This window comes from Dioscorea cayenensis, chromosome 2 (genome assembly GCF_009730915.1).
Source record: "Dioscorea cayenensis subsp. rotundata cultivar TDr96_F1 chromosome 2, TDr96_F1_v2_PseudoChromosome.rev07_lg8_w22 25.fasta, whole genome shotgun sequence".
Classification (NCBI taxonomy): domain Eukaryota; kingdom Viridiplantae; phylum Streptophyta; class Magnoliopsida; order Dioscoreales; family Dioscoreaceae; genus Dioscorea; species Dioscorea cayenensis.
In genome coordinates this window covers 13768367-13840455 of record NC_052472.1, presented here as the reverse complement: position 1 = coordinate 13840455, position 72089 = coordinate 13768367, and the positions used below count along the sequence as shown (strand labels likewise).

General features: G+C 36.1%; 2 protein-coding genes across 2 annotated transcripts; both read left to right on the top strand.

Moving 5' to 3' along the window:
- The first annotated feature begins 25321 nt into the window (after window positions 1–25321).
- LOC120272808 lies at window positions 25322–25919 on the top strand. Its single transcript, XM_039279586.1, has 2 exons — window positions 25322–25632; window positions 25742–25919. Exons 1-2 carry the CDS (start codon window positions 25322–25324, stop codon window positions 25917–25919), a joined length of 489 nt encoding a protein of 162 aa, XP_039135520.1.
- Window positions 25920–30474: 4555 nt separating this feature from the next.
- LOC120277560 (myosin-6-like) lies at window positions 30475–44510 on the top strand. Its single transcript, XM_039284422.1, has 39 exons — window positions 30475–30774; window positions 31138–31266; window positions 31480–31623; window positions 31873–32018; window positions 32101–32257; window positions 32390–32448; window positions 32567–32726; window positions 33001–33150; window positions 33246–33382; window positions 33470–33616; window positions 33753–33854; window positions 34949–35006; window positions 35117–35218; window positions 35978–36015; window positions 36133–36259; window positions 36361–36531; window positions 36635–36766; window positions 36859–36968; window positions 37058–37118; window positions 37224–37401; window positions 37549–37754; window positions 38169–38288; window positions 38930–39028; window positions 39637–39849; window positions 40074–40213; window positions 40358–40481; window positions 40573–40611; window positions 41178–41261; window positions 41358–41528; window positions 41805–41960; window positions 42097–42285; window positions 42590–42721; window positions 42806–42876; window positions 42966–43065; window positions 43147–43203; window positions 43317–43373; window positions 43450–43530; window positions 43667–43749; window positions 43998–44510. Exons 1-39 carry the CDS (start codon window positions 30772–30774, stop codon window positions 44110–44112), a joined length of 4548 nt encoding a protein of 1515 aa, XP_039140356.1. The 5' UTR covers window positions 30475–30771; the 3' UTR covers window positions 44113–44510.
- Window positions 44511–72089: the final 27579 nt, after the last annotated feature.

Sequence of the window (72089 nt, the reverse complement as noted above, 5' to 3'; positions counted from 1 at the left end):
GGTACTGGAAGATCATGATGAAAGAAGAAGACATTCCTAAAACTGCTTTTAAAACCCATGAAGGACATAATGAATTCATGGTAATGCCGTTTGGCTTAATAAATGCCCCTTCTGCCTTTCAATCATTGATGAATATAATCTTTAAGCCCTTGCTAAGGAAGTCAGTACTAGTGTTTTTTGATGACATACTAGTGTTTTTTGATGAGTAAGGAAAACCATTTGCAACATCTACAGGAGGTTTTGCAATTGATGAGGCAACACAATTTATATGCTAAGTGTAGAAAATGTTAGTTTAGAGTAACAGAAATTGAATAATTGGGTCATATAGTCGCTGTAGAGGGTGTCAACACCAACTAAAGAAGATAGAAGCTATGAAGAATTGGATTGTCCCACAGTCTATCAGGTAATTGAAGGGTTTTCTAGGCTTAATTGGATATTACATAAGGTCTGTGCAAAATTAAAGCAATATAGCAAGGCCACTTAATAATATTCTCAAAAAATATGGTGTTTACTGGTATGATGAGCACAAAGAACTTTTGGCATGCTTAAACAAAAGATGATAATAGCACCAGTACTAGTGTTGTCTGATTTTTCAAAAATCTTCATAGTTGAGACTGATGCGTTTGATGGAGGAATTAGCTCAATGTTAATGCAAGACAACCATCCAATTGCGTTTATTATTAAATCCCATTCTAAACAAAAGAATTGCTGGTTGTATAGTTTGCCATCAAACATTGGAAACATTATTTGCTAAATGGCCACTTCATCATAAAGACTGATAACATAAGTTTGAAATACCTGAGTGAATGGAAGTTGAATTCACCTACTCAACAAGCTTAGCTTGTCAAGATGCATCACTATGACTTTGAAATTTAGTATAAAAAAGGGTCTAAGAATCTGGTGGCTGATGCTTTATCCATATCAGAAAGAGTGATAGCTTTAGCAATTGTGAGTTACATCATTCCAAACCAACTGATGGAAAGACTAAAAAATTCCTAGACAGAGGATCCTGTACTGCAGAAGATTATTATAAAACTGAAACAAGATCCTTCTTCTCATTCTAATTACAGTTGGCAGTAAGAAGAGTTAAGAAGATGGGGTAAATTAGTAGTGGAAAATTCTGAATCTCTGAAGAATAAATTTTTTTAGAAATATATCATGACTCAGCACAAGGAGGTTACTTAGGTGTTTTAGCAACTGTTAAAAGATTTATCAACCATTGTCTACTAGAAAGGTTTGTGGAAATATGTCAGTGAATATATTAGCAAATATTTGGTTTATTAGCAAAACAAGTACGAGAATATAGTATGTCCTAGTACTCTTCAGCTATTGCCTCCTCCACATGATATTTACACTGAAACCACCATGGATTTCATAGAAGGCTTTTCAAAATCTCAGGGGAAATTGATGATTATGGTGGTAGTGGATAGAATGACAAAATTTGTTCACTTTATTGGTCTTGCTCATCCTTTTACATAGCAAGGGAAGTAGCCACAGCCTTCCTGGATCAGGTGTATAAATTAAATGGATTGCCACATGCTATAGTTTCAGATCGAGTTACTATCTTCACCAGTAAATTTTAGCAAAAAGTTTTTAAACTATTATCCTTACACTTGTCCACAACTTATCATCCTCAATCTGATGGACAAAGTTAACTGGTGGATCGGTCATTAGAAACCTATTTGAGGTGCATGACGGTGACATGCCTCATAATTGGTTTAGATGGTTGAGTATGGCACAATTTTGGTATTACACATTGTATCACTCCACTATTAAAACATCACCATTCCAAGCCTTGTTTGGTTTCCCTCCTCCAATACATATTCCATACATATCTAAAGAATCCAAGGTAGAAAGTGTGGATAAATTCATGAAGACATGAGAGACTATAATAGAGCTACTTAAGCATCATATCAAGAGAGCTTCCAACCAAATGAAATAGATTGGGGACAAGAGAAGAACTGAAAGACAGTTTCTAGTGGGAGACACTGTGTTCCTCAAGCTACAACCCCATACTCAGAATTCTATTTCCAAAAGCCACACTAAATTACATAGAAGGTATTATGGATAATTTTTTATAGTGGAGAAAGTAGGTGCAGTAGCCTACAGATTGAAGTTGCCAAAATCATCAAGGATACACAATGTTTTCCATGTGTCTTTACTCAAGTATGCACATTCATCATTAAAGCTTCAGTGGAGTTGCCTCTTAATCTAAATCCTTAGGAAAAAATATCCAGAATCCATCCTTGTGAGGAGGTTTGTTAAAAACAAAAACCAAGTTGCAACTCAGTGACTAATCCAGTGGAAGAGTCAAAGTGTTGAAGAAGCAATGTGGGAATGGGCAGATGAAGTTCATAATCTATACCCAAGTTTTTTCTCCTTGAGAACAAGGAGCTAGTCTAAAGGAGAGAAGTTGATATGAATTTGCTGGGATTAAGTCACATGTTAAGTCATCTAATCTACATCGTCCAAGTGTTTTAGTAGTTAATGCCCCAGTAGGCTCAAGGTTATATGAAAAGGAGTTGTATTAGAAAAAACCCTAATCTTGGATGTAATGAAAGTGGAGGTACTGTTTTGATATATACGTCTCTTCATCTATATCTTTTTTTTCTTGTTTAGATCTGAAGAATTCTGGTGATCTTCAGTGGGTTGGTGTTCGGATCCTATCAGGTTGCCATTCCTAGAGATCATGTGATTGCTCTCTATGTTCGTCCTTCAACCTCTCTAGGTTCTCATTTCTTTTTTCCAAAATCTCATCTTTTGATTTCAAAAAGCAAACCCATTTCTTCTTCTTTGATTTCAAAGGATATGTATTTTTTAATATATTTGTTGTTGATTTTCTAGTCATGGAATTGGGTTTTCTAACATATTTGTTATGATTTCGTTTCCTTTGTTTTTTCACTTTTGTTAATGAAATTGTATGGAGTTTGTGAAATTGATTAATAGACAAGAGATGCAATTAGAGACGTTGCAAGCTATTTACCAATGGCAATCGTAAGAAGACCATGCAGTGATAAGGTGCTATTTCATTTAACCACTCTCATCATTGTCGAAATACTAGATAATTTTGCTTGATTTTTATCTTTGTTTCCGATATACTTCTTTCAAATTTATAGCTTTGGAAGATTAGTTGAACTATACTATGCTAGAAGCCATGGAATGGACATTAAAGGCCCACTTCTCCTAAGTTTCCAAAAGATGCAAATGCATCTTATTCTCTTAAAGAACCTACTTAGGCTAGTAGTACTTGTTAATCATCTAATATGACCAAAATTTTTGGTATTGTAATTAATTATGATGTTTTTTTTTTTAGGTGATGACCTTTTTACATCATCTAGGGGATTAAATAGGAGATGTAAATTAACAAGAAGTCAATTTGGAGGTGCAAATTAACAAGAGATGCTTGTATTTAGAGCTTTATTCTCATGTATTTTTTTTTCTTTGTTAATGTTATATAAACTCTTTCTTTTTGTTGAAGTATAATGAAATATAATTGATGATGATAAAATGATCACAGTTGTTGATTATAAAAGAATGAGATAGCTATGAGATGATGTTTAATTATTGTTCATGGATTTAATTTATTTTATTTAAAAATGGATTACAAATGTTTTAATTTTTAAAACAAAAAATTTTTGTCTCAAATAAGTTTTTAATCTATTTTAAAATTAATTACAAATGCATTTGCAAAGGAAGAAATAGATTAAATTCCGTTGCAAATGTAAGAAACAGATTAGCAACGGACTTGAATCCATTTCTAAACAGCAACAGATTCAATTCCGTTGCTAATTTTAGAAATTGTTTTAGTTTCGTTGCTAATTTATTTTTGAATTTTGAAATGGACTTTTATTTTCATTGCTAAAAAAATTAGCAATGAGATTTTTAAAAACCAAAAAAAAAAATCAATTTCTAATCTGTTTCCAAACTAATTTAGCAATGGATTAGAAACGAAAAAGTCTGTTTCTAAATTGGATTTTTCTTGTAATGAGAGTTTCATGTTGACATAGTTAGTGTTTAACTCCCAATGACAAGGTTAGTACCTAATTAATTGGAGACTAAAATTATTTATGTCAAAATAAATTTATTATAGAAAATGCAAGCAAAATATCATAATTTCAAATAAGTCAAAATTTGCAAGATAATTTGCCAAAGAAAAATATCAATGTACGCATGATCCCATTTTTTTATAGTAAAATAATCCAATTATATTCAAAACAATTAGCAAACTTAATGTTCAAATATTGACATAAATAATCAAGATTTCAAAAATTAACAAATAAAGTCGAGATGTGGGAGTTTATCTTTGAAGGAAAGAAAAAATAATTCAAAATTTTAATATATATATAATATTTTGAAGATTAATCAAAGTACAACAACGATTTAATATTATATAAACAAACTTTAATATGAATTTAAATAAATAAATGAATAAATTCATAATTAACAGTAATAGAAAATTGTGTATATATATATATCCACTTATATGTGGTGTTACTTACCTGATTAATATGAAATCCTCCAATTCTTACACCAAATCAAGGCTTTTGCCATATCCTATATTTGGGAAGAGATCCTATTAGTTTCACTAATAATATATATTTAGCAATATTTAGGGGTATGCAAAAAGATTCCAAGAGACTGATGATGCTACAAAACTTAAGAAGCTAATAAGTAATGGTATTACCAATGTTTTTAGACCCGAACCGGACCGGCAGATCGGACTGGGTTGACCCGGACCCGGCCTTAAAACCGGTCCAGTTCTATCTATAAAATCGGATTTTAATAAAACCGAGTTGAACCGGCAACCCGGCCAATCGGACCGATGACTCGGCCGAGTCATCAACCTGGGTTTGCACAATTTTTTTTTTTAATTCTTATTTTATTTTATAATATACTAATATTTGGGGGTTACAATATAAAATTATAAAACCAAGGAAGGGAGACACCAAGGGAATATTTTTATATTTTTTTTATGGATTTCTTAGTTGTGTATTTCCTCAATTAATATTTTTATGTTTCTCAATTAATTTTTTATTAGTTTATTTTTTTATGTTATTTGGTGTATTTCACATTTTCAATGTAGTGTACTTCAATATTTATTTATGTAAAATACTTGCTTAAATTTTTAAAAGTCATGCTTTTATTTTTTATTTTTTATTCTTCAATATTTGATTTTTTAATTATATATAACTAAAATTTATGTTATTTTTGTTAAAAAATTATTGACCTCAGTTCAACCCTGATTCAACCTGGTTGAACCCTTCGACCCCTGACCCCTACCCTTCTCCTGGTCGATGTCCGGTCCGGGTCTGAAAACCTTGGGTATTACAAAATGAGATTTCATAAGGGTATAAATGCAAATAGTTCAAGCAATTATTCTTCACTCCTAAATATAGATTCTTGCGAGGGATACAGTAGCAATTATCCACTCTAAAGGGCATATGAACAATTCCATCATGACTATTGAGGACTAAACCAGACATAACTTTGTCTATCCTTCCCAAATCACAAAATTCTTATTTCTAAGAAACTTAGACACACAGGCCTATGACATATCCAAATTTTAAAATGATTTGAATACTATTAAATCCATAACATCCATTTAAAAGCCCACCCATTTCTGAACACTAGCAAATTCAAACATGTCCCATTTTATTATATATATCTTCCAACATATATACTCAAATAAAAATGATATCCTACTGACAACCAAATAATTCAATAAGGAACAACTTTCATATTTATCATCTTATCCAATTCAATCTCCATGAACAAAAAAAATAACCATCAAATTCTACATAGGAATCCCATCCAAGATAGTTTTACTAACAGAATTATATGATGTATAAAATTTAAAATTTTGTAAGTACTTAGCTAACGTCAAACTCTACAATTTTCTTATTTTACTCTCCTCCAAATTCTGCCTCTAAGACCCCTAAAATTGAAGAGGGGTTTGAGCTATTTCCAAAAACAAAAATCTAAAACCCATCACATGGAATCAACTAAAAATTTCTCACTTTGTAAGACAATTTTACAACCACTTATAAGGCATATCAACAAAATCATAGTTTCTATGATATTGTGAGATACAAAAGGTTGGGCGATTACAATATCATAATTCGAAATTAAACATAAATATGCATACTAACAAGATGAACTAGAAAAACACATGAATCAAAGCTATAACATGACCCATAAAGATTAAAACACCATCATTTAGAGATCCAAAATTAAAAACTAGAAGTTACATAAAAACTCCTCAAAAACGTAACAAGAGATGGGAATCTCTCGACCTCACCACCCACTCTGTGAAAGTCGTAATGAGAAGAGACAAAAGGAATGCTTCACCCTTGATTGTCTACAAGTTTGAGATGAGCTAACATAAAAGGAAAGTAGAGGCAATCACGGTCTAGAGGTGAGGATGAGGTAGAATCAATAGGATTCCATTGATATGATCTCATATAAAAAGATAAGTTTAAACAAATAGAAAAAAGATGTATGTTTAAAGCTAGCGGCTAGTTCTGTTAGGTCTAGAAGCCTAATGTTGGCATTATGTGACAAGCAAGCAGATAATGTGGCACAAGCAATGATGATGAGGCAAAGGTGATGATTTGGCAAACAAGGTGACTAAGATGATGAAATTACAAAAGCATTTGGTGATGTGGCTAGAAGATCTTGGTAAGAGACTATGATTGGAGTTTTTATCTCAAAAGATTCATTTGAAGAAAAATATATTTTTAGCATAAGCATCAAGGTAAAAGGATCTCTTTTAAAGAGCAAGTTTATCTTAGGTATGATTTTATCTATCTTTGGTAAGATTGAGAATGAGAATTATATCTTTGGTAAAATCTTTTCATGAGAGGTTTATTTCCAAAAGAGAGAAATGATTTATTGATTTGCAAGATCATCATGAAGATTACATAGAGCATAAGTTGGTATGAAGGCTATTTATGGGCAAAGCTATTCAAGGATACAACACATATATGGAGAGATTTGATTGAAGATTAGAGACCCAAACATGGATAATTAAAGACATGCTTAGAATATATTGAAGACTAAATTTGGATAAAAAGATATCAAGTTTAGTAGTAATATATTGGAGACCCAAACTTGGATGAATGGAGATCAAGTTTGAGGATCGTGTGAAAACCAAACTTGGACCAAGTTTCGAAAGAAGATCGGGAGATCTTTGGAGGCCATCTTTGGTGAGATGTCTTCGTGCCTTGGCGGGTGCGACCCTCGGGAAAGGAATTTGCTGAAATGACGTGAGGAAGGAAGTAGTTGCTGACAGGAGGAGTTTGGGATGAGTCAACTGCTACAAAGTGAACTGAAGGAACCGGGAGGGTTGAAGATGTCACAAGTTCGGTTGCAACTGGGCTAGAACTCAACCAGGTTCAGCAAGGTGAGCCGTGTTGCAAGTTCAGTTGCAACTAGTGTTACAACATTTAACTTTGGAAAGTGTCTAAGTTGCAGACAGGAGGAGTTTGGGACGAGTCAACTGCTGCAAAGCGAACTGAAGGAACCGGGAGGGTTGAAGGTGTCACAAGTTCGGTTGTAACTAGGCTAGAACTCAATCAAATTCAGCAAGGTGAGTCGTGTTGCAAGTTCAGTTGCAACTAGTGTTACAACATCTAACTTTGGAAAGTGTCTAAGTTAGAAAGCCACGGAGAAATCTAAAAGAGGAAGGTTTGATGGGATGTAGGGAAGTCCATCAAGGGAGAGACCCTTGGGTGTGGGTTAAGAAGAGTGGGCATCGGACAATCTTGAGAGGGTTTTTCTTTGTTTTTGTGTGAATGTGGGAGGGTCTTGTACTCTTCATTTTTATTCCTCGTTGATTTTTTTCTCTATGCTAAGCCCCCAGGCGTAGGTGAGGTTGTGCCGAACTAGGTAACTAATTGATGTGTCTCTTTTCTCTTACATGATTGTTTGTGTATGATTTCATTACTTGTGAGTTTGAGCGGAAATTATCACATGCCCATCCCTTCGGAACTAACAGTTTCTAATCAGAGAGTGGGGTCCATACAACGGTAATAAAAAGGCATGCGCATGAGTGGCATGAAAGGCGAGGAGATAGGTCGATCATGGTATTGGAAAAAAAAAAATGATGCATATCAGAGATTCATACGTAGTATTAAAGTAGACGGGCCCATCAAAGCATGCATTCACCACATATAAAAAGCTGAATGTTTTTTAATCACACCCTATCAAAGTGGTATTGATGGTATAGAAAAATCAAATTTTTTTATTTCAATCACATGCATACAGTGGGGCCTCATGAATACGTACATGCCTCAGAAAGGAAAGATGATGAATCCATGCTATGCTTTCTATATTTATCTCATAATATGTATTTTTTTTTAAAGAAAGTATCTCTTTTTTTTTCCTTCCTCTCGCCTTCGTGCTTCCTCCGCTTTTCCACCTCTCCCTCGTCTCTCTCTATTCTTCTCTCTTCTCTTGTGTTTTTTTTTGTCTTTCCTTTTCCTTTGTCTCTCTTTTTTATTTCAACTTTTTTTTATTATTTTCTCTTTTTTTTCTCTCTACAGTGTCCAATGGTAATTTTTTTTGTCCATCTCTTTTTTTCCCTTCTTATCTGTACATATGTATGGTACAGAAAATTAGTCGATATGTTTGGATATTATATAGTTGAAAAATTTGAATAAAAATACGTCAAATAAAAAGAAACAATTATTTATAGGAGTTTTTTTTTTCATTTCCCATTAAAAAGTACATCATAAAAAATATGTCTATAATACCAAAAAAAATATAGTATTTGTCACAAATAAACCATATTAACATATCAAAACATGAACATATAATAGAATTAACCCATTCAGAGGTCATAAGACTCATAGTCTAATACACACATACATATATATATATATATATATATATGATACAATGATAGGAATAACAAAACAAAACAAAGTTAGTGTTAAAAAATTAAGAAAACAGGTAAATATCATTTATTCAACTATAAAAGATCATCATCATTCTTATTTGCATATGATATTTTTCACATTTCTCATTATGATATTTTTATCTCCAAATCTAATTTTTGGTTTATCTTTCAAAATAATAGGTCCATCACGTTTTTTCCAAATCAATATATTACATATTTTTGTGCGCAAATGAACTCAAATTTTTACTCATATGCATAAGAGATACACCATTGGCTCCAAACTCAAGATAAACCGTATTTCCTTTAATCTAAATTATCTATCATACTATTCCTTTCAAAATTTTAGGAGTTTAAATAGCATCCTCGGCAAAAAGACAAACATCCTGTACAGGGGACCTAGTGCTAAATATGTATATATATAATTCATGTATTATATAAATAGCACCCTCGGCAAGAAGACGAACATCCTATACAGGGACCTAGTGCTAAATATGTATATATATAATTCATGTATTATATACATGAATAAACTAAGTGCTACTATTGTAATGTAGGAAGTCTATATTAAATATAAAAAAGAGAAAATTTTAATTATATTATTTTATCTTCAAACAATACTTTGTCTGAGATTTTTGTTTAAAAATATTTGTAAAATTGAGAAATCTTTCTAGAAGAAGAAAGTTTTTGTGGTAAGGATTCCACATAAATAAAGATAATAAAAATGATGGTGATAATATAGGTGATGATGATAAATTATAAACCTAGAATAATATAGGTGATAATCATAAATTACAGACAGTTATGTTGATAGTGATGGTCATGATGATGATGCAATGTTTAAAGTTTAATTGTAAAACACGCATATACTATTTGACAAATTGATGTTATTTGAATGTTTACTTATAAAATATATGATATGTTTGCATAAAACAAAGTCTGGAAGTTAACATGCAAACTTATGGAGGCTATTTTTTTCAATAAACAAAACAAAAGAAAATAAAAACATTACTCTTTATGGGTCCAGAAGAAAATATAGTATGTTTTAAGGGTTTATGTGCAAAACCGAGAAATAACCACTTAATTTCAAAAATATATAAATAAAAAGGGGATATTTTGAAATTTTCGTCATGCCAGTTGAGTTTTTGACTTGTGTTAATTGAAGCTTTAACCCAGGGATTTATAAAGGCTTAAAAATACGTTACAAATTTTTGAGGTCAGATAAATAATTAGATTTAATTTTTTTTTAATTTAAATCGTGTGTATTCTTGAGGTCCACCTTGTTCAATTATTTTGTGGACTAATATAATAAAAAAATATAATTAACATTCTTGCTGCATGACATATAAAGTTTGATAGTTTCGATGGGTGGTGTGATAAGAGGAGTCACTCAAAAACTCACTTGAAGATTGGACACACACACAATCAGGCAAGAGAAAGAAGACAAGCAAATTAGTAACCCAGTTCGGCACAACCTTGCCTATATCTGGAGGGCCAGGCTAGAGAATCAATCCACTAAAAGAGGCTTAAGAATAAAGAGTACAACACTCTCTCACTCTCTCAAGACAAAGAATATCCTCTCAAAGATTGACCGATACCCACACTCCTCAACTCTCACACAAGGGTTTTCTTGCTTGATGGCTCATCCTAAATCTTCAAACATGGTCTCTTATATAGACACACAGACGTCTAAGTAAACCTTCCTCTTATAGAATTCTCCGTGACTTCCTAACTTGGACACTTTTCCAAAGTTAAATGTTGCAACACCCAGTTGCAACATGACCCACCTTACTGAACATGATTAAGTTCTAGCCAGTTGCACCCGAATATGCGACCTTCAACCTTCCCGGCAGTCCGCCTCATAGCAGTTGACTCGACCTGAGCTCCTCCTGCCTACAGCTGCTTCCTTCCTCACGTCACTTCAGTAGGTCACCCTTCTCCAAAAGGACGGCCTACCAAGGCACACGGAACCATCTCACCAAAGATGGTCACCGAAGATCTTCCGATCTTTTTTCCAAACTTGGCCCAAGTTTGGTCTTCCCAAATGATCTTCGTTTGATTCATGGAAAATATTGTTACTAAACCTGATCTCATCTTCATCCAAGTTTAGCCTTCAATATCTTCAAGTATGATCTTCAATCATCCATGCTTGGATCTTCAAATCTTTAATCATATCTCATGTAATCTTCAATCAATCTCCACATATGATTAGTCTCCTTAAATAGCTCTGCCCATAATTAGCTCTTGGATCTTCTTTCAAATTGTGTTGCTAAATATGGTCTTGATAATCTCATTGGCTTGTTCTTGCCTAACTTAGTTTATGTCTTCAAATAGCTTCACACCAAACTAAGCTTGTCCTATCATAGTTTGTGTCTTCAAATAGCTTCACAACAAACTAAACTTCATGCAATCTTTATGATCTTGAATTCTTGCCATTGATAGAATATTCCTCTTTCTTCTTTAAAATAGATCTTTCTAAAAAAGAGCTCTATCAAAGATATGATTTATCATCCCGGATCTTACCAAGGATAGATAAACATACTTAAAATAAAACTTATCTTTCTTGAAAAGATCCTTTAGACTTGATGCACTTTCCAAATATAGTTGATCATCACATGACTTCATTTGAGAGAAATATCTTCTAAACATAATCTTCGTCTTGATCTTCTAACCCTTGTATCTTCACATGTTATGACATCAACATTTTGTCACATCATCATCCTAGTCATTACTTCCTTTGTTGAGTCATCATTGCCACGTCATATTCTTTTGCCATGTCACCTCTTGACTTGTCATATAATGCTAATCCATATCGTCAAAACCTAACAAAGTTATTTGTGGGATGGATATCTTCGCATGTTGACCCTATTTTGGGTCATTAGATTCACTCTTCAAATTTACCTAGGTTAGCCCATGACTTGGGCCCACCCAAAAAATGTGTCAAGCTGATATACGCTTTTAATGTGTTTATAGTAGCGTGTGAAAATGTTGGAGAAAAACGATGTAATGAACCTTAACGTCGTCTTTTTTTTATTTTTTTTAAATTGTAGGAACAAAGATTAGATCTCCAATAGCAAGGATCCAAGTTCCATCATCTATAGAAGATAACATCTTTTATTATTTCGATTTATAATATACTTAACATACTATAGATGTTTTCTATTAATGATCCTCAGCTTAGTTCTTGATTAAAAGTTATTGATTGTAATTAGAAATTTCTAACACACCTACCTCTTACATTAAATATAGTTCATACCAAACATCAACGCTTTGTTTATGTCTATGCACGTTCTCTTTATCTTTATCTATGCTTTCTATCTTGCCCTTTCCTCCATTAAAATAATAATAAATAAATAAATCCTCTAGGGTGAGGCTCCCATGAAGTTTGTTTAGCATGGTACATAGTTCTTTTTTTGGTAGAGTAGTACAATTTCATTCTTAGAGTTCGTCGGCGATCGGAAGTAGCCGAAACCAACCCAGCACAAGATCTTGTGAGAAGAAGCATTCCTCTTTGACACTAATAAGCCCTTGGGAAAGAGCTACTATGAAGAAGTGACAGTAAGGAGGATGTTATTTGCAATGAAGAGCCTAACGTTGTTGTTGCCGGGGAGAGGACAAAGGATAAAGAGTAAATGGTAGTCACTAAAGCAAGAGGGACCACCATATCAATGAACAGAATTGAAAGGAGTGAAGAGAAAAGAAAGAGAAACAAGATTTAAAAAAAGGGAGAAAGAAAAAATGTAGGGTGTTTAGTTGGCATCAATGGAGTAATGGGAGTAGGAGAGCATTGATCAAGGCATGGGGGAGTTTTGAGCAAGGAGTCACAATAACCTCAAAATTAAGAGCATTGTCATTCCTTGATAGTAAAATGACGATCCTACCCCTTATTTTAAAATATATTCAATTCAAAGACTTTGTATTTTTGCATGATTAAAATAAAAAAATTAAAAATTTGTAACTATTATGACTAGCAATTTATTTATTTTTGAAGTTTTCTTATTTACAAAAAATTAAAATGATGATCCTACCCCTTATATAATTAATCAACTTAACAATTAAATAGTTATTATGACTTAGTATTCTTATTTAAAGTTAAATATTTATTTGTAATAATAAATATTTAAAAAAACTATTTATTTATTATGCTTAATTAATTTCTAATTAAAGATATTAACAAAGATTTGAATATTAACAAATGTTGTCATGAGGGCTATTAAAGTTAAATATTTATTTTAGTTTTTTTATTTAATAATTAAATAATTTTAAAAAATAATTGTCACAACTCATTACTATATATCAATATTATAATAATAAAAATATTCATTTGTATAAATGGCATAATAGTTATTTTATTATTATTATTTTTTTTTACTTTTCCCATTTCCAATAAACTACCTCTTCAATCCTTCCAAACAAACATAGTTTTCATTCTCATGCCTTTTCCAATCATTCTCATTTTCATTACTCCTCCACTCCTTTCTATTCCATTTCTTCCAACCAAACGCCCTGGATAATATAAGGGATTCACTCCCAAACTAAATTATGCATTCTCATTTGTTCCTTAAACAAACTATGCATTATTGTGAAAAGGAGAAGAAAGGAATTAATACTGTGTATAAGATCAACCTTTTGGTGATCCTGGTGTAGGGATTCAATCCCAAACTAAATTATTTATTCTCAATTGTTATTTAACCAAACCATGTATTGTTATGAGTATTTTTTTTATTGGTGGTTTCTTTCCATTTATACAAGCCTTTTTTTCACAATTTTATTTCTTTTTATACTCCATCTCCAAGAGCTCATATTGGCTGATTTCAGAACCAGAGTATTCCTTGGTTCTAGCCTATCACAGCTGACATGTGTCCTCAGAAAAAAGTTAATGACACATGTCAGCCTATGATAGGCCAGAACCCTGGATCTAGAACCAGGCAATATGAACTCTATCTCAAAAGTGTAAATACCTCGCCATATGGCCTTACATTTCTCTAATCTAACGAGTCTCCTTATCTCAAATGCTACTTCAAATATTAATGGCAAAATTATTGGCATAAAGTGGCTAATGATCTATTGATAGTCGGGTCTCTCATTTACCCTGGCGAAACTTATGCATGATCCTTGATTTTCTTAGTAGCCTAGGCGCTCATCTTGGTAAAAAAAAATTATTGACATAAAATAGAGAGCCGCCAAAAAGGATGATCTCGGCATCACTGTCCATGATGTTTGAATTGGTAAAATCTCCTCCCTTCTTCCACTCCAACAAAAGTACTTTCCCATTTCCCACATCAAGCCAATGTCATCGCCAATCCCTTGCTTTCATCCTCTCTCTCTCACACACACACAAATTCCATGCTTCCATGGCTAATGAAAATGTTAATGCCTACCCTTTGTCCATGAGGCAATGCAGAAGAAAGAAGAATAATGAAGAATAGACTTCAAAGATAAAAAGGACAACTTGCAACCAAAAATCTAAGGTTGTCGGATCCGAACTGGTCTAATCCAGTCCATTCAACCGAAAAACTAGGAACCAGCCATGAGGCCGGTCCGATCATGGCCTTCAACTTAGACTCTATATGACTCTATTAAGAACTGGGAAACCTTAGTTTAACAAAGAACCTGTTAAATCAGCCGATCAAACCGACTGGATCTATGGGTGATAGAGAGGTGAAAGTGAACCTGATGAAGCAATAGAATGTAGAGAAATAAAGTAATGGGGGAAGAGAGAGAGAGAGAGAGGCTTTTGTGAGGGTGAAGCAATGGGGAGAGAGAGATTTGTGTGAGTCACGACGAGATTTTTTTAATTATTTTAAAAAAAATTTATGAGTTCCCTGAGGCACATGATGATGTTTTTTATTTTTTAATTTACATTTTTCAAAAAAATTTATAGTTTTAGGAAATTAACCATTATATATAAAATTAAAATTTTAAATACCAAATTAAGTAATTATGCTTTTTAATATATTAATAATAGAGATTATATCGTATTTTTATAGTTATTAAATATTATAATATATTTTTAAATAATTCATTTCTTGGACTTTACCGGGTCAATAACCAAGCCGGATCTGACAATCTTGCAAAAAACACATAGGAGTTAGGGGCCGTTTAGTTCATGGTAATGTGAAAACATTACCATCTGTTACGTGGTAATTTTTTCAGATTACCACTTTTAGATTGATGGCGGTGGTAATATTGATGGTAATCTTTGATTACCAACATTGGAAGATTACCAAGAACTTGGTAATCCTATTACCACCAAAATAGGTGGCTATGTTGGATTACCAAGTGGGTGGTAATTTGAAATATTTTTTGGATAAATATGCCCTTTGTTTAAAAATAATAATTTTCATACTTTATTCGTTGGATAAAAAAATTAAATTTGAATAACATTATTTGGGGAATATGTTCAACTTCAAAAATTTATTTTTTTATCCAAAATTTTATTTTACTTTAAATTTAAACTTACAAAATAATAGACACAAGTGTATTTTGGGAATTTAGAACATTACCAAATTGATTACTATGTAATATGAATTTCCAACCAAACATGGTTATCATAAATTACCATAACATTCCTAGGCATATAACATTCCCGATCTTAGATTCCCGACCTTATTAACCACGATAATCTAATTACATAGTAATATATCATTACCACGAACCAAACGACCCCTTAAGAAAAGCTTGAAGTTTTGCCTACAGATGTCTGAGACTTTGTCAAAAAAAAGTACCCCCATAAAAAAACAAGTCATTGTTAGGATGAAATACAAGTTAAAGAATAAAGAAAACTAAATAAATAAATAATGCCCAAGAAATTTGATCCTAAGCTTTTGTTAGTTATTCAAATTCATGGATCATAAAACATGCATCCTTCATATTGCAAGAATCCTAAAATAGACTTACGTTAAAAATATGTTCGTTAAAATCAATCAAATAAACTCAAAGTTGCGGAGTTTTTCCTTTTGTTTTATTTTTATCACTTCTATAGTTATCGTAATCTTTTAATAGTGATGTGGTTTGTTAGATAAATCGGTTAATTTCAAATCGTTATCTTATCATAACGTGGATAATTTGTAGACATGTTTGTTTTGGTATTTAAGTAGGCAAGTTTTTTTTTCGGTTAAATTATAAAGTTTTTATTTACTTCAAATTATTAGTGTAAATCGTAGATGCCACTGTGAAAAGCTTGATTTTGGTTTCGAAATGCATTGAATGTAGTAGAATTTAAGATTTTTGACTATGGGTAAGGGCTTGTAATCTAATCCTTGTATCGGACGGATGAGGGTGCACGAGCAAACCATCATTGCCTCCTCAAATATATAAGTGTAGAAGAATTGATAAGTAAATAATTCCTCTAAGAAGTTGTTTGGTTGCCTGTAAGTAGCTGTGATGTAAGTGATTTTACATGTAAAATATTGTTTGATTTGTTGTGAAATAACTTTTACATGTAAAAATTTTACAAGTTTGAATAGTTTTGTAGTATTTTAACTTACAATAAAATTTTGTTGTAAGTTGAAATACTACACATCATTTGAGTTAAAGTTTCTCTCTTTCCTTATCCATACTCACCATCCTCCATGCTTTACCTTCAAAATACAATGAAGATACCAACCTTCAATGCCACCAACAACCCTATTACTCTACCAACTTTCTAGCCTGCTAGCTCCACCAGTCAAACCACTCTACTAGCTCAGCCTAACAATTCCTCAACTTCACCAGTCTCGCTGCTCTGCAAGCCCACTCTTTCTTGCATTTATTTTTACTTATTTTATTTAATGACTATTGCAAAAAAATGATTTATAGATGGAATCAAATTCTTCGGATGAATATTTTACGATTGCATCTACTTTGTTTGCCACCATTTTTGCTCTAATGTGGTTTAGAAGATGAAGACTTAGTTTGTCAAAAGAGCTTTATTACAATTAGGATGCACAAGTCGCAAATTATATTTCAAGAAAAATAAATAGCTCCAATGAGGTCTAGTATATCAATGTTGAGAATGAAAAAACATCATTTTTCATATTGTGTGACCTATTAAAAGGTAAATTATCGTTATACAATATTTTACATGTAAGTGTGAAAGAGCAAGTGATAATGTTTTTTCACAACATTGGTCATAATGTGAGAAATAGAGTCATTGGAGTTAATTTTCTAAAATCGGAAGAAGTTGTTAGCCGATATTTCAACCATGCCTTGTATAGCCACCAGTCCAATCATCACGTGAGATCCAATGTTTATGCCATATTTTAAAGTAAAAAATCTAGAATTAACTCTAGTTAAATTTTTAACTAGATAATGCAAGGTGCTAATAACTTTTCATTAATTAGTTGGATTGCATTACTGCACTTGACGATACACATATTGACACATCCATTCCAAGTAATATTGTAGCACTTTTGCTTGGAAGAAAATCTTACCCTTCTCAAAATGTATTAGTTGCAATTAATTTTAAATTAAAATTTACATATGTACTAACTAGATGGGAAGGTTCACCACATGATGCACACTTTGGAAAGAGAAGATGGGGCTTGTAGTGCCTAAAGGTATCATATTATTATATTAAAAATAAAATAGTTTAATCTAATAAAATTATGAAATAGGTTGTGCCTATTTTGTCATAGGTAAACTACCTCATATAAGCGGGATATTCCACCCGACCGGGTCTTATATCACCATTTCATTGTGTTCAATACCATCTAATGGAATTCAGTACACAAACTCCATCAAATAGCAAAGAGTTGTTTAATTATAGACATTCTTATTTGTGTATTTTAGTGGGATGAGCCTTTGGTGCTTTGAAAAACCAAGTTCAAAATTCTAACATCTAGACTATTTTTTCCTTTTCAAACACAAGTGGATATTGTCATTGTGTGTTGCATTCTTCATAGTTACATTTTACAAAGAGGTAATGACATGTATGTACCAAATCTTGAAGATTAGAAACCAAGCACAAATGTATGCGAGATGAGAACCTAAGGCCAATCCCATGAAGAAACAAAAGAATCGTTAGCAATACGAGAAATAGTTATGAATGATATATGGAGTAACAGATGGAACTAGCTTCCTATATTATTATTATTATTGTTTTTTTAGCAAAAATTTTGTGTGGCTTATGGAACACTATATATTTTGCATAGTTTATTGTTTAATTGTAGAAAACATAACATGGGTGAAACTTGTTTATGGGGTATGTTCGTTTGTAATCTTATTGAATGTTTCCTTGCATTTCGAAATGAGTTTATTCTACCTTACAATTTATTGAATATTTCCAATTGTGAAATTATTACTTCAATGCTAATTATGTGATATAAATGGAGTCTCAAACCTTGACACCAGAAAAGCCATGACTTTTTTGAAAAGAAAACATCAACTAATTTTCTTTGGACTGCTATCATGACGTCATTCATGTTGACATCTTTGACTGAGCAAGTAAATGTTGGGCTTAAATCTGACAAGGGATTTAAAAGTGTTTGTTATTAATGTTGTTGTTAGGGCTATTAATTAGTGAGAGTTCAATTTGGTCGTAAGTGACACACGTCTTCAATTGGCTTAGGTATGTAAGAAAAATATGGCTATAATTAAGACGATCAATAATTTAAGTGGTGTGCCATGGGATGATATGGAGAAAAAAATAATAATCATGGAAGAGGAGGAATACCGAATATAAATACAAGAAAGTACCAGGTTGGAGTTTTTTACTAATATATTTTGTAAAATTTGTGCATCGACTCTAATTAGAGAATGTGTATTTATTTATCTTTGTAGGCACACCACGGGGAAGATAATTATATTATTAAACCAATTCAAGACTATGAGGAGATGAAAATTATATGTGAAAATGATCAAGCAACAGTATCTTTTATGAGAATAGGTGCTAAAGCTCTACAAGCCTAAGCACACAAATGGAAGCACCACCATCGCCAATAATCAATCTTGATAACCAAACTCAAGGCTTTGATAATTTTAACGACGTTACACCAACTCAACCTCCCACCAAGAACACACTGATAAGCTCCATTTCTAAGGCCAAAGAGGTTAAAAAATGAGGAAAGCATGCTAAGGTGGAGAAAGAAATCATGTATTGAAATGTTGAGCATCAATTAGAAAGAATTGCAAATGCATTAAAGGGAAACAAAAGCCAATTTATTAGTAAACAATTGTTTGATGAGATCATGACTTTAAGTGATCACTATGCCGAATATGATCTTGGAAGGGCATATGACTATTTATTTCAAAATCTTCCTTTAGGAAATGGGTTTATAAACAAAACCCATTCTCTTTATTACCCTTAGATGGATGATTTTCTTAATCAATTGAAGAGTTGTTGAGCATGAGTAGTTAGAACACCATATCATGTTATTTTATCTAATCGTATTTATTATGATGTTATATTTAGAAAAATGGTGTATTTTGTTTTAATTGGAAAAGTATCATAGATAACATGTAATTTCACTTACAGGTAATCCAATAACTACTAAGTGATGAGGATTGCATAGACTCACAGATAACATAGTATGATTTATTTTGAAAAATATTAGTTATGAGATTACTACAATTGAACTTCATTTCAAGAATGTGATTGATTTCTTCATACCATTCAAGCTAATTAAGAATCTAGAAAACATGTAACAAAAGAAAATTGTTTGAGAAAAGCAATGATATAAGCAACTAGGAAATAATATCAACAAACATTTTAGCAAATTGAACTAAGGAGAAATGTCCTTTCACTTTTCTTTGTGATTTAGATGATCTTAGCTCTCTGACTTTTCCAAGTCTTGGAATATCTAATTAATAATAAGTCTACAAAGAATAGTTAAGATGGTAAGATGTTGGCCCAAATATAAAAATGAAATCCAAATATTCTCCTTTAAATTCAATGTGAATTTTCTTCATGGCGGAAAGAACAACCCGTTTGAGCTATGATCTTGAATTAAAAAAAAAAAAAGGAAAAAGAAATAAAAGGTACTTCTAGGCCTTTCACATTCATTTAAAATTAAATCAAACTCTCTTAGTCCTCGTGGTCTAAACAATAGGACTTTCATATTAGTACATCGAAGTGCTTCAAGCCCATGGAAGTATGAAACTAATAGAAACTCATTATGGCTCTTGTAGTCCCTCTATTTAAGTAAATAGAAACATTATGTCCTTTGAGTTAACTAAGATTTAGGTGACTTTTGAAAATTGCCTCTAATAGGCTTTTTGAGCCAAATATGGTCTATTGAAGTTTGTAGAAGCTTATTCAGATCCTAGTGGTCCTTTAATTCAAACAAACATGATCTTTATGGTCCTTTCGAGTCAAATAAGATCTTAGCAGTTTTCAAAGTTAGCTTTAATGAATTTTTAGGCCTCATTAAAACTCATTAACACCAGTTCAAGGCAAAAACCCAAATAAGAACATCGGGACTCTAGAAGTCCATCAATTCGAGCAAATAGGCTTTTGTAACTATTTTGAGTCAAAACAAGCTTTAGCGGTCCTTCAAATTTTGCACTAATAGGATTTATGACTTGTGGGCCCCACTCTACCTTGTCTTCATGCTATTGTAAAGAAGCTAAGCTATGAATTTCAAATGCTTTTTTCAGCTTCTATCCCATCATTGTTTGCATTGGGATTGAGATTTAAACCTCTTAGAGAAAGCTGAGATTTGTAGTTAATGGATCTCCTTGGCAGTCGGTGGTGAAGTTGAAGAAGTGTTTTTTGTTGCCAACTCACTAGTAAGCTTGAAGGTAAGTAGTTTTACCTTCCACCATGCTTGCATGCTAATACTTAAGTTCAATCTTAGTGTTTTATTGCTGATGAGTAGTAGTGGTAGTAGTTTTGACTTGAAGTTGCTTGAACTACCTTACTTAAAACTCAGTTGGTGCTAGGCCCAGGCTAGAAGAAATGCTCGCATCTCCTTGGAGTTGCCTGAACTTCACCACTGCTTTATTTTTCCAACCTTTGAGCTTGTTGTAGCCTATATATGGTTATTGTCAAGCATATGCATACACCTTTACACATTGTTTCTACAACATCTATGTGTGAGGATATATAGGCATATATGCTTATAGGTGTGTGATTATATGTGTATATATATTTATATACTTTGATCACCTTGAGCCTTTTGATGCCATGAGATTTAAAGAGTTGATGTTGAATCTTCATTTCTCTTCCTTCTTATTCTTGTTCTTCTTCTCCTTATCTTTATTAATCTAACATTATTTCATTCTTTATTTAGAGATTATCTTTGGCTTGTTGAACCTTGTTTTGATAATAAAGGCAGCTTTTAAAATACGTGCATAAGTGTGTTATGGTTATATATTTTACATAGGTAATTATACCCCATGCATTTGTATTAATTTATTTCCTTGTGCATTGTTACATGTTTAAGTTTATGTGCACACTTGTATCACTGTACACCTAGTTGCATACTTTCCTAGTACCCATGCTATTCCTTGTATTTTTGGGCATGTACAATTTAACCTTGTGATCTCTCGTCAATTAAACTTTGGCGCTAGAAAAACTTTGTACACTATGTCCACAGTTTATAATCCATGAGTTGCTCTCAAGGTTCTGTATCACTTTGTGGCAGTTTTTTTAGGTCCAATATGAATTGTTAATTTTGACATGGTAGGTCTAAGGAAAAGTTTGACTATTGCCAATTTTTGAGAAACAGGGTCATTTTGAGAAAGTTCCTGGATTTTAAATTTAGTCTTGGTGTTAGGTTGTTACCGAGTAAGTAATCCATCTTTAAACTCCTATATTTTTTTAAAAAAATTTATAAAATTCTGGAAAAATATTATACATGATTTATGTGGCTATCTTAATTATTTTTCAACTGCTTATTTTATGAGCTTAATCATCTAGCAAAAAAGATTTTATTTATTTATTTGTTTAATTTTAAATTATTTGAAATTGATGTCATATATGGGTACCCATGTTCCATCCCTTTCTGTATTTAAAATTTATTATTTCATGTTTCTTCCCTTATTTAATCACATCAACTAATTATGATTTTTATTTTTTTTGAAGATAATTGTTTTTTTTTCTAAAGTGGGATTGCAATGCTTTTGATATGTTTGTTTGTATTAATTTAGTATTTCTACTCGTATAGAAATTTGGGAAAATTTGTGAATAAATTTTGTACTTTGACTCTGAGATGTTTGAATATTTTTGTCTCTAAATGAGCTATACTTAACCCTGTCAGTGGAGGGTTACACACTAACTTTGTCGATAAAAATTTCTCGAAAATGAGACTACAATTTTGCACCAATCCATCGATGAAAGGATAATGACTTCTAATTATTACTTGAGAATCTGTTATCTTTCTACTTTACATTTTTAGTTAGGATATTCCTCCAATTGCAATATTTTTGGGTTAACAGTTATACTTAACCTGGTTATGCTTTCTGCTTGCCCTTTGTTTAAAATTTTGGTAACATTTGTTTTAGTCCTAATTATTATGTTTATTTCAAATTCGAGATTTTCAAATTTTAGATTACTTACTGGGCTAGTGAGCCCATGAAGTTATAAATCCTTTTCAGATTAGGAGTAATAGACTCGGGGTTGCTTAGCAAGTTGTTATTAGTTGTTTTTCCTTTGGAATTATATCTTGAATTGTTTTTCTTATCAAGACACCAAATCCTATACTTTGGGCATTTCTATATTTTGATCATTTTTGTATTTGAACCTATGTTATATCCTTAAATTGCACATGTATTTATGTTATTACTATTAATTTATTACTTTCCGTTAGTTTGAGATAGGTTCTAAGGCTTGCAGGTTTATTGGGTCATATCTAGTGTGACTGAAGCGGTTTGTTCATGGGTATGGTTCAATTTGACTAGGTCTACTCAATGACATACCCATTAAGGCATGTTGGGGCTTAAAATTTACATAAGCTCATTAAAACTGTAGTAACCTCTTAATTCAAGTAATAGAATTGTTGTGGTATTTGTAGATGTCAAATCATACAATAATGTTCTTTCAAATTTGGCTCTCCAAAGCTACCAAAGACTTCATAGAGCAACTTTAACGGGCTCTTCACATACGCTCAATGAGTGTATAATGTAAACTTCAACAATTATTATTGATCAGTGGCTACTGAGCCCTTAGTGGGTGGGACCCACAGTCCCTTTTTTAATAAATTTTTTTTAAATTTTAAATTAAAGCATGGGACCACAATAAAATTTTTAAAATTTAAATGTTGGCAACAACTCTCTGATTAATCTTTTTACTTTTTTAATTCTTAAATTTTTATTTTACCCCTATAAATACACCCACATAATCAAACAAAACTTACATTCTTCTCCACTTCTTCATCTTTGAATTTTCAACGATATTAAGGATAAAAATACTCCATCTTCCCAAGCTCCGTATTTTCCAAATAAGTTTCAAAATTTTCATATTCTTTCTTCCCACCAAATATGCAAAATTTTCAAAATTATCCTCAAAATTCACAAAATTTTCCTACCTCACAAAATTTTTCCCATTTTTATTCAAATGTCCAAAGTCAATCAAATTTTTCATTTGGTTATCCTATGTTTTTTTGACCATGTATCTTCAATCCAAGCATGGGTATGGCAAGTCAACAAACTAATGCAGAAACAAATGGCTTTCAAATTCCTTCAAGCGACACTGAAAATATGGATAAAAATTCTCTTGCCGATCAATAGAATATAACAAAAAAAAATATTTTCTGACTCTCAATTTCCCCTTTTTACACAACTAGGGATTGAGAGTATCATTCTAGATGAATACCAACATGAAGATCAAGTTAAAAAAAGGTTAGCCATAGAGCATGGAAGATGATAAAATGCTCATGAGTGCATGGTTTACAATTTCAACTAATAGTGTTGTAGGCACTACCCAAAATGATAGGACATTTTGGAAACAAGTGACCAATTATTTCAACAAAAATTGGTGATCTGTTTCAAGAAGAAAAACAATTAGCTGTAAACAACATTGGTTGTGGATGCTTTAACTTATTAATGAGTTTAACCAATGATACAACAAATTATTAAGGGAGCATCATAGTGGATGGAGTAATGATCAATTGAAGAACGTGCTCGTACTCTATATTATCATAATCATAAGAAACATTTCATCCATGAGCATGTTTGGGTCATGTATAAAGATGATCCAAAATGGAAAGCAAATACTCCTCTTGCTAGGTCTTCAAAGAAATTAAATATCAATAAAAGCGGTGCTTATACATTATCATCCAATGCAGATACAAGTATTGATATAGATGACAGTGAGGTCGAGGTCAGTCCAATTGGTCAAAAAGCAACAAAGGCAAAAGCAAGGGCGAAGAGAAAAGAGAAGTCAAATGTGGTCAAAAAAGCAAATGTAGATGAAGAAATGGAAGCAAGATGGGTTGAATTACTAGAATGGAGGAATGAAAAAGGTAGCAGAAGTACGAAGTTTGAAAAATCTTTTGAACTGGTTAATGATCATCAAATTCTAACTATGGATACTAGCCACATGAATGAAAAACAACTTGAAAATCATAGTCTTATGTGCAATGTCATAAAATTAAAATATAATATTCAATGTTTATTGGTTTTATTTTTAATGCAATGTAATTTTAATATTATGTAATTTTAAATTGCAGTTATGTAATGTAATTTTAGTATCATGTAATTTTAAATTGATGTTGTGTAATGTAATTTTAGTATCATGTATTTTTACATTGCTATTATGTAATGTATATTTATTATTTATGTAATATGTGTTTAATACACTTTATCATTAAGGTATAATTCCCTGAACAATCTCTCTACTTTTCGAATTTTACCCTTATAGTCCCTCTACTTTAAATTGTACCATTCTAGTACCTTTGTTATTTTAATTTAGCTTTGTCAATCCCCCTAAACATTAAACCCTAACCCTAAAGCCTCATGAAAGGGGACTAACATGGCTCACTTAAAAAGTAATAGAGGGACTAGAAGGTTACAATTTAAAGTAAGTAACTAAAAGGGTAAGTTTAAAAAAGTAGAGAAACTATTTTGAGAATTATACCTATTATTAATGCAAATTTAATGTAATTTGAATGTAAACTAGCCATTTGTAGTTTGAAAATTACCCATTAAAAATTAGTCGTTTGAAAATTAATCAATTAAAAATTAACAGTTTGAAAACTAGCCATAAGTCAAATTAGCTATTTGAAAACTAGCCGTTACAAATTAATGATTTGAAAATTAATCATTTGAAAATTAGCAATTTGAAACCTAGCCATTGAGTCAAATTAGCTGTTTGAAAATTAGGCGTTAAAACTAGTTGTTGTAAACTAGGCGTTGAGTTGTGCATATATATATGATGAGAATAAGTTCCATACTTCTCCACTTAACAAATTCAATATTTTTGTAAACTACATCCATTTGTTAACATCCTAGAGAATAGATCCTACCTAGTTGGAACAAGTCAAGCAATTTTTGGTAGATGAGTTGATGGGTGATTCAGAAGAAAAGATTTGTACAATATTAGAGGAATGGGAGAGGTGGAAAAAGGGTGAGTCATCTAGTAGCCATAAAAGAAGTCAAAGGCATTTGAATGGTGATCGTAAAGCAGGACATGGAAGGCTTTTCAATGACTACTTCGCCGATGAACTAGTTTATCCTGATAATGTATGTCATCAAAGATTTCAAATACGGAAGGCATTGTTCTTGCAAATCGCAGAAGCACTAGCAAGCCGTTCAGAATATTTTCAATTAAGGGTTGATTCAACTAGTAAGAGAGGACTTTCACTACTTTCAAAAATGTAATGCTGCAATCCGACAATTAGCATATGGAGCACTGGCTAATCAATATGATGAGTACGCACGAATTGTTGAATGCACTGCAATTGAATGCCTATTTAAATTTTGTAGATGCATTATTAAAATTTTTGCAGCAAGATATCTAAGAAGATCTAATAATGATGATGTTGGGCGTTTACTTCAACTGCATTCTGAGCGCCATGGCTTTCCCGATATGCTTGGTAGTATAGATTGCATTCATTGGCATTGGAAAAATTGCCCAGTCTCATGGAAAGGCCAATTCACTTAAGGGGGATCAAGGGGTTTCAACAATTATGTTAGAAGCAGTTGCTTCACCCGACCTATGAATTTGGCATGCATTCTTCAGAGTTGCTGGGTCTAATAATGATAAATGTGCTCAACTAATCTTCTTTGTTTAATGATGTATTATATGGATACGTTCTAGAAATCCAGTTCAATTTTATTGGTACAACATACACAAGAGGATATTATTTTGTGATGGTATATATCCAAATTGGGCAATATTCTTTAAAAGCTTCTCATATTTGGAAGACCCAAAGAGAACCAAGTTCAAACAAATACAAGAAGCTGAAAGAAAAGACGTTGAGCGTGCATTTAGCATACTTTAATCTCGGTGGGCAATTGTACGTAGCTCTATCCGTTTTTGGCACATGAAAAAATTGCGAGATATAATGTACACATGCATAATATTGCAAAACATGATTATTGAAGATGAAGGAGATGCAATCACAAATGGGTATGATGAAGAAAGCGAATCCCCACTCCTTGTTAGCCGAGGATGCATTCAAGATTTTCAATAATATTTAAGAAGAAATGTTAAATTACGTGATCAAGAAGTATATCATCAATTTCGTTTAAACTTGGTAGAGTATATTTGGCACCACTTCAGAGTGAATGAAGATGAAAATTAGTTTTTTATGCGTTTTTAAGAGTTTAATTATGTAATATTTTAAGCATTTTTATGTGTTATATAAATTGTCTCTTTATTTTTTCATCAATTTGATAAATTGCTTTTTTACTTTTTTATCATACACAAATTAATTAATTTTCCCAAAATAACATAATAATTTATTATTATTAATATATTTTTTTATTATTTTAAATATTTATTTTGAAATTTAATTTTTAAAAAATATTATATAATAATTTTATTAATAATAATTATTTATTTATTAAATAAATATATTATAATGAAATATATAATTAGAAATAGTTAATGAGTTGAATGAATTGATTGTGGGTCTTATTTTACAGTATAACTATTATGAGAGATAGTTTAATGGGTTGATTATGGGAGATAGTTTAATAAGTAAGGGTTTAATGAGCTGATGAGATAACATGACCATCAAACTCTGGAATAGTCTAAATGATTAAAGATGTCTTTAAGCTCAAATTTGACTTTTAGTCCCTTTAAAAAGAAATTATAGGTTTTATAAAAAGAAATTTCACACTAATTTGGTCAAAATCTATTATTTGTTATGTGAAAAGTTGTGGCATGAAAAGTGGGGGTTAACTTTTGCTTAAGCAATGTAGTAAATAAAAATTAAAAAATTATTACATTGTTTCTTAGTATAAAAGTTTCTTAATTGGAAGTATTTAGGATTTTTGTCTGAAATAATTAATTATTCTTAATGAAAGTTATAACATGACAAATCTTAAGCACAAGTATAAAAACAAAAATTAATCAGTTTGCAATCAAAAATAATATTTTCTATATCTTGTACTAAATGCAATGTTCTACAATTCACTACACTGCCATCTATCTAATGATAAATAATGTTTTGTCAATTAAAGTCAAAACAACTTCAGTGATAGTTTTCAACATAATCTATTTTGTTGAATATTTTGATTCCCAGAACAAATTGACAAGTGCACATGTATATTATAAATGGTAATAACTCAAAAGTTTAAAGAAGTTTTATATAAAAAAAAATGCATAATATATTTTATTACATATTTGCTATAATTTTCATTCACTATTAGATGATAATAATCTTAGAGTTTATATATAGTTTTTGGGTATAAATAAAGAATAATGTTATTTAGACTGAATTGATAGTCCAAATAACGTGGATGCAAAGTAGGAATTTAAACTAAACTCTAAACTTTAATATCCTAAAATGTTATAAAATATTACACTCAAAATTAAAAAAACTTGAATTTTAAATCACACCTAAATCCTAAGCAGTAAATCTCAAAACCCTATATGTAAATTTACAATGTATAATTTACATTTTAGGGTGTAGAGAGAGAGTTTTTTTTTTAGTATTTAGGTTTTTTTTAAAAAAAAGAGAATAACATGGATGATGATATGAATAAACATTTACATTATTTGGACTACCAATTTAGTTTATTTATTGGAACTAAATATTATTTTTTTATTTATTATTGAAATTAAAATAGAAGAACATCTCTAACTTTGAATTTTTTTAGAGGTACGTACATAAAAAACCCTTAAAAAATTAACCAAAACGAATTTTCTATAATTAAAAGCAAGAGCACGCCAAAACTGTGTTGGGACCCAGTTTCGGCATGATTCCCATCCTTCCTTCATCCAACGGCCATTAATGCACCGATTTGCACATCTCAGCAAATTCTCACCGTTGGATCAGCCAGATAACGTGATTGACAATCGTTAGATGCGCCGAGAAGAGCGCGTCGACGTGCACGCGATGACCTCTTGCGACCGCGTAAACGAACCTCGGCGTGGGACCCATGATATGGACGGCTAAGATCAGCTAATCTTTTATTAGTGCGAACGGACGGTGTTGATCTTGTCTCTGACTGCCCTGGTTTCCCAGATTCCCATTGATTTTCAAGCATAACTACGAAAATGCCATCAATCTAAAACAAGATGACAGCACATCCGTCCGATTGGCATCACGTGGCTCTCGATCCTCTCGAAGATGACTTAGAACACTTGGTCTTATTAATATTATTATTAGTATCATTATGTCTTTTTCATCATCGTTTTTGGGCACTTATGAGGGTGTAATTAAAATTCTAATTGATATTAATTCACTTTAATTAAAAATATTTTACAAATGAAATTTTCATTTTTCGTAGTCATTTATTGTTTTACGCCAATGACCATTTGGTCTATTGGCATCGGGTCCCTTGCATAGGTATAGTGTTCACCTCGAGTTTTAAGCGTGACTCTCCGAGTTCGATCCCCATCTCACGCAGGTGAGGCGCAGATTCAGATGGTGAGTCTGTCCTCCACACGTGTTCGTCTTTGGGCTTCGCGACATTGCGTCTTTTTAAAAATAAATAAACAAATAAATAAAAATTAAATTTATTGTTTTACGTATTTTATGCTATTTTCTAATTTCATTTATTCAATAAATTAAATTAAAAATGAAAGTGAAGTTGTCTTTGGTTGGTCGGTTGTGGACTTGAGAAAATGTTTTCTCAAAAATTAGTTTGAAAGGGAAGTTTTATATGAATATTTTTTTGTTTAACTGAAAATAAATATTTTACATTTAAAATTTAATAGAAGGTATTTTATTAGTATAATATATATTTTTTAAAAAATATATATATTTAAATAATTATTAAAAGAATGAGTAGAATTATATAAGTATTTTTGTGATGGATTTTACTAAACAAAATATGGACCGTAGGATCAAGATCCAATGTTTGACGCCGGCAGGACGCAATTCTCTCTACCCAAAATGCCCCTCCTTTTCACTTTGAATTACAGAGAGTAACCCTTAACCCTTGTCGGAATACGAAGCAGGATTTATTACTCATTAGTCCCCAAAAAAGTTTGCAATTACCTGTTATAGATTTGTCCTTAATATTGTGTTTCTAACTTAGGTTAATTACATAAATAGAAAAATTACTTTCTTAGCCTCCAAATTATTCAGGGACCCATTTTATTTGTGACAAAATTGCTTTTCCAAAATCATATTTGCTCAAATATAGTATAAATTTTTTTTTACAAAATGCACAAATCACGTGTCAAATGGGCATACATACCATCAAAAAGTGATTGTCCGGCTTATATACACTCATTCGGCGGATATAAAAATTAGATTGTAAACTAGTTTCTATAGCCAAGAATTTTTTTAGACCACTGTCTCGAATGTATCAAATTTTGGGTAATAAAAGTTTCAATAAGTTTTTTTACTGTAAGGTCACTACCATTAGACTAAAAGTTTTTGGTATTAATATAATTACTTTTTTAAAATTAAATTTGTTCAAATATACTACTGATACAATTAAAATTTAATTTAATTAAAAAATATTAAAAAAATAAAGTTTGGATTATTGCTAGTGTTAATATTTTAATTTTAAAAATACTTTTTTTTTTCACTTATTAAAAAATATTAAAAATTTATTTGGCATACTCATGTGAGTTCATCTCTAAAGTAAAGAGATTAACACAAAACAAATAAATTCACATATTTTAGTTGTTAAAATACATTTTAATTTAGATAATAAAATAAACAATAATCCAAACATAAACAGGTCAATAGAATCCTATAAAAATTTTTTCATATTAAGAACAAATGTCTATATACATATAAATATAGATTTTACAGATATAATAAAAATGACAATTTTTTTGTGGGTACATAAGAAAAAAAAACTTACCAATTCAATTTATAATTTTCGAAGGGGTAAAACGTTAAATACTGGTTACTTTAGTGAAGACAAAGATCTCATGTTTTTCTTGGCATGGTAAACCGTGGTTAAAACGCGGGGGCAGAGACCGTAAATTCCGGACGGACGGAGGGCTAAATCGGGAATTCCGTGCATTTTAATTAATTAAACCCATAAAAACCTTCGTTTCGTATTCTTCTCTCTTCGCCCCCTTCTTCATTTGTGATTCAAAAGCCCGCAGAGAGACGAAAAAGAAGAGGTCTTTCCTTCTTTGGACGGCGATCAAAGCACGCAAAAGCAGCATAAACGAAGTCTTTTTGACGAGATCTGGCCGATCTGTTGTTGTTTATAGTGAAATCGAGCAGAGTAAAGGACGAAAGCTCTGATCTTTGGTGCTGGATCTTGGGAAAAGCTCGCCTTTTTAGAATCTATTTTGTTTGTTTTTTAGAATTGTTGATTTGGTGGATTTTTTTTTGAAGCTGCTCGAGATCTCGAACTGGTTGTAGATAGAAATGGTATGGATCTTTTGTCTTCACCTTGGGGATTTCAGTTTTTTTATTCTTAGGGAGTTTTGTCGATCTTCTCTGGTTTGATTGATTTTGAAAGTTCAATGCTACGTTTTTTTCCTTTTCTTTTTCCAGTTTCGAATAGCTTAAGTTTGTGTTTTAAACTCGAAATGAGGAGCCTTTCATGATTTTCTTACTTGTGCTATCCAATAGATGTTGTATGCTGTTAATTTTGTTTTAAAAAATGGTCCTTGTTTGCTGATGCATGGAAGGATGGCGAATTAACCATTATGGTGATTTCTTACTGGTTAAGCAAGCATCAGTATGTTGGCATTTTTGATGTGACTGTAGTGGAAATTCTTGTTCTTGCAGGCAACTGCAGCAAATATAGTAGTTGGATCTCAAGTTTGGGTTGGGGATCCTGAAGTGGCTTGGATAGATGGGGAGGTCTTGGAGATTAATGGCGACGTTATTAAGATCAGTTGCACATCTGGAAAGACGGTCAGTACTCTTGCTTAAGGCTGTCAAACTTTACATTATCATGTCTCACTTGAGCAGACTCTTTTAGGTTTGGTTGTGAGTTCATGTCATTTTTGTTCTGACATGTGTTTTATGTCATGCTGCCAAGCATCTTTTCAGTTTTTATTTTTGGGTTTTTGGCAGAACACTTACTCTTAATAGATTCAAAATTGATAATGTGGGTCTCTCATGCAGGTTGTTACAAAAGTATCTAATATTTATCCTAAGGATGCTGAAGCTTCTCCTTGTGGTGTTGACGACATGACAAAACTGGCCTACTTGCATGAGCCTGGTGTTCTTCAGAATCTAAAATCGAGATATGACATGAATGAGATATATGTAAGTGAAAAATGAAAAACTACAGCAGCATAAGGTCTTAGTGTTCCTTCCAATAGTTCTTTTTTCTTCTCAAGCCAAACTGTGATTATCATACGAGTTGGCATTGATGCTTGCTGAGCACATATTTTACGTGCATTGCATGTTGTGATGGAGTTGAGTATGCTTGTAGTGATACTGCTCGTGTAATCTTTATGCTTCTTGCATGACTACTTTGTCAGCTTGTTTTAATGCTTCTGAATGTGCTTACAGACCTATACTGGAAATATATTGATTGCTGTGAATCCTTTCCGAAGGCTTCCTCATCTTTATGACAGCCACATGATGCAACAATACAAAGGGGCAGCCTTTGGTGAGCTTAGCCCGCATCCCTTTGCAGTTGCCGATGCTGCATATAGGTACACTATTACTCTTGTTAGCATGCTCTAAGCACTATAGTTCTCACTTCAGCAGCATAAAAAAATTTACTTTTGAAATCAGATTGATGATAAATGAGGGAGTAAGCCAGTCAATTTTAGTTAGTGGTGAAAGTGGGGCTGGTAAAACAGAAAGCACTAAGTTGCTTATGCGCTATCTCGCACACATGGGAGGAAGAAGTGCAGCTGAAGGGCGATCTGTAGAGCAACAAGTTCTGGAAGTGAGTTTTTTTTAATAGTAACTTTAATTCTAGCATAGAATTAGAAGTAAAATTTTTTGTCCATGTCATTATTTAATTTTTCTTCCTGTTCTATATAATATAGATTCTGACTTCGTTTTACTTTTTATGCAGTCAAATCCTGTTCTAGAAGCATTTGGCAATGCTAAGACTGTCAGGAATAATAATTCCAGGTTGGCCATATATCAATATGCTTTTTCTTAATTTATTATTTTATACAGAAGTTTTGGAATTAAAATATTTAAATGCTCACCCATCAATGAGCTGGTTCCTCTTTTCTACTTGCACCAGTCGTTTTGGCAAGTTTGTTGAGCTACAATTTGATGAGAGGGGGCGAATTTCAGGAGCTGCTGTTCGAACATATCTTCTTGAGAGGTCTCGTGTTTGCCAAATTTCTACTCCTGAAAGAAACTATCACTGTTTCTACATGCTTTGTGCAGCACCGCCTGAGGTATTGAAAATCTGATTAGTTTTCGGTAATTTGATTTCTTGAATCTTTATTTGCTGTCAAGGCCATGCTCAGTGAAATGAAGAATAAAAAATTCTCATTGGCAGTCTAAGTTCCTTTTCTCGTTCCTTTTTGACTATTGATTTATCTAAATTGCCATTCTGGAATTATGATTGGATCTTTCTTTAGACATATATGGTTGATAAAACTCTATAAGCAGACCTCTTTTATGCACTTTTGGGAAATTTATTAGAATTCTTATGTTGTTGATCATTAGGATGTCAAGAGACTTAAACTGGGAAATCCTAGAAGCTTTCATTATCTCAACCAGTCAGACTGCTATGAGCTTGAGGGTGTTGATGATTCAAAGGAATATCTGGAAACAAGAAGAGCTATGGATATTGTTGGAATCAGTGCTGATGATCAGGTTTTTTTTCATTGTGCTTCTGACGTGTTTGAATGAGAACGTGTATTCCATAACTACATTTCTTATCGTATCTGTTTTCCTTTCGTTCATTTTAGGACGCAATCTTCCGTGTTGTCGCCGCTATTCTTCATCTAGGCAATATTGAATTCAAAGAAGGTGCTGAAACAGATTCATCTCAACCTAAGGACGAAAAGTCTTTGTTCCATTTAAGAACTGCTGCTGAACTTCTCATGTAAATTTATAACTCATTAACCTTTTCTGGTGATATTAACTTCTAATCTCCAACAAAATTGAAATATCATTATTTCCAATTTCCTAGGTGTGATGTAAAGGCCCTTGAAGATTCTCTATGTAAGCGTATTATTGTAACCCGTGATGAGAACATAACAAAAAGTTTAGACCCTGAGGCAGCAGTTCTCAGCAGAGATGCCTTGGCAAAAGTTGTCTATTCACAGTTGTTTGATTGGTAAGCCTTGTTTCTGTAGAAACAGATCTGAACATCACAGATCTTTTTATGACTTGAGTTTAAATGTTCTATGTGTCAAGTCCATTGATATGATTCTAGCCACTCAGCCCAAACAATTTATCTTGTTTTGTTGCAGGCTTGTGAATAAGATCAACAGTTCAATTGGTCAAGATCCTAATTCGAAGTTTCTAATAGGGGTTCTCGATATATATGGCTTTGAAAGTTTCAAGACAAACAGGTGCTTAGCCGGTATGCTTTAATGAACCACATGACAATGCAATGTAAAATGTAGTGGCTGTGGCGGTATTTGGCTTATTCAATAGGTTCATAGTTTTTCTAATGTATGTAGATTTTTCATTCTCAGCTTAACTCAGGTAACAAATTACCCAGACCTGTAGTTGATTTTCTCTAACGGAAGAAGGTTTATGCATTTCAGGCAATGCTGAGTTATTGTGATAATCTTGAACCTCATCATCTTATGATGGCAAAAACCATAGACTTAACACAGTGATAGTTGTTGGGGACTGTATTTGCTTTAGATTGTGTTGTGATCTTGTCAGCATGCTGAGAATGCTTAGTTTTACTTATCCTGGGACATTCATGTTATATGCTAGAAAGCCAAATAATCAAAAGACTGCTGGTTAACAAACTGATAGTTGTTGGAAAAAATATTTGCTTTAGATTGTGTTGTGACCTTGCCAGCATGATGAGAATGTTGAGTTAGTTTAGTGATTCCGTGATATTCATGTTTCCTGTTGCAATGTCAACTTAAAAAGTCACCGGATTCTAATCTGTGGTAACAAATTGCCATGAATTACAGTGGTCATGTTGATTGTAAGGATACATTGTGCCATCCCATCTTGCACAGGCAAAACAAAGATTTTAACTATTATGACTAATTGGAATAAAAACCTAATGGGAACATGTTTTTTGGGGAAAAATATTGCCTTTTAGATTGAATAATTTGATGGAAGGCCTGTTCTTCTTTGAGCTGATCTAAAGTATCTGTGGGGTTTCTTGTAGCAAAAAAAGACTAGAGAAATATATCCAGGGAAGATTATGATTATTGACTTTGAGTGCCCTTTTGTAATTGTAGTCTCCTGAACTGAATCTCCTCCTTCCCTTGACCTTCATATTTCCAATATTTGAACATGATTTATTTTGTATTTTTTTTTCTATATTCATGTTTTACGCATGTGGCTAATGCATTCTTGTCGTTCAATTGGGCAAAATGTTCTTGTATCTCAATTGAATGAATCATTGAAATCATGTAAATAAGCATGACCATTATCATAAATGTCTAATATTCTAACATGCCCACTCTTTTTTTAGCTTTGAGCAGTTCTGTATCAATCTGACAAATGAAAAACTGCAGCAGCATTTTAATCAGGTTTGTTCTATGGAGCTTCTCCGCTTTGAGTGATGTACTTGGTGATTTCTGATTTATTGTTTTTAATTTAATTTTTTTTTTTGAAACTCACAAACTATTTTCTCAAGCAGCATGTTTTCAAAATGGAGCAAGAGGAGTATACAAAAGAAGAAATAAATTGGAGTTACATTGAGTTTATTGACAACCAGGATATTCTGGATCTTATTGAAAAGGTGCGTGTTAATTTCTTTCCTTTAAGTATCACTGAAATAAGGTCTTTTGCCTTAATTTCTTATGGAGGATTATGTGAATTGTATGAATAAATGCTCAGCATCTTTACTCTAGATATATTGTGGAAAATGAGGGAATAATGACCAATTGACAAAAGTAAATCATGATGAACCATGTGCAGCTCACTTTTTGAACACTTCAAGAGTTTTTTTGTAAAGTAAAATTTGTGTTCTTATAGATTAATTTTTTTGTCTTGGACTTGCTTTTCCTTACTGCAAATTATGTGGTTGCAATTTGTTTTTATCATATTGGTCTGTCAGCATTTTGTTACCTTTATTTGAGTGAATATGTGATATATTTTGACTCATGAGGGATGATCAGTTGACTAACCAATAGTTGGAAGTGTCATGTGAAGAAATTTAATAGTTGTATTGTGATATTGATTATCTTTGGTTTCACTTTATATAGTGGATCCTTGTTAAAGCTTTGTTCTTACAAGGTTTGATTCATGACTATCAAACAAGTCTTTTACTGCTAATGCAACATAAGGTAAGCTTGCAAATGAGCTCTTATGATTCCATGTTTATTATATTCTTCGGTGGACTCAATGAAATTCTTCCTCTGATAACTGCTAAGGAGTGAAAATGCATTTGGAGGGATCTTGTGGAAGACCCTCCTTTTGGATCTTTTGAACCTTTTGGTTCCTAATTTGTGTGCCATACCCTTTTATGTTGGTTATAATTTTTGATCTTAATTTTCAGAAACCAGGTGGGATCATTGCTCTTTTGGATGAGGCTTGGTATGCGTTAGATTATTAATCCTGAGCATTCTGTTCATTTTGTTGAAGAAGGTTCAAACTGTTTGATGAAACAGTTTCTTTTGAGATTTGACAAGCAGAGTTGCTTTTCCATTTCAGTGTTTTGCCGAGGTCTACACATGAAACATTTGCACAAAAGCTGTATCAGACTTTTAAAACTCATAAACGCTTTAGCAAACCTAAATTGGCGAGATCTGATTTCACTATTCATCACTATGCTGGTGATGTAAGTAACAATATCGTTCTTGCTGTATATCATTTTACTTGTGTATGTATATTTTTTTTTTGTTAAGGAGAATAAGAAATGTTGTTTCTTATCATCATCAGGTGACTTACCAGACGGAACTGTTTTTGGACAAAAACAAAGATTATGTTGTTGCAGAGCATCAAGCACTTCTGTGTGATTCCAAATGCTCTTTCGTTTCAGGTTTATTTCCGCCTCTGCCTGAGGATACGTCAAAATCTTCAAAGTTTTCGTCTATAGGATCACGCTTTAAGGTACATTAATATTTTTGTACCATAAGTGTACTCTATCCTTTATTACACTCTCAGTTATCAGCTGGGAGCGTAGGCTAAAATGGCCCTGTCTTTGTTTATTCAGCAACAATTGCAAGCTTTGCTAGAAACTTTAAGTGCCACAGAACCACACTACATTCGCTGCGTTAAGCCTAATAATCTTCTTAAACCAGCAATATTTGAGAACAGTAATGTTCTCCAGCAGCTTCGATGTGGGGTAACTTGCTTTTCCACTTAACTTTCATTTCATTTTCTTAGAACAGATGTTAATCCAACTGTCCATAATTGTGTTTTATTTATTCTATGCAGGGAGTGATGGAGGCTATTAGGATAAGCTGTGCTGGATATCCAACAAGGAGGACATTTTATGAATTTATAGATCGTTTTGGCATTCTTGCACCTGAAGTTTTGGATGGAAGGTAGCCGAACTAAGTATTAAGTAATGCATTTTTCATTCTTTTTATTAATGCATCATTGTGCATACTAATTGAGTCCGAATCCATTACAGTTGTGATGAAGTTACTGCTTCAAAGAGGCTTCTAGAGAAGGTGGATCTCCAAGGCTTTCAGGTAGATATTGAAGAATAAAATGAAAGAATTTAATTTTTACCTGTAATTTTCTTATACACTGCTCCTCAAGAGTTTATCTGACCAATTTTTATTCTTACTTTTCAGATTGGAAAAACAAAGGTCTTTCTTCGGGCTGGCCAGATGGCTGAACTAGATGCTCGTAGAAGTGAAGTATTAGGGAGGTCAGCTAAGATAATTCAATGGAAATTCCGTTCATATCTAGCTCGAAGAAGTTTCATTTTACAACGGAAGTCAGCTATACTGCTTCAAGCTATATGCAGAGGTAAGAGGCTACTTTGGACTGTTAGTTGGATTGCTGCAACTTTTTAACGACAATGAACACTACCTCTACAGGTTTAGTGCATTTTAATCAGCTAGGACTATAACAGCAGTCATGAACTGATGTATGTTCACTTTTCACCTTTCTCAGGACATGTTGCACGCCAAGTTTACGAAGCCTTGCGCCAAGAAGCTGCTGCTTTGCGAATCCAGACGAACCTCCGTATGTATATTGCAAGGAAAGATTACAAGGAACTGTTGTCTTCATCTGTTACAATTCAGGCTGGTTTGCGAGGAATGGCTGCTCGTAAGGAGCTTCACTTCAGACGGCAAACAAGAGCTGCAACTGTTATTCAGGTAATTGATCTTGTTCATATGTGATTTATGTCTAAATGGTAATATGGCCATGTTTATTTGTGTCTTAAATACCAAGAAACAATTTGGCATGAGAGGGCAGAGCTTATTTTTAATGTCTATTCTTGTAGCTATTATATAACCATCTTCTCAAAAGAGAGAGGAAGCCTTGAAAATATGCCTCGCTTTCTTTCCTCTACTATACATTTCTTCTACATAAGCTGCTGAAGCTATTGTCTCTACTTGTGGGATGTTAATAAGACATACTGTTAACTTGTGTATTATTTCTTTGGGTTTTGATATGTGCTTGTATTTAAGTATTATGACTTCTGTTTTTAAACCTCCCCATTGCATAATATTTAGGTCAACCTCCTAGTTTCTTTATACATTCATTTATTGAATATTATCTTTTCCCAGAGCTACTGCCGCCAATACTTGGCACGTTTACATTATACAAGGATAAAGAAGGCAGCAATCACTACTCAGTGTGCTTGGAGAGGAAAAGTTGCTAGAAGAGAGCTACGAAAGCTCAAGATGGTGAGCAAACTTTTTCTTATGTCCGCCCCATTGAATATTGTAAATTCATGACTTAAAATTGATGTGGTTGTAAAATCACCATGCAAGCAACTAAATAAGTTTTGTAGCATAGTTTTTCACTAGGATTGTTGTTTCAAAGCTGTAGTTTTCACTGGATTATATCAGAGAATTTTCTCTGTAAGTGTTCAAATGCCTTTATGTACCCTGACTAGCTGGATGGTAATGGGAGGCATTTGGCATGCACGGATATTCACATTAAGGTTTTACCATGATTAAGTTAAACTCAGAACTGTATGCCTTGAGAGCATAATCTTTTATTAATTGTGAAAGTTACATTCTGGTGAGATTTTAGATGGTAGGCAATTCTATGGTTAAGGGAAGTATCTGTCAATATGAACTTAGGCAGCATGAAAGTATGCTTTATTTTAAAACCTCAAATAAATTTGTTTAATTTTATTATGGCTAGTTTTTACAAGTCAATATTTTATTGTAAATTTTGATTTTTTTTTTGCCTTTATTCCACTGAGACAAATATCACTTTCTGTACTAAAAGCAAGTTGAAGCATTTGATGTTGTAATTGTGCCTTTCATTGAGTCTTGATCTATCACTCACTGCTTGATTCATTGCTTTGTTATTCCAGGCTGCAAGGGAAACTGGCGCTCTTCAAGCTGCCAAAAATAAGTTGGAAAAGCAAGTTGAGGAACTTACATGGAGGCTACAACTGGAAAAACGCATGAGGGTAAAATTTCCATTATTCTTATTTTACTATTCCCACAAATAAATATGTGGCAGTTGTTGCTACCATCACTAATTGAAGAACATTATTTATCAATTAGTTTATTTGGATGCAACATTATGAATTTTCAGTTTTCTACGGCATTTCTCTACTGAATTACAGACTTCATCTGTTACTATGTTTGAACAATTGCTCATTTTTCATTCTCTATAAGGTGAATCATTGGTTTATTTCAATGAATGTGTTTTACATTGCATGGGGAATAATGTGTATGAGAAGTGTATCAATTTCTTCAAAGTGAAGCAATTGCCTATACATGTGCATCTTGTAGGCTTTTGGTGTTCATTTAGTGTTCATATTTAGCATGGCTTTCCAAGAAAAGAAATTTTTATTTATCAGTCTTTGGGGGCTTGCAGATGGTCTATTTGCTCAGTTTAAATTTTAGAGGCCATTTCAAGTATCCTTTTATGCCTTGAAGCCTTTAAAGAACTGTTAGTCCACATGGTTGGCTTGTCAATGCTTTTTAATCTTGATTAATAGGTCAATTTTGCTTATTTTCTGATGGATTTTTCCATGAAATTGGATGCATTTGATACTTTTTTACTTTGTAGGCTGACATAGAGGAAGCTAAAACACAAGAAAATGCAAAGTTGCAGTCTGCTTTTCAGGAATTGCAACTGCAATTCAAGGAGGCAAAAGATATGCTGGTTAAGGAGCGGGAGGCTAGCAAAAAGGCTGCTGAGGCAGTTCCTGTAATACGAGAGGTCCCAGTTGTTGACACAGCTCTCATGGAGAAGCTTACCACTGAAAACAATAAACTTAAGGTGAGCTGACAATGATCATGACTGTGAGTTCTACATTTCTCATGTACATGACTCCCATACATGTGAGTGATTTCTTTGATATTATTGAGAAAATTAGATGTAAGGATTGCAAATTGAGGACTACTTGGATATGGACATGAGTTGCCAGTGCACATATTAAGTAATAGGATGCAAATTCTCTCTGCAGCATTTTTTTACTCATAAACTTATATACTGTTTTTAAGGCTTTGGTGACTTCCCTTGAGAAGAGGATTGATGATGCTGACAAAAAATGCGCGGAGACAATCAGAGTTAGTGAAGAAAGATTAAAGAATGCGGTAGAAGCTGAGTCAAAGATCAATAACATGAATAAAGAGATGCAAAGGTTCTTAATTTCTTTCTGGGACCTTGTTTTGCAGGCTCTCTTTCTCCGATTTTCATGACGATATTTTCTACATGCATGGTTTGATCAAAACATCATGAACTCCTGACTTACCCCTTTTCTTATACTTTTCATTTTGTATCACAGGTTACAAGAGAAGCTGTTAAATATGGAATCTGAGAACCAAATTCTCCGGCAGCAAACATTGTTAAATTCACCTGTAAAACGCATGTCTGAACATTTATCAATACCGACAACTCCAACAAAACAGGTATTATGTTTGAAACAATGCTTTTGTTGTTCTATTAATTTTTCAGTCTTTTTAATTTGTTTCTGATGCTTTTGATTTATTTTCCTTGCAGAATTTGGATAACGGCCACATTGATTTCGAAGAGCTTAAGGTGATTAATGCACATCATGTTGTGTATTTTGCTATACTTAAGTTTGCCATGTTCACATATTTTTTAAGCTATGGTGTCCCAATTCATCTTTGACACTGCATAAACAGATTAGGTACATGGATAGTGTATATAGGTTTTGGTATTGTACAATGAGAAGTTTAACCAACAAAAAAAAGGCAGAAGTTGGTGGTAAGGATAATAAGGATAGAGGAACAGTTTGTATTAATTGTTAGAAACAAATGCAGTAATGAATGTGATCGAGAAAGAAAGAAAAAAATACGGTAAAAACATCATAACTTAAATTTAGAACTATAGATAGATAAATTAAATAACCAATAAAAGCACTAGATGAAAATAAAAAAGAAGGGTAGAACATGTCACAATGGAAGCAAAATAATTTATGAAAATTATCAACTCATAGTTTTTTCATTGAATTATGGATATTGTCAACATTGTCAGAGTTATTTGTATATCACGTAATGAACATAATCATATTGAACGTCTGATGTTCATGTTGTTCTTTGCATAAAGTTTGATTTTTTATCATAATGTTTGTGTTTTCTTAGGAACCGCATAGTGCCCCACCAGCCATCAAGGATTATGCAAACTCTGATCCTAAGTTGACGAGGTCTTATGTTGAGAGACAGCATGTATGTGGCATCAAAACTTAATTTGGCTTATATTATTGCCGAAATGTTTTCTGCATATAAGGCTTTATTGTTGATTTCGAGATTGTCTTCTTGCAGGAGAATGTTGACGCTCTGATCAACTGTGTAGTTCGGAACATTGGTTTCAGCAATAATAAACCAGTGGCCGCACTTACCATCTACAAATGTCTTCTTAATTGGAAGTCATTTGAATCAGAGAAAACTAGTGTTTTTGATCGTCTTATCCAGATGATTGGGTATGCAATTGAGGTAATTTGCTACCTATTTAAGCAATAATATTGTTAATGGCCAGTAATCCACGGGCAATGTCTGTTTATGGCAAGTAGATGCTTTGATAGTTGTCGATGACTTCAAATACTCTCAATCAATTTATTGTCTTTCATTTGACATTTGTAATATGATAATTGGATAGAATGTGGAGAACAATAACCATTGACCACTTGGCTTATTGATTATACTGTTATCTATTCAATTATATCAATGCTTTACTTGTTCCAGTGAATCTGGTTGTTATATTTTATGCAGAATGAGGAGAGCAGTGACCACTTGGCTTATTGGCTATCAAACTCATCTGCTCTGTTATTTTTACTGCAAAAGAGTCTCAAAGCTGCTGGAACAGGAGGCGCTATTCCACGGCGAAAACCTCCCCCTCCGACATCATTGTTTGGGAGGATGACTCAAGTATCGTCTTATCTTATTTTGTCCTCATCATTTTGGCATGTGAATTATACAGGGCTGCATCTGTTTTGCTGCTTCTGGCTTTAACTTTGTGGTGGCAAGATCAAACTTATGCCATTGTTGCTAACTGTTTATTTAGGGATTCCGTTCTTCCCCATCCTCTGCAAATCTTAATCTGGATGGACTTGATGCTGTTCGGCAAGTAGAGGCGAAGTATCCTGCCTTGCTTTTCAAGCAGCAGCTCACAGCTTATGTGGAGAAAATATATGGAATAATTCGTGATAACACAAAAAAAGATCTGACTTCCTTGCTTTCCTTGTGCATTCAGGTAAATAGAAAATAAGGATTTTTTGCCTATGAACTCCTGCGTCTCTGTATTATAGTACAATGCAAAATTACTCTGATAACTAGATGATTTTTAGAAATAATTGTTCACTTGGTGAATCATTGATCTCTTGCATATAACATTGTTCCCTTTGCTGAATTTTTCTAAATTTTGGTAATTAAAATTTTCTGAAGACCAAAACTCATCATGCCTATTGTATTGGCAAGATTTCTCTGGAACTGAATCTGCACCTTGCTCATCTTTCCATAGCTCTGCTTCTGAACAATCTTTTTGACACTGAACTTAGGCACCAAGGACAGCAAGAGGCGGCATGGTCAGGGGATCTGGACGTTCATTTGGGAATCACACTCAAAGCAGTCATTGGCAGAACATCATTGAGACTCTCAACAATCTCCTGAAAACATTGCAAGAAAATTACGTATGTATTTTATGGTGTAATTTGACATGGCTTCAATTCAGCAAATATGTTTTCTAGAATACACAACTAACATGATGTCTTCAGGTCCCTCCTGTTTTGATCCAAAAGATGTTTCTTCAAATATTTTCATTCATAAATGTGCAACTCTTTAACAGGTGAGCTTTTATTCATCAATTATGCATTATGTTATTTTTCCTTTGAATGTGAGCTGACTAGAGTCAGTTCTATATTGTGAATTCTGCAGTCTTCTCCTCCGCCGTGAATGTTGCTCATTCAGCAACGGGGAATATGTGAAGTCCGGCTTGGCTGAATTGGAGTTGTGGTGTGCACAAGCAAAATCCGAGGTAAATGGACCAACCTTATTTTACATGTGGCCTCTAGATAAATTTTGTCTATATGTCATTTCCTGATTGACAACCTTTCAGTATGTCGGAGCATCATGGGATGAACTTAAGCACATAAGGCAAGCAGTGGGCTTCCTGGTATGTTACATGTTCATTATGTTTGATTATTATATTAGCTAGCTATTATGATCCAATTTTGTGTTTGCCTTGTAGGAATTTAAGTTCTTGTCTTCTCTTTTGCCAATATGTAGGTTATATTCCAGAAGTATAGGATCTCATATGATGAAATAGTTAACGATCTTTGTCCTGTAAGAATCCTTTTCACTGACTGCCTTCTTTTTGTTATCTATATGTGTATGTCCTTGCTAATCCTTTTCCTTGCAGGTTTTGAGTGTTCAACAACTTTATAGAATATGCACGCAATACTGGGATGACAAGTACAACACTAAAAGCGTTTCCTCAAGTGTAAGTGTGCATGACCAAGTTTTATTCTACTTGTTTCCATTTTTCTACTTTCTCAATGATCAAGAACCATAAGATGACAATTTTCTATGAGATTTGGCATATCACATCATGTTTAAATGCTCCGGTGTTGCTACAGGTTCTTTCCAGCATGAGGATACTAATGACTGAAGATTCCAACAATGCAGTCAGCAGTGCCTTCTTGTTGGATGATAATTCCAGGTAAGAGAACCGATGAAGCTCTTGCTATGTGTGCTTTTGGTCTTCGAAGTCCGCCCAAAAATTCATTTTGCTCATTGAAAACAAGAAACGTTTGTTTCAGGCCAAGAATTAAAAGCGTTTTTGAATAACTAAAACCGATTGATTTTGTTTTCATAGCTTAGACTATTCCTGCATTTTTTTCTTAGTTCAAGTAAAAGCCCACTTTCAGGTAAATTATTCATGTAAGATAAACCTTATGCTTGTTGCAGCATTCCTTTCTCGGTCGATGACATATCAAGCTCGGGGCAAGAGAAGGAATTTTCCGATGTCAAACCAGCAGAAGAGTTGCTCGAGAATCCGGCCTTCCAGTTTTTGAAGGAGTGAGGCATTGGAATCTTGACGGCTTCTCACCATATTCTTTACTTCTCCAAGTTTTTGTTTCACAAGGCAGAAGGCAGTTCACAATATACTACTGCTGTAAATCCATTGTTTCCTTTTATTCTCCTCTGCTTGGTTTGTATTATGATTCTTTTGTATTTAGATGTGTAAAGTTCATAGGGGATATAAGTATTTTTTTTTTATAATTTTTTTAGGGTTGGGTTGAGTTTTCCCTCTCCCAAAGAGCTCTATTTTTATTTTTTTTTTTTCTTTCTGATTTAATGATCAATCAGAGGAACTATTCTTTGTTTTTTTTATAGGTTTTTTTAATCATTCAAATATGGCAGTCTTAAGTTCGTTGTACAACTATATAAGCATCAAACACTTGTTTGTATTTGATTTTTTTATTTTTTTATCTATACATTCTCTTCCATAATTGTGGTAGGAGTCATAAAATTGATATTTTGTGTGCAAGTACTAAATGATACCAATAATTTTGGAATGTAAATCTTTATAATAATCATTCTTGGATAGAAACTTCATATAAAAAAAATTGTTTCACGAGTCTTCAAAGGCTGATTTGTGATGTTGGGAAAAACTTGCTATGTTATAAAGTGAGGTCCACAAGTTCAGTAGATGGGTGGTATCTTGTTTGGTGTGGTTTGGGTAGATTAATAGAATAATCATATTTCCTCTTAATTTGGAAAATCCATTTGCACCCGAAGCTTCATACACTATTCCTTGGAAGAGTATTAAATTCTTCAGACAGAGGCTCATTAATGTGAATTGATAAGTGCTTGTGCTATAAGAGTACAAAGTGTTCTTTTCTTTATGATGAGCATTACTTTTATCGGGTTTAAACGCTAATATGTGTGTATTTATGTTACTTTCATGCAGATAGGGTTGTGAGGCCAAGTATTAGAGAGAAGTCAATATGGATCGTAAATGCATCATTTGGAGAAAATCTTGAGAAAGTTCAAACGCGAAGACATAAGTCGGGTTCGAAATACGGGAATGTGTGCCAATCTCCTCGTATTCAAGTTAGCACAACGATTTGGAGGGGTACAAGGGCAGTCATATTCAAGCATTCCGGCTTGTGCATGTATAGCAAGATCTCCGCCAACATGTCCGTTATTGAAGAAGCAAAGCGATCTTCGACGTAAACGTGTGCCCGTTTATGTTACCTCGATGAAAGCATGGATTCGGGAGTGTTTTAGGCCGGTACTATAGTAGGGCATTGTAGTAAACACTGCAGCATGTACTGTTCACAGTCGGCCGAAGAAGGATGAAAACAGAGAATCCACACGAGCACTCACATGGGCGTGTGGATTCCCGATTCCATCCCTATTTAAGGCCGATTTCAGGCCCGATTTAAGAATTCTTATCTCCATCTTTTCCCTAACTTGAGAGAGGGCGACGGCTAGGGTTTTGAGAGGTATTGGCTAGGGATTGGGAGAGCTTCTACGGCTCCGACATCGCTCTGTCAAGTTTTTGGCGCCGTTGCCGGGGAGTAGGCGTTTAAAGATACTTTGGACTTTGTTTTCTTAGCTATTCATTTATTCAGTCTAATTCACATCTTCTTTTCTACCATCGTTCTGATTTTTTTTTTTCTTTGATTACAGAAAAAAAAATGATTGACATGCCCGAGTTATTCGACATTGTCACGGGAATGGTTGAAAATGTGGAACAGAAAGTTCAACTGTTTGCACTACAGGACACATCGTGTTATTTCCCGCAAGAACAGTATACTATTCAATAGCCCATGGAAGAGTCAGTTGCAGAGTACACTGACAGAATTCAAGAGCGGAACTGTGAATTAGATAGTGTGATAGATCAGTTTGAGAGATTTGCATTGGGAGCGATGATTGATTACTTAGAAGAAAGTTTGGAGAGAGTCCTCGCTCAGTTTGATTCGTCATATCATGAACAAAGGCAGGAACTTTTCTTTGTGGGAGTGTCGATGTTAGGAAGGGATATTTGTGGAAAGGAAGCATTGATAGCCGTTGAAGATCATACAGAAACAAATTCACAAGTGGAAGAAGGGGAGAACGAATGTGAACAGAAGACGAACAATTTTGAGGAGATTGACAGGTTGAAGGAGAGCAGGTTGCGCCCATTAATTGATGAACCACCAGATATAGAGCTTAAAACCCTACCATCACATTTGGAGTATACCTTCTTAATGGAAGAATCTAAACTCCCTGTGATTGTGGCTTCAAACTTAACTGTGGATCAAAAGGACAAGCTTATTAGCATGTTGAAAAGGCATAAATCGCCTATTGCATTGAAAATTTTAGACATTAAGGGCATAAATCCGTCATTCTTCACTCATAAAATCCTAATGGAAGATGACTACAAATCTGTGATCCAACCTCAGCGAAGATTAAATACAAACATGAAGGAAGTTGTCAAGGCGGAGGTTGTGAAGCTCCTCGATGCAAGGATCATCTATCCCATATCTGACAGTGCATGGGTGAGCCCAACACAAGTGGTGCCAAAATAAGGGGGTATGACAGTGGTGAGAAATGAAAAGAATGAATTGATTCCAACTAGGACAGTCACGGGATGGCGAGCTTGCATTGATTATAGAAGACTAAACGATGACACTCGAAAAGATCATTTACCATTGCCATTTATCGGTCAGATGTTTGAACGACTGGCAGGGCATAAATTTTATTGTTTCATTGATGGCATGTCAGGATATTTTCAAATCCCCATAGCTCCAGAAGATCAGGAGAACACCACATTTACTTGCCCTTATGGTACCTTTGCTTACAGAAGAACGCCTTTCGGGTTGTGTAATGCACCAGTGACATTCCAGCGCTGCATGACGGCCATTTTTGATGATCTTCTGGAAGATATTATGGAGGTGTTCATGGATGACTTTTCAGTATTCAGAGACTCTTTTGATAGTTGCTTAAAGAATTTGGAGAAAGTGTTAGTGAGATGTGAAGAAACAAACCTCGTTCTCAATTGGGAGAAGTGTCATTTTATGGTCCAAGAAGGCATCGTTCTTGGACATAAGATTTCCCAAGAAGGTATGGAGGTGGATAAGGCAAAGATTAAGGTCATTGAAAAGCTTCCTCCACCTACAAATGTAAAAGGGATTCGCAGTTTCTTGGGGTATGCAGGTTTTTCAGATGGTTTATCAAGGACTTAGACCAAGCTCCTAGAAAAAGATGCTCCCTTTTGATTTTTTTCGGGATGACTGTCTGAGTGCATTCAATTTGTTGAAAGAGAAATTAGTGCAAGCACTAGTTTTGAAAATACCGGATTGGAAGGAACCCTTTGAGCTAATGTGTGATGTAAGTGAATACGCAGTGGGAACAGTCCTGTGGTAACGGAAAGATAAGCAATTTCGACCGATCTATTATGCTAGCAAGACTCTCACAAGTGCTCAAGAGAATTATACAACCACCGAAAAGGAGTTGTTAGCGGAGGTGTTTGCTTTTTTGACAAGTTTAGACCATACCTCATTTTATCTAGGGTCATAGTGTTCACAGACTATTCGGCACTTCGTTATCTCATGAACAAGGCGGACGCAAAGCCGAGATTGATTCGCTGGATCTTATTATCACAAGAATTTGATATGGAAATAAAAAATAAGAGGGGAACCAAAAATGTGGTTGCAGATCACCTTTGAAGATTAGAAGGTTGTGAGGGGCAAGTACCGGCAAGCAAGGAAATCAATGACTTCTTCCCTGAAGAACATCTATATGTAGTACAAGAATCAGAGTCAGTAGGATACTCCATGGTTCACGGATTTTGCAAACTATTTGTCAGGAAAGGTATTGAAACAGGGCCTTAATTTTCAACAGAAAGAAAATTTTTTTGTGACTTGAAGAACTATTTTTGGGATGATCCCTACTTGTTTCGTATTTGTGCAGATCATGTGGTTCGAAGATGTGTTTGAAGGGAGGAAGGTTGGAACATTATTGCGCACTGTCATTTGGGTCCCGTTGGGGGGCATTATGCTTCAAGCCAAACTGCGGAGAAAGTTCTAGCCACTGGGTTTTATTGGCCAACTTTATTCCAGGATGTTCATGAGTTCGTTTTACGATGTGACAGTTGTCAGAGGGCTGGAAACCTATCACGAAGAGATGAGATGCCTCAGAATCCGATGCAGTTCTGTGAGGTGTTTGATGTATGGGGAATTGACTTCATGGGACCATTCCGAAGTCCAATGGTAATCAATACATTCTAGTGGTAGTTGACTATGTTTCTAAATGGGTGGAAGCCCAAGCTCTTTCAACTAGTGATGGAAGAACTGTGGTGAAATTTTTGAAGAGGTTGTTTACAAGATTTAGGACTTCGAGAATCATCATTAGCGATCGGGGAACCCATTTTTGCAACACACAGCTTGCGAAAGTGTTGAAGCGTTATGGAGTGCATCATCGTCTTGCTACCCCATACCACCCGCAAACGAGTGGACAAGTGGAAGTCACAAACAGAGAACTTAAGAGGAACCTAACCAAATCCGTGGAACAAGGAAAGCGAGATTGGTCGGAACGGTTAGATGACACACTTCGGGCTCATCGAACAGTGTACAAAACTCTAATAGGGACCACTCCCTATAACTTGGTGTATGGAAAATCATGTCATTTGCCGATGGAATTAGGGCATAAAACATATTGGGCAATCAAGGCAATGAATCTTGACTTGAGCAAATTGGGGAAGCAAAGAATGTTACATCTCAACGAGCTAGATGAATGGAGGTTGAAAGCATATGAGAATGCAAGGATATATAAGGAAAGAATTCGGATGTGGCATGACAAGCACATTAAGAATTCGAAAGAATTCAAAGTAGGCGATCAGGTGTTACTATTCAATTCTTATCTACGGTTATTTCCGGGGAAGCTCAAGTCTAGATGGTTTGGCCCTTATACAGTAACCGAAGTTTCACCTCATGGAGCTATTGAGATTACCCATCCAGAGAAGGGTACATTCAAGGTGAATGTACATAGGCTAAAACCATATTATGGAGGGGAGGTTAGTAATGATGACAAGGAAATATTCTTTCTTCATAAGCTCCCATGAGGTATGACGAGGTATGTCAAGTATAGCGACGTTAAACAAGCGCTTCTTGGGAGGTAACCCAAGTGTTTACTGTTTTTTCTTAGTTAGTAGTTTAGATTTGTTTGCATGAATAAAGTATTGAGTGTTGGTGTCTTGATTTTTAGATGTTTTTGCTGTGTTTTCATGTGGATTTAGCGAAGTTTTGGTCGCCTGATCTAGTTTCTCATGTTTTTCACTGGTATAATTCGCATAATAGGGCAGGCTCTGAGTGTGTAAACATGTTAAGAAATTTTTTTGCACAGCCTGCAGAGTTTGTAAGGCATCTGGGGAAAATGCACGGGCGTGTGGAATTTTCACATGCCTGTGGATCTGTATTGCGAGCTCATCCAGAGAAGGCATAGGGGCGTGAACTCGCCCCTGTGAGCGACCTTGTGATTTCCGCACGCTCGTGGGTAATTTCCGCACGGGCGTGCGTGTTCCTGCAGAGACTTAGCAAATTATCCCGAGAGCACACAGTGGCGTGGACTCGCCCTTGTGGGCAAACCTGTGACAAATGCACAGGTGTGGGAATTTTTCGCACACCCGTGTGGATCTCTGCAGAAGAGCTCTCTCCATCCCGAGAAGGCACAGGGGCGTGCATTTGCCTCAGTGAGTTGGGCCTGTGAATGTCCACTCCCGTGCGGAATTTTCACACGGGCCTGCGCAACATTTAGTGATTTTTCTCCCTGGGACAGAGAAGCCACAGGGGCGTGCGACTGCCCCTGTGGATCGGGCGCACAGACGTGGGTATTTGCCGCATGCCAGTGTGTATGCATTGAGGGAGGTTGAGTGTTTTTTTCCTGAAAGCACACTATGGCGTGCGTCTACCCCTGTGAGTTCCTCATGTGGAAGCGCACGGGCATGGGTGATTTCAGCACGCCCGTGCGGATCTTCAGGAATCAGAAGGTTGCGTTATCTCTTGATAAATCGTTTAAACCCTATTCATCAGCAGACCTTCAAACTATCAGAAACCATTCTCCGACATTCTCCCGACCTCCCATAGTTGGTTTTATAGTCGTTTAATTGAGTATTTCACCGATTTCAGGGGTCTTAGCTTCATCTTATCGGTAAACCCGTGTTTTCTCTCGTCACCAATTTTCTTTGATTCTATTCAATTTTTTTCTATTAAATTGGCTAATGTTCCTCGGTTTCTTGCTAGAATGATTATGATTTGTTTTTGACGAGCTCTGGAAGTGAAACGGAGGTGCATTTGTGGAATTTGCCACAAGGGCCGTGCGTTTTTCACGCCCCGTGAATCCACACGGGTGCGTGGAATTTCGACACGTCCATGTTGGTTCATGCAATATTGAGTTATGATAGAATCTGATTGATTTCTTTCCAATACATGTAGGTATGGCCCCCAGATCGAAGAAGGTAGGTGGTAAACATGTTTGAGAGCCTACTCATGAGCCGGAAAGCATGGAATTCACACTTCCCGAGCATCGAGCTCGATTTGAGCAACTAGCGAAGCTTAAGTTTGGTCAAACAGGAATCCTGGATGTAAACTCACTTAGGGAGGTGGAACAAGCACATGACATGGCTGATGAGGTCTAGAAGCTAGTATCGGTGGGTAGTTGGTGCAAGCTGTTGATTATTCGTGACCCTACTATCCGCCTACTCACATTATAGGTGCTCGCCTCATTCGAGTTTGACCATTCTTTTGCTCATTTCGATAGCGTCGGCGCCATTCAGTTCAGAGTTTTTGGGCAGAATCATAGTATGAGCATCATGCAGTTCTCCGTTAGGCTTGGTTTATATGATGAGGAGTACACTGAGACAGGAGTATGAAGATCTCCCAATTGACATGACGGGAGGCTTATCCCTTCAGGAGGCGTATAGAATACTATATGGAAAGGGGCAGTATGAACCAGGAGTGTCTAAGGCTTCATGCCTTTCTCGACCCAGTTACAGATATCTTCACGCTATCCTGAGTAGGTCAGTAAATGGTCGAGGCGATAGCACGGGAGTCCTAAGCAAGCAGGAACTTATATATTTATACTCCATGGTATGGAACGAGCCGATTCATTTGGGACACATTTTAGCGGAGTATCTGAAGCATCAATGATAGTATCCCAGGCTGGGTGTCATTTTCTTGGGCCCATACATTACTAGACTTATCTTGGGGATGAGTCTACGAGACACAATAAGAGGGGCAGAGAAGACGATAGTACCAACACCCCTCGGGTTAGAGATTATGAGGCTCATGGGTATGGTCAGGAAATATCCGGATGGTGTTTATGTGCTGAACATGCCATTTGTATCCGAGTAAGCCGTAGCAGAAGGGCCTCAGCCAGCTTTAGAGTCACTGCCTGAGAGGTATCAGACAGAGGCGGCACCTCCTGTGATAGAGGCTCCATCACCATTACGTATGTTTTCACCATCTCGAACTCATGATCACTTTGAGAGGCTCGAGAGTACTGTGGGGGAGTGCTACGGACAGAGGTTGATGAGGTCCGAGTAGAGATTGTTGAGATTCGGGCTGCGCAGGCCGCACAGTATACAAAGTTCATGGTACGTTTGGATACGTTACAGCAGATTTTAGAGCGAGACGTCACCTCGTCATTTGTCTTACGTCCGAGGACTCCTCAGGCCCCTCCGGCATCACCATCACCACCTCCACCAGCACCCTTTGATCAAGCACCCGCAGCAGCAGAGGAGCCAAAGCGCGGCACCGACACTTGATTTATTTTGTTGATGTTGTTTTTATTACGTTTTGAATTTTATTTTGGACTTGTTTACTCAGAAAGGACTTTCCTTCCGAATTTATTTTCGTTTTGTTGTCTCGAGTTGTATGCATTGTCCTATCTTTTATATACTCGAGTTGTTGTTTTTGTTTTGTTGAGCTTCACTGAACCTCCTCGTGTATGCGTGTAGATGATCTTGTCATCATGGGAATTGAGACTTGTCATGGGCACGACCAATGGTGCTTCGGCACTTGGCAACGTGTGCTTCGCAACCCGTTGGAACATCACTCCCAAGGATTCAGCTCCATTAAATGCAACACTAGGAGTCAGGGGAGTATTGTTTTGATTGCTTCTCCCACATTTGTTCTTATTTGATATACATTATGAGTGAGCTTGCATGTGTACATTGGGGACAATGTACAACTTAAGTGTGGGAGGGGGGGAGGAGTTTCATAGTGTACACATCTCATTTATACTAATTTTGATTGATATACATTCTCACATAGCCAATGGCGGTTCACCTTAGTTGCAATGATAGTATTCTTGAGTTCAGGAGAAATTTTAACATTGAATGTCTTCATGCTCTAGTTTTTGCTTGAATTTGTAGGAATTTTTTCCTGATTGACACTTGTTGCACTACTCACTCTTTAAACTCTTTTGGAAACTCATGTTCGATGTTAAAGGGACTAGTTATTGTTGTTTCTTTTGTCATTTGTGAAAAAAAATGGTGAAATGAGAAGAAAGAACAAAATAGTTTTATTGTTTATTTGTGCTTGTTGGGTGGAAAGAGCTACCGCTTATGAAGTATGAAGCTACTCTCATAAGTCGGATACTAGTTATGCCCTAATGAGAGAAAGAGCTATCTCATAGGATGAGTGAAAGCTACCACTCCTGTAGAAAGAGCTACCACCTTGAAAGTGTGAAAGCCACCTTAGCGGCCGCTTTGGAAAGGGCTACCTTAGAGGATGTGTGGAGCTACTACCATCTTTGAAATTTTGGTACTGTTTATACATAAATAAGTCCCTTGTACTTAGAACTTTTAGGAGTATAACTAGGGTTGTTTTGAGTGAGTTCACACACTTACACGATTTCGGGTTTGTTGTCTTTTTTGATTCAAGTTTTTAGCTAGAGTATTGATTTTTTCATATTTAGTGTTGAAATTTCTCTTACTTGTAGAATGCTCTCTTTGTATGCTTTGGTGAACCTAAGGCCAAGCACTTCCAATATTTCCGTCATCCATGCACATAATGTTTAAATTTTTTGCTTGAGGACAAGCAAAAGCTTAAGTGTGGGGGAGTTTGATAAGTGCTTGTGCGATAAGAATATGAAGTGTTCTTTTCTTATGATGGGCATTACTTTTATCGGGTTTCAACCCTAATATGTGTGTATTTATGTTACTTTCATGCAGATATGTTTGTGAGGCCTAGTATTAGAGAAAGAAGCCAATGTGGATCATAAATGCAGCATTTGGAGGAAATCTTAAGAAGGTTCAAACGCGAAGACATAAGTCGGGTTCGAAATGCGGCAATGTGTGCCAACCTCCTCGTATTCAAGTTAGCACAATGATTTGGAAGGGCATAAGGACAGTCACATTCAAGCTTTTCGACTTGTGCATGTATAGCAAGATCTCCACAAACATGTCCGTTATTGAAGAAGCAAAGCGATCTACGACATAAACATGTGCCCGTTTACATTACTTCGATGAAAGCATAGATTCGGGAGTGTTTCGTGCCAGTACTGTAGCAGGGCATTGTAGCAAACAATGTAGTAAAACATTGCAGCAGGTACTGTTTACTGTCGGCTGAAGAAGGATAAAAACAGAGAATCCACAAGGGCTTATGGAAATTCCACACACCCGTGTGAAAAATCCACACGGGCACCCACATGGGCGTGTGGATTCCCGATTCCATCCCTATTTAAGGCCGATTTCAGGCCCGATTTAAGAATTCTTATCTCCATATTTTCACCAGCTTGAGAGAGGGCGGCGGCTAGGGTTTGGAGAGGTATTGGCTAGGGATTGGGAGAGGTTCTAAGCCTACGACATCACGCTCCGTTTGGAAGAAGGTTAGTGGGAGAGCTTTCGTCGGCACCGATCCGGCGAGGTGTATCCTAGGCTGGACAAAAGGACCCTTGGACGAGTAGAGGACTCTCCACAAGACCATCGCCACGACTATAGAAGGGGTTTTCTATGGATTCTTTGCTTTTACATTTGATTTCATTGATTGTAATTAGCTCCATGGAGAGCTAAACCCCTAGTGGATACTTGGGTATTTGTGAACCGTAGGATGTATTCGTTTCATTGAATCTCTTTATTATGCTTTCAATTAATTGATGTTTTATTTTGAGTTCCAATCTTGAATGCTTGATTGTATGAATACTCCCTTAGAGTGACACTAGGGTTAAGAGTTCTTGTTGGTAACTCTTGTGAGTGAATGACACACCACGAGAGTTAGACAAAGATAGATTGGAGAGGGTTGAGAGGGTGAGTCGAGAGGTACGGAGCGTCCCCTTTCCCCTCCAGTGTGATTTATCCTATCTCCATTTTCTCAAGTTATTTGCGGTCATAGTAGAGTGAATGGGCTAAAGGATGACCTTCCATTGGGGCTTAGTTGCGGGTGCAACGGAGTGAAGCGTTGAAGTGATTTTAGCACCTAGGGTTTAATTGTGGCTAGGGACCTTCCACCTGGACCAAAGGGTTAGGTCTACATCTAGGAAGAGGATTTATCACTTGGAATCCCTAAAACTCATTGCAATTCTATACGAGTGCGAGGTTGAGAGGTTACTCCATTTCTCCTCCAGGACATGTATAGAGTTAGGCATGGTTGACCTTAGATTTGGGACCATGTATAATAGAAGGTTCTTGCACTTGAAACGATTGTCCTAGGCGGAACAATATCTGGGTACCCCATTTATATCGATTGCCATACCTTCTCGTTTATTTGTGCTCTCTCTCTTGTTCTTTTACTTTTGTTATTTCATATCTTGTCATACATATCACTATTCATCTTTCAGTTAGTTTAGAAACAATTTAAGTGTTTTTATTCCTTACTCCCTGTGGATATGATACTCCACTCATTTGGGATTTTATTACTTCGACAAACCCGTGCACTTGCGGGATATACGCAAATTGTGTTATCATGAATCTTGCAGCGTAGAGTGTGAGATGAAGGCTCAAAATCAATTAGAGTGGCAATGACAACCAATCCTGATCATGACTATGGTTACCTATGAGACGTAAGTGTTGTGTTGATTAAATAATATAGGGTGTTGAAAACAAAGTCATTGATCCACAAGGAACTAAAGAGTACTAGAACTAATGCTCAAGCCGTCAATTAGCCTAAATGAAATTTTGAGTGTTAAATCTAAAACTAAAACTAAGAACTGAAACAAAAGTAAAACTGTGACAAATCAAACATGTAAGAAGGGTGTTTGAGCATAGACTTCTCCTAGGGTTTGGTTGAGTCTCGGACAAGGTTGCACAAGATTTTACAATATAGTTGAACCGAGAAAATTCCAAAATCATATTGTCCCTTTACTCAAGGTGAACAATACCTAGTCCCATACAGCGCTGATACAGACTACCATATGACTGCATTACACTCAGTGAACTCTATCTAGGGAAGATGGGGATTTAATAAGTAGTCCATCCATTTCTCGAGGCTATTAACCCTAATCCCATACAAAGCTAGGTTTGAATCCTTTCCTAATACTCACTCTCTACTATTGCATTATAATTAAAATCTTATGTCAACTTACTCAGAAGAATCACGGGGAGAGACATCTTAATCCCAAAGTGCCCTATTTCTAGGAGGAGTCACGAATTGTGGTATGTCTATATTAAGTGGATCTTTTGATTCGTCACACAAGTACATCAATCATGAACTCTTGGCTTTCGCTACAATAGAGTTCAAGACAAATAAAAACACAGTTGAATTCAACATCAACGCATTGCAATAGATCATTCAATATAAGCTTCAAAGTCTGCAACCAATGTCAACAAAAACCACAGGTTCAAATAGTAAGAAGTTTAGTTCTCCATTAGAGGAGAAAAATCATACAATCCAATTAATGAGAAGAAAGTAAATAAAAAATTAAAACCCCCTCCACATTTCCAATAATGCCCTAGACCATGGTTGAAACCCTCCGAGTCACTGTATTGTGGGAGAAACACCCAAGTTTCTTTCTCCTCTCCTTCCTTTGCTCGACTGCCAAAATTCTCCCCAAAAACCCTCATTAAAATATTTTATACTTAACCCTTTACGGGCATCTTACAGGCGTAAGAATAATGGCGTAAGGAGTTGGAGATGATGAATTATGTGCCTTATGAGCATTTTACGATCGTAAGTGGTGATAAACTGTAGATTTCTCTGGTTGGTGTTTGTGACCTCCTTTACGGGCGTAAGTCTTGCCGTGAGACCCTTTGTCTAGAAGTTATGCTCCTAATTATTGGCATAAGCATGTTACAATTCTTGATGTTGAGAGAGTTTTTTTCCCCTTGTTTTAAATTACTTTTTTTAGCTCTCTTCCATTCATTATGCATTGCTTATGACCTAGAATCAATTTTTTTAACACTATGTTAAGCACTGTCTTCCAAATAAATGCCACAATTGATCCCAATTAAATGTATAAAATCATATAAAAATATGTTTAGTTATGCACTTATCAAGTTCCCCTACACAAGCAAAAAGGCAGAGTACGACCAAGAGGATTAAGTGCATGATCTCTAGTAATTGAAATTATGGAGCTCCAAGGGAAATCGGGAGAGTTCAATTAATGCACAAGTGCTAAAAATTCCTAAGTTCTAGAAATAGTTCAACTCTACTTAAGATTAGTGCTTGTGTGTGTGTGTGTGTGTGTGTGTGCGCGCGCGTGTGTATTACAAGTCTTTACTCCCCTTCTTTTGACACATAAGACTTGTATAATTAAAATTTCACTCTTTAATGCTTTTCTTTGTTCATGGTGGTAATGATACGCCCCTTGCGTATCCACAAGTGCACGGGTCATACAAGTAGTAAAGTGTACTCAATAGGGTCTGGTAGGTGAATCCACAAGGGCTGGTATATCTCTCAATACTCGCTTGTTTTCCAATATCTTAATGGTTCAAAGATTAGGGTTAAATTAATTAATCTACTAAAGAATAGAAGAATAGAGAAGAAAGAAGAGATATGGTTTGGATTGAAGAGATTGCGGTGGAAAGGACAATGACCGGGATTCATCCCCTTGCCAAATACAATGACTAGGCAATGATTCAAGAGTTCGCTTGAACCATGGTGAACACCAAGGATGGTTTGATAATGTATGTCCTTGCCTAAGGCTCGAAGTGAACTCAAACCCTATCCTGATGTGTGCCCTCACTAGACAGAGTATCACCCTCTAGACAACAAATCAATCAAAGGTTAAATAACAACTTAAAATGTAATGGCAACCAACGGGGAAAATAGCAAAAAAAATTCACACATACGTGGCTAGTCGGCAAGTCCTTTGTTAAGATAGCAACATACAAGCATCAAGGAAAGAAACACTTAGAACGATAAGTGATGTGAATAACAGGAAGACGACAAGGAAACTTAAGAATCAATATCACTAAAATCAAAGCATTATAAGTCAAGGTTCATAATTCGGGGCACCAAAAAATGGTTAGCCCCTCATTGTATTACAAACAACCATAGGAAAGAAACAAGAGAAACAGAAAGAATCCATTAAACTCCCTTCTTGCTTCACAATCACATCGGAGAAAGCTTGACAATAGTTATCACCGATGATCATCCTTTTCCACACTTATCTTCCCTCAAGATTTAGCCTTGGATGATGCTAACGACTGCCTTAACCTCGTGCCTTGAAAAAGAGAGAAGAAGATCCCCTTGAAATATAACTTTAGGGCTTAAATAACCCTTTCCTGATGTAAGCACGCTCATGCTGATGGGCGTGTTAATGACCGTGCTTGGCTCCAGATCCTAGGGATTGATTTCTGTGCAATTCCAGTAAATCGCACGGCGTAAGCACACCCATGCTTATTGACCGTGCTTGGAGAGCACGCTCGTGCAAGGAGCACAATGACCTCTGCTGATCTTCTCATGAAACTTCTAGTAAAATGCACGATTATAAGCACGCCCATGCTTACCGACAGTGCTCCCTTAGCATGATGGTACTAGGGGCAGTGAAACCATGCTTTCTGATTCTGTGCAGATTCCAATAAAATGCACGGGGGTTCAGTACGCCCATTCTTCGGAATCTGCTTGTCCTGAAACTTGTATTAAATTATTGTTTTGAATTGGAATTGGTCTTTTTTCGTTTCTTTTGGTCTCGAACCTAATTAATTGCATAATTTAGCAAACATACCTTAAGTAGCATCAGTTTATCATAAAAACATACTAAAAGGATAAGTAAAGTACACAATAGGGTATATAAAATATCTATATAAAATGCACTCATCAAATACCCCACACTTAAACCTTTGCTTGTCCTCAAGCAAACACTTGGGTCACAAGAAAAGAAGATGAGTGCATGACCTCGAATCTCATAAATATAGGACATTCAAAGACAACAAGGGAACATTAGAGACTAGTGTGTAAACAGTAGATTCCTCAAGAAATAGATTCACCCAATACTCCATACTCCCTGTGTGGGTTCACCCAAGGAATGTTCGCCATGTTCCTTGTAGAAGAAAACTAGTTCAATAGACCTTATCTCCAACTTAACTAAGTGGGTGGTAGCTTCATACTCCCTAGAGGTAGCCATTTTCCTCGATAGGTCATCAAGTGAACAATGGTAAAGGCCAATGTCTGACTACTCAAGGGTGGCTTCCACACTTCAAAAGGAGATAGCTCTTGACACACCCTTTGCGTGTCTACCGCAAGTGCACGGGTTTTCGAAGTAACAAAAGTTCCCTGGTGAGTGGGTAGTCGTATCCACAGGGAATATTGATCAGAAACACAATAATTGTTATTTAACTATGGTGAAGATAAATCAATAGTGGTGCGAACAATATCCATGTGAAAAGAAAAGAAATAAAGAAAACAAGAAAGAGAGATGCAATAAAATGAGAGGAAAGACAATCGATAGAAAATGGGGCACCCGGACATTGCTCACATTAGGACTATTGCTTCAAGTACAAAACCGATCATTATGTCTCCCAACTGATGTCTAATGAGTTGTGAAAATCCTTAAACACATGGTCCCTAAATCTAAGGTCAATCGTGACTAACCCTACACTATACCCCGACGGAGAAATTGCTCAAATCTCAAACACCTCAGACTGTGAAATTTTGCTTAAAGCTCTACGGACTCCAAGTGATAAACCCTATTACCTAATCTAGATCTAACCCTTTGGTCCAGGCAAAAGACCCCTTAGTCTCAATTAAGCCCCAGCACTAAGGATTACTGCAATGCTTCACTCTATCGCTTGCGTAAGTAAGCCCCAGCGGAGTTTCTCTCTTAGCACTTCACTCTATTGTGACTGCAAAGAACTCTTGGAACACGAGGTAGGATAAATCTATCTTTGTCTAACCCTCATGGTATATCACTCATCCACAATGATTACAAAGATAGATTCTCAACCCTAGTGTCACTCTAAGGGAAAATCACTTCAACAAGCATTCAAGATTGGAACTCAATTAGAACATCAATTGAAGAAAACATAATAAAAGGTCAATAAAACAAAATCATTCTAGGGTTTACAAGTCCAAACACCCACTAGGCGTTTAGCTCTCCATGGAGCAAGATACAATCAATAATGAAATTGAAAATAAAAACATGCAATCCATAAGTAAAACCCCCATGTAGTCCGTATCAATGGTCTTGTGGAGTGGCTTTGTCTTCTCCAAGGGTTCCTTCATCAAGCTTAGGACACACCTCGCTCAATCGATGCCGACGAAAGCTCCCCCAATAACTATCTTCTGAAGGAACGTGGTGTTGAAGGTCATAGAACCACTCAAAAAGGCTTGCCAAAGCCTCTCCAAACCCTAGCTACAAGCGCCTCTAAAGTTGGGAAAAAGATGGGTAAAAAAATCTCACAAATTGGCTGAAATCGTGACTTAAATAGGGTTGGAATCGGGCATCCATATGGGCATGTGGAATTTCCACACTCCCGTGTGAATCTCCAGGAAACCGATTTTTTTGCGGTCTATAAATAGTAACTTCTATAGTAATTTTTTATAGTGATTTTCTACAGTAAACTGCTATAGTACTCCACCAAAATACTTCCGAATGCACATTTTTCATTGAGCCCTCTTGAATGGGCACATATTTATGTAGTAGATCGCGTTGCATCTTGAATAAACGTCACATTGATGAAGGTCTTGCTAGTAATGCACAAGTCAGAACACATGAGCGTAGCTGCCTTTGTGCCCTTCTAATTTGCATGTTCACTCGAGCACAATAGAGGTTGGCACACACTCACATGTCTTCAAGCACAATTTGTGTCTTCACATTTGTTTACTCTAAGATTTCATCAACAGGGTACATCGACGATCTACTTTGGTTTTTTTCCTCCATAATTGTTTCCACAACCCTACATGCATAAAAGAACACAAATACACATGTATAAGCGATAAAATCTGAGAAAAATAATGCTCAATATAAGAAATAAATACTTCATATTACTAGTACATAAGCACTTATCAAACTCCCCCACACTTAAGCTTTTGCTTGTCCTCAAGCAAAAACATAACACATTAAAGCGTAGACTAAGGAAGAATTGAAAGTGTTTGGCCTACAAAAGCATGCAAGGGAAGCATTCTACAAGTAAGGGAAAATTCTAACACTGAATAAGAAAAATCAATGCTCTAGCTAAAAACTTAAATAAAAAAGGACAACAAACCCGATATCGTGTAAGTGTGGGTAGACTCACTCAAGTCAACCCAACATATACTCCTCAAAGTTCTAAGTACAAGGGACTTATTTAAGTACAAAAAGAAAGAAAAGAGATGGTAGTAGCTTCACACATCCTCTAAGGTAGCCCTTTCTGAAGCTACCGCTAAGGTAGCTTTCACACTTTCGAGGTGGTAGCCCTTTAAACTGGGATAGTAGCTTTCACTCATCCCATGAGATAGCTCTTTCTCTCATTAGGGCATAACTAGTATTTGACTTATGAGAGTAGCTCCATACTTTATAGGTGGTAGCTCTTTCCACCTCCACTATACAAACAAAACAAACCTAACTTTTCCTTTTCTTTTCATTCAACCATTTTTTTTTTCGAAGAAATTAAAACAAGAAATAACTAAACTAGTCCCTTAAACATCGAACTTGAGTTTCTACAAGGTTTAATGAGCTAGTAGTGCAACAAGTGTTAATCGGGCAAAAATTCTTAAAAATTCAAGTAAAAACTAGAGCATGAGAAAATGAAATGTTAAAAATTCTCCTAAATTTAAGAATACAACCACTGCACTACGGTGAACTGCCATTGGGTACATGAGCATGTATAATGAAAGCAAAAGTATAGAGCATGTGTAATGTGAACTCCCCCCCTTCCCCCATACTTAATATGTACATTGCCCTCAATGTAAGCATGCAAGCACAAGAAAAAAAATTTAACAATCAAAAGCATGTGTGGAGATGGGCAATTGAAACAATACTCTCCTGAACTCCTAATGGTACATTTGAGGGAGCTATGTTCATTGAGAGTTGAGTTACAATGGGTTGTGGAGCACACACGGCCATGTGAATATCACATTGACCGTGTCGATGACTAGTCCTCAAATTCCATACTCACAAGACCATCTGCACGTATACACAAGGGGGTTCAGTAAAGCTCAACAAAAACAAAATAAAACTTTAGTCTATAAAGATATGAAAATAAAATATAACTCGAGACAACTAAAATAAAAGATAAACTCAGAACGAGGATCTTTTCTGAGTGATACAAGTCCAAAATGAATGTAGAAATAAAAATATGAAAACATTAAAGAACTAAAGAAAAGTAAAGACGCATCAAACGTCGGTGTCATGCTCGGTCTCCTCTACTACTGTTGAAGAAGTAGGTGGCATTAGTGGAGATGCTGGTGCTGCTGGAACTGGTGATGGTGGTGTTGGTGATACCTAAGGGATGCAGGGTTTCATCACAAATGGAGAAGTCGCGTCTCGCTCTAGTAGCTGCTGTAGAACGTCGAGACGCGCTATAACCTCCATGTGGTTTGTGGCCTGTGTCCGGTGAACCTCAGCTAAGTCTGCTTGTAATATCCCACATCACTCTTGAGCCTCTCAAAATGATCATGGGCTCGAGTCGGAGAGAAAATCTGGACTAGTGGTGGCTCCATGTGCTGTGGGTGGTGCCTTTGTCTCCATCTGCTCCTCCTGTGGCTCGCGATCAGGATGAGACCCCTCGGCAGCGTCATCACCTTCCTCAGCTATCTTAGGAGCGGGCATAGCCAAGACATACACTCCAGGCCTGTGTTTTGCGCACCATCCCCATCAGTCTCATCGTGTCTAGGCCCAGAGGAGAGGGAATAATCATATTCTCAGCCCCATGAATAGCTTCCAACAAACCCATGCCCATGATGAGCCTGGTAATGTACGGGCCTGAGAAAATCACTCCCACTCTGACATACTGACCCTGGTGGCGTAGATACTCGGCCAATATATGCCCCAAGTGAATTGGCTGACGCTACACTATCGAATATAGGTATAATAGCTCTTGCCGGCTCACTACCTCGGTGTTATCACCACGGCCGTTCATCAACCTGCTCAAAATGGCGTGAAGGTAACAATATGCAGGTCGGGAAAGGTACGTGGCCTTAGACACCCCCGGCTCATACTATCCCTGGCTGCATAATGTGTTGTATGCTCTCTAAGGAGTCAAGCTACTTGGATAATCAGTCGTAGTCGATCGTACTCCTTAGTGTCGGTAAAAGCCTCATTGTACAGTCCTAGCCGGACCAAAAACTGTGTGACGCTCATACTGTAGTGATGTATGAATGCTCTAAACTATATGGCGTCGATGCTATCAAAACTAGGATATGATTGGTCGTACTCAAACGATGCCAATACCTTTAGTGTCAAAATACGGATAGTTGGCTCCCTGATCAACAATAACCGCTGCTAACTATCTACTGACAAAAGCTCCTCAATCTCATTAGCCAAATCATCTCCCTGCTGTATCTCTCTCAATGCACTCATGTGTGGAAACTAGGACTACCCGAACTTTAGCTTCGATAACTGCTCAAATCGGATTCGGTGCTCGGGAATAGCAAACCTCATACTCTCCAGCTCAGGGGACGACTCATGTGGATGCCTGCCGGCCTGCTTCTTCGGTCTGGAAGCCATATCTGCAAGAATTGAAAATGAAATTAGTCAAATAAGCTCAAGATTCAATACTGCAGAAATCTACACGGCCGTGTGGAAGTTCCACACGCCTGTGTGGATCCACAGACCCTGAAAGCTACACAACCACTATGCACAAATCCCAAAAAATACATCTAAAATTCTAAACTCATTCTAAAGCATGCACCAACCATTTAACATGTAAATGAAGCAAAACTCACCAGATTTAGACAAAATAAATTAAGATTGGCGAAGAAAAGAGGGAATGAGGGCTTACCTACAAGATAAGGATGAAAACCTAGAAAACAATTAGAAAACTCTAATGAAATCCCTCTAAATTGACGGTGAGAAGTTAGAAGAGTGAAAGATGTGTTCTTTGAGTATTTGGGAGTGCAAAAATGAAAAGGCAAGAAGGGTTTATAAAGAAAATTCACGGCCTTTGGAGTTCTGTACATCCACATGGGCTTGTGGAAATTACTTACGGCCATGTGACTCCATAGGGGAGCTTCACAGAGGCACTCACACGCCCTTATGTGGTCTCGGGATAATACATCTTTCCTCTGAATATATCCACATGGGCATGTGGAAATTTCCCACGTCCATGTTCTCGACCCACAGGGGCACCCACACGCCCTGTGGTTTCTCTGTCTAACCGAGAATTCGACTAAGTGTTCCACACGCCCCTATGGAACACACGAGCGTGTGGATACTGACAGGGGTACTCACAAGGGCATTCACACACCCCTGTGTCTTCTCGGGATGAAGGAGAACTCTCTGCAGAGATTCACACTGGTGTGTAGAAATTACCCACGCCCATGTGTAGTTCACAGGGTCATCCACAGGGGCATTCACACGCCCCTGTGTCTTCTCAGGATGGAGTTTGGGACTCTGTAGAGAAACACATGCCCATGTGGAAATTACCCACGGGCGTGTGACCATCACAAGGTCATTCATAGGGGCAGACACACGCCCCTGTGTCCTCTCGGGATGAGCTCTAAATGGAAACACACGCTCGTGTGTCTTCTCTGGATGACTTAGAAAAAATTACAAACTCTGCAGAAAATATTTGCACACTCATACAAACACAAAGCCTGCTTATACTATGAAAAATTAACCAGAGAATCATGAAAAACACGCTCAAACGACAAAGATACTTCTCCAATCACAATTAAGCACATGAAAACACTAATGATCCATGAGAAAAACACAACATTAGCATGTAAAAATTAAGACACGGACATTCAAATCCTTATTCATACAAATACTACACTAAGACCTAGAAAAATAGGAAAGACATGGGTTGCCTCCCAAGAAGCACTTATTTAACGTTACTAAGCTTGACGTACCTAACCTTACCTCATGGGGACTCATGGAGAAAGAATACTTCCATGTTATCATTACTAACCTCTCCAACAAAATATGGTTTTAGCCAGTGTCTGTTCACTTTGAATGTACCTTTCTCCGGATGAGTGATTTTGACAGCACCATGAGGTGATACTTTGGTTACAGTAATGAAAATTCGTGGGGTCCCATATCAAGTTGAGTGCTGTATAAGTGAGTTCCTCGATCACTAATGAAAATTCGTGGGGTCCCATATCGAGTAAACAACCTCTTCAAAAACTTAACCACGGTCCTAGCATCATTAGTAGGTAGGGCTTGAGCCTCTACCCATTTGGAGACATAGTCAACCGCCACCAGAATGTATTGATTACCATTAGACTTTGGAAATGGTTCGATGAAATAATCCCTCATACATTAAACACCTCACAAAATTACATCGGATTCTGAGGCATTTCATCCCGTCACGATAGGTTTCCGGCCCTCTGACAACTGTCGCATCAAAGAACAAACTGATGTGCATCCTAAAATAAAGTCAGCTAATAAAATCCAGTAGCCAAAGCTTTTTCAACAGTTCTACTTGACGCATAATGCCCCCAACTGGCCCAGAGTGACAATGTGCAAGAATGTCCCAACCATCTTCCATTGATACACATCTTCGGACCACATGATTTGCACAAATGCGGAATAGGTATGGATCATCCCAAAAGTAATTCCTCAAATTGCTAAAAAACTTCTTCTTTTGCTGAAAGGTGAGGCCCTACATAAGTACTTTCCCTGATAGGTAGTTTGCAAAATCTGCGAACCATGGAGTGTCCTCTGATTCTGAACTCTGAACAACATACAAATGGTCCTCGGGAAAGAAATCATTAATTTCTCTGCTGGATGGCTCTTGACCTTCACAACCCTCCAATCGAGACAGATGGTATGGAACCACATTTTCGGTCCCTCTCTTATCTTTTATCTCTATATCAAACTCTTGCAACAGTAGGATCCAACGGATCAACCTCGGTTTCACATCAGCCTTGTTCATGAGATAACGGAGCACCGAGTGATCAGTATATATTGTGACCCTAGATAAGATGAGGTATGAACTTGTCAAAAGCAAACACCACTAATAACAACTCTTTTTCGGTGGTTGTATAATTCTCTTGAGCACTCATGAGAGTCTTGCTAGCATAATAGATCGGTTGGAACTTCATGCCTTTCCTTTGACCCAAAATTGCTTCAACAGCATAATCACTTGCGTCGCACATGAGCTCGAAGGGTTCGTTCTAATCCGGTGTGATCAAAATTGGTGCTTGCACTAATTTCTCCTACAACAAATTGAAAGCAACCAAACACTCATCCCCAAAATCAAATGGGGCATCCTTCTCAAGGAGTTTTGTCAGCGGTTGAGTGATCTTTGAAAAATCCTTGATAAACCTCCTGTAGAAGCCCACGTGCCCCAAGAAACTACAAACTCCTTTCACATTTGTAGGTTAAGGAAGTTTTTCTATAACTTCAATCTTTGCTTTATCTTCCTCCATCTCCACTTAAGAGATCTTATGTCCAAGGACAATGCCTTCTTGGACCATAAAGTGACACTTCTCCCAATTAAGAATGAGATTTGTCTCTTCACATCTCACTAACACTCTCTCTAAATTTCTTAGACAAATGTCAAAGGAATCTCCGAACACTGAAAAGTCATCCATAAACACCTCCATGATGTCCTCTAGGAGATCATTGAAGATGGCAATCATGCGACGCTGAAATGTCATCGGTGCATTACACAATCCAAAAGGTATTCTTCTATAAGAAAAAGTACCGTGGGGACAAGTAAATGTTGTCTTTTCTTGATCTTCTGGAGCTATGGGGATTTAAAAGTGTCTTGACATACTATCAAGGAAGCAATAAAATTGATGCCCTGCCAATCGCTCCAACATCTGATCAATAAACGGCAATCGAATATGATCCTTTCGAGTTGCATCATTCAACATTCTATAGTCAATGCAGACGCACCAACCTGTAACCGTCCTAGTTGGGATTAATTCATTTCTTTCATTTCTCACGACTATCATTCTTCCCTTCTTCGGAACTGCTTGAGTTGGGCTCACCCATGCACTGTCGGAGATAAAAGAAATGATTCCCACATCTAGTAGTTTAACCACCTCTGCCTTGACAACTTCCTTCATGTTTGGGTTTAACCTTCTTTGAGGTTGAACCACACATTTGTAGTTGTCTTTCATTAAGATTTTGTGAGTGAAAAATAATGGAATTATTCCTTTTATAATAGAGATTTTCCAAGTAATGGTAGATTTATGTCTTTTAAACATGCTCACAAGTTTGTCCTTCTAATCTATAGAAAGATTTGAAGCTACAATCACAGGGAGCTTTGACCCTTCCATTAGAAAGGTATATTCCAAATGTTCCAGGAAAGTTTTAAGCTCTAACTCGGGTGGTTCATCAATAGATGGTCGTAATCTGCTATCCTTCAACTTGTCAATTTCATCGAACTGTGCCGAACCCTATTCAAGACCATTCTTTAACCCGTCTGCTTGTGCATGTGTGTCTGAATGACCTATAACATCAACCACATCCTCTATCTCACAAATTTCCTGTATTAAATTTGACATGCCAATGAGAAAAGTTCATGTCCTTGTTCTTGATAGGAAGAATCAAACTGAGCAAGGACATTATCTAAACTTTCTTCCAAATGATAGCTCATAGATGCCAGTGCAGACTTTTCAAACTGATCCAGGACATCCTCTAACTCACAACTTCGATCCTGAATTTCATTAACGTAATCAACAACTGATCCTTCCCCTAGGTGGTTGATGGTGAATTGCTCTTGCATGGAATAACATGAAGTGGACTATATTGCAAACAAATAAACTTTTTGTTCTATGTCTTCCACCATTCCTGTGATTGTGCCCAATAATTCGTTTATGTTGATCATTTTTCTTGAAATCAAAGAATGAAAACAAATCAGAATGATGAAAGAGTAAGAGAGTGTGAAATAGAATAAGTGATGAATAGATGCAAAGTGTTTAAAAAACCCCTATTCCCTGGCAACGACACCAAAAACTTGACACACCCTTTGCGTGTGTGCCATAAGTGCACGGGTTGTCAAAGTAATAAAAGTACCTTGGTGAGTGGGTAGTCGTATCCACAGAGAATAGTGATCAGAAACACAAGAATTGCTATTTAACTATAGTGAAGATGAATCAATAGTGGTGCGAACAATATCAATGTGTAAAGAAAAGAAATAACGAAAATAAGAAAGAGAGACTCAATAAAATAGGAGGAAATGCAATTGATAGAAAGTGGGGCACCCGGACATTGCTCACCTTAGGACTATTGCTTCAAGTGCTAGACCGATCATTATGTCTCCCAACTGATGTTTAATGAGTTGTGAAAATCCTTAAACACATGGTCCCAAACCTAAGGTCAATCGTGATTAAGCCTACACTATACCCCGGTGGAGAAATTGCTCAATCTCAACACCTCACACTGTGAAGGGTTGCTCAAAGCTCTAGGGACTCCAAGTGATAAACCTTATTCCCTAATCTAGATCTAACCCTTTGGTCCAGGCAAAAGACCGCTAGTCTCAATTAAGCCCCAGCACTAAGGATTACTGCAACGCTTCACTCTATTGCTTGCGTATGCAAGCCCCAGCGGAGTTTCTCTCTACCGCAAAGAACTCTTGGAACACGGAGATAGGATAAATCACACTGGAAGGGAAAGGGGACATTCTGCTACCTCTCGACTCACCCTCTCAACCTTCTCCAATCTATCTTTGTCTAACCCTCATGGTGTATCACCCATCCACAAGGATTACAAAGATAGATTCTCAACCCTAGTGTCACTCTAAGGGAAAATCACTTCAACAAGCATTCAAGATTGGAACTCAATTAGAACATCAATTGAAGAAAACATAATAAAAGGTCAATAAAACAAAATCATTCTAGGGTTTACAAATGCAAACACCCACTAGGCGTTTAGCTCTCCATGGTGCAAGATACAATCAATAATGAAATCAAAAATAAAAACATGCAATCCATAAGTAAAACCCCTTTGTAGTCCATATTGATGGTCTTGTGGAGTAGCCTCATCTTCTCTAAGGGTTCCTTCGTCAAGCCTAGGGCACACCTCTCCGGATCGATACCGATGAAAGCTCCCCCAATAACTGTCTTCCGAAAGAACATGGTATTGAAGCCCGTAGAACCACTCCAAAAGCCTTGCCAAAACCTCTCTAAACCCTAGCCGTGAGTGCCTCCAAAGTTGGGGAAAAGATGGGTAAAAAGATCTCCCAAATTGGCTGAAATTGAGACTTAAATAGGGCTGGAATCGGGCATCCACATGGGCGTGAATCTCTAGGAAACTAATTTTCTGCGGTCTATGAACACTAACTACTACAGTAAACTGCTACAGTATTCATTCGAATATGACTATTCGACAACTACAAATAGAAACAAGTTCTCTCTCTCTCTCTCTCTCTCTCTCTCTCTCTCTCTTATTATAAAGGAAACTACCATCTTTCCTAGGATACAAGTAAATCCACAACTAAGGTGAAACTTGAACTAGAAAAGGGTTTCTGAAGCATGGGTGAAACAACACTTAGCAAAACAAAGTACACTAGCTCTAATGTCACCCCTAGTCTTATTAATACCTAAGAATAAGTCATAGATTGTCCTGAGTCATGCATCATCACAATGAATACAAAGATAAACCTTACCCACACTTTAACATTACATTATCCTCAATGTAACACATGCAAGCACACAAATGAATAAAAAAGGACAATAGATTTAATTAAGGATAATTATTAGGGTTTCCCTGGATATGGAGAGTGATGATGCTGCTCTCAATGTGAACAACTCAAAATTCCAAAGATGACATGCATCTTATAAAGCAAGAAGGGCACAATGTGAAGCTCAGATCCAAAATAAAATAACTGAAATAAAGTTTTGAAATAAAATACTGGAAGCTGTAAGATAAACAGTTTAGCAGCGGACTTCCCTTGTTAACTGTGACAAAAATACAAGTCCAAAGAAAGTAAATGTAATACAATGTCCAAATATGACAAAAGAAAATGAGAATTCTAGAAAGGTAAATGCTGCTCAGTCGGACTCAGACTTTGTGGCATCCAGGTCGTCAGAACTGGACTCCTCAGTAGCAGCAGTAGTAGTAGCAGCATCAGTAGGCTCATTTCTCTGAGCAGATCCTCCTTCGCTCCCTAAATCATCCCTCCATCAGAATTAGAGGACTCGGATCCCTTAGACTCCAAATTAGCAATATTAACCTCCTTGTGACGCGATGTAAGGATCGGAGAAGATGGTGGGAGAGATAGTTGAACACCCATATGGGTACCGATCCTCATCATGCTCCTACCAAACCAACGCTAGTAGAGTGGCGAACTCGTTGATAGTGCGGTATGGCTGGTGGAGGGTCTGCTAGGTGGTGTTAACGAGGAGTGAGTAGCTGGTGGTGGTGGAGGCGACACATGCTCAGTAGGAGGAGTAGCACCACTAGTAATACTGAATCAGGTACTGTGTGTAGTATGAACAGTCTGAACCATCCTCATAGCCTAGAGACTGTCGAGGATGATAGGGGGTGCTATCGCACTCGATCTTAATACCGCTGACCCTCCTCAAAGGCCCATCCTCTAGATGAGTCGGGAAATCTAAGGGCCAGTGAATATGACTCCCACGATAGGATCAACCGCCTAATGATGCATAGCTAAGACGATCTCATATCCTAGGTGCAAATGGAACCCATCCACCATGCTGAGGAGATAATCAAAGTCCCTCCTACTCACCACCCAGGTGTTATCTCCCCACCCTATCAAAGAGTGACTTAGTAAATGATGGATGTACTTAAGAGCCGGGAATCGAAGGTAGGTGACCTTCGACCTGCGAGGGTCATCGCTACCAGTAGTCCTGAATCGGTGCCAACAAAACTTGAGAGACTCCTCTATTGGCCGTGCAATCAAAAGGACATTATACTCAGGTGTCCGAGTGTATGCCTCATCCTATAACCCTAGATGGGTTGAAAACTCGGTCAAGTTCATCCTGTACATGGCACCGGACACCTAAAAGAGAACAATATCGGCCATGTGAAAGCTTATTGACCCGTGCTAGCTTGAAAGTCACCGGGAACTCTAACGTTAGATCTCTGTAGGTTGTATTAGTGATGGAGAAGAGCTGACGCCAGTGCCCCACCCACAGTAGTCCACATACTCATCAGTGAGTCTAACATCGTATAACATATCCTAATCAATCTCTCTTGACTCGCCAATATGTCAAGTGCTCAGTCGGTTGTACCGCACCTAATGTGCTGGTATACCAAAAGTAGGCCCCGTAATGGCGGCCTGTGAGCTACTCTCGCCTCTCTCTCTCTTGGGCGCAGACCCAGATGAAGTTGTCTTCTTCCTCGTATCCTGCTTAAAAGTTTAGTGAACAAGTGAATTAGCAGGGACCTATGGCTGTAGCACACCCATGTTGCATACACTGCATCAATGTACTAACTAGAAGAGAGCATGGGTTTGCTGAAGAATGAATCATGACATGTTATGCACACCCGTACATGTGAATGAGCGCGGTCGTACTGACAGAGTAGAGCATGATCATGCTTGCCTGAAAATAACCTAGGGCACAGCCAAGCACGGTCGTGCTCCTTATGAAGAACGCCCATGCTTAGTCGTCTTCCAGGACATGAAAAATGAGCAATAATGCATGGTTTCTACCCTTCATCAAGTTTCAAGCATATCATAGCATATACCACATTAATAACACAAAATGCAAGAGTTTATAGGACATAATCCCACAAAATAAGGCCTAGAAATGGTGAAGAGTTCATACTTTAGCTCGAAGAAGAGGGAAAGATGGGCAAAAGAGAAAAAACCTCATAATAAAGGCTCGAAAGCTTAATGAGAATCACGAAATCCAACCAAAAAGAGAGCTAGAGGTTCGGGAGGAGAAAGACGAAGATGGCGAGTGCTCCGTGGTGAGTATAAAAAGAAAGAAAACAAAAGATGAATAGTCATGGTAGAGCACACCCAACAGCACAGTCATGCTTAAGATTGTTTTGACCCTCCTTTATAAAACCGCTAGAATCCTAGGGGAGCAAGTTCATGCTTGAGACAGTGTTTTTTACAAGAAAATTTTAGAAAACCCAAAAAATCAAGCACAACCTTGCAAGAGGCAGTAGGATCGTGCTTGTACAAGCATGATTAGCATCACAAGAGAAAGCACACCTGTGCTTGCTCCTACAAATAGAAATTTCACAAATCCTGTAAAATGCAAGGTCACAAGCATAAGCGTGCTTAACCTAGAAACATAGAGGAGCTGAAAAAATGAAACAAATACTCCCTCGAGTACACACTAGCACAAAAGTATAACCATGGAGCTGAAATTCGAATATACTTGAGCAAACAATGATCCACAAAATCAAGGAAAAACTCAAGTCTGACAACAACAAACACCCAATGAAGAGCATAAAACAAAGGAAAACAAAACGCAACTAAGAGAAGAAAATGTAAGAATAAACAAGAAACACTTGGGTTGCCTCCGAAGAAGCGCTTATTTAACGTCACTTGCTTGACGTACCTTGTAGCGCTCACGGAGGATCATAAAATCAGTTTCACCCAAAATTTCTTGTACACTGAAC

What these genes read in the sequence shown, in the direction of transcription:
- LOC120277560 (XM_039284422.1), top strand. An exon ending in GTTGCCGATGCTGCATATAG is followed by an intron (nt 32,019 to 32,100) that starts GTACACTATTAC and finishes TTTTGAAATCAG; the next exon opens with ATTGATGATAAATGAGGGAG. An exon ending in CTATAGGATCACGCTTTAAG is followed by an intron (nt 36,532 to 36,634) that starts GTACATTAATAT and finishes TTGTTTATTCAG; the next exon opens with CAACAATTGCAAGCTTTGCT.
- LOC120272808 (XM_039279586.1), top strand. Translation starts at nt 25,322, where the DNA reads ATGGGTGATTCAGAAGAAAAGATTTGTACAATATTAGAGGAATGGGAG. An exon ending in CTTTCACTACTTTCAAAAAT is followed by an intron (nt 25,633 to 25,741) that starts GTAATGCTGCAA and finishes TAAATTTTGTAG; the next exon opens with ATGCATTATTAAAATTTTTG.